At 43.9% G+C, this 52,621-nt stretch overlaps 2 protein-coding genes across 2 annotated transcripts; both read left to right on the top strand.

Annotated features, from left to right (window-relative positions):
• The first annotated feature begins 16,551 nt into the window (after positions 1–16,551).
• On the top strand, positions 16,552–32,171 carry LOC148115720 (E3 ubiquitin-protein ligase TRIM39-like). The gene is made up of 7 exons (XM_087883964.1): positions 16,552–17,052; positions 18,842–18,937; positions 19,517–19,747; positions 21,419–21,441; positions 24,047–24,165; positions 29,121–29,153; positions 31,055–32,171. The coding sequence occupies exons 1-7, from the start codon at positions 16,639–16,641 to the stop codon at positions 31,540–31,542; spliced, it is 1,404 nt and encodes a 467-aa protein (XP_087740090.1). The 5' UTR covers positions 16,552–16,638; the 3' UTR covers positions 31,543–32,171.
• A 9,797-nt stretch (positions 32,172–41,968) lies between these two features.
• LOC148115719 (E3 ubiquitin-protein ligase TRIM17-like) lies at positions 41,969–52,165 on the top strand. The gene is made up of 7 exons (XM_087883955.1): positions 41,969–42,394; positions 44,722–44,817; positions 45,391–45,621; positions 46,758–46,780; positions 48,404–48,522; positions 49,334–49,366; positions 50,913–52,165. Exons 1-7 carry the CDS (start codon positions 41,981–41,983, stop codon positions 51,416–51,418), a joined length of 1,422 nt encoding a protein of 473 aa, XP_087740081.1. The 5' UTR covers positions 41,969–41,980; the 3' UTR covers positions 51,419–52,165.
• The last annotated feature ends 456 nt before the right edge of the window (positions 52,166–52,621 follow it).

Raw genomic sequence — 52,621 nt, 5'->3', positions numbered from 1 at the left:
CACTGATTTAGATCCTGAAGCCTCAGAAAATCAGCAAATGATAAACATGATTTCTATAGGGCAGTCAGCAGAAGATATTAGAAGAAAGTTACAGAAATTAGAAGGAGGTCCAGGGAAAGGCATTTGAGAATTGGTTGAGATAGCTTATAAAGTTTTTTTTTACCTCCAGAGGGTAAGAAGAAAATAAGAAAGAAATCCAGAAGGCTCCCCGAAATGCTATCTTCCTAGCAGATGCCCTTAGGCAGGAAAAGCTGTGAGGAAGGGGACACAATCCGGAAGAGGAGGGGAGTTCAGGGCATGGAAGAGGAAAGGTCCCCTTGGGCCCCAACCAGTGTGTTATATGCAGGAAAGGAGGATATTGGAAGAGTGGGTGCCTGATGGCTAGAGCCATTGCAAGCAGAAAAAGAAGATGAAGAGGCCAGGGGAAGGAAGCCATTGCTCCCCCAACACCCCAACCCCTGGTGGAAGTCCAAATTGGGGGATCTAAACATAAGGTGTTAATAGATACAGGAGCCGGTAGATCTGTCCTTAACAGACCTATTGCTCCTTGGACTACCTATGAGATACTTTTTGTTGGGGCTTCTGGAAAGGCTATAATGTTCCTGTAACAACAAAAGCCCAAATTGCACAGCAGGAGGTTCAAAACTTAGGATATGGCATCTCTGCAGCACAGCTGGAGACTTTTAGCCTAAGGAGGGAGGCAATCCATTAAAGCCCCCTTTTAACAGAAAACAATTGGGAGTCTTGGGTTTTTGTAGAATTTCAGATTCTTAATTTTTGATTTATCATCAAGCCCGTTTACGAGGCTGTTAAAGGGGGGGATGGGAAAATCTGTGAATGGATTAGATAACATTCACACAAATAGAGAGGGAGCTTTTTGGGAGCACCAGCACTGGGGGCTTCCAGACCCCACTACGCCTTTTACTCTATTTGTACAGGGATGGGAAGGCATTGCAATGGAAGTTCTCACCCAGAAATTAGGCTCTGGCATTGGGATGGCTTGGGAACAGCGGCAGCAACAGCCCTGCTAGTTGAAGAAGCTCAACAGTTAACACTATCACTTTATCCCATAGTAAAAGTCCCAAAGGGCGTTCAAGAGATTATGGAAGTAAAGGGAGCATTTTGGATGACTGGGGGGCCACCAAGCCAAATATCAGGCCCTCTTGCTTGACTCCCCAGCCATACAATTAGAGGTATGCAATTAGAGCTACTCATTCCAGCTACACTCTTGCCCCAGGTGAATTGCATCACGATTGTGTACAGGTAGTGGATTCAGTCTGTGCCAGTAGACCCGATCTTTGTGATCAGTCGATCCCAAGTGCTGACTGTGAATGCTGGTAGCTTTATGGTAGAAGGCCAGAGAAAGGCAGGATATGCAGTGGTGACAGCATGGGAAGTTGTAGAAGTCAACTCATCACCAGTAAACATTTCTGCCCAACTAGCTGAACTGGTCACTCTAACTAGAGCCTTACAGCTGGCTGTGGGACAAACATTAATAGCAAATATACCTTTGGAGCCTTGCGTGCCCATGGAGCCTTATGGAAGGAAAGAGGATTATTAAATGCAAGAGAATCAACCGTTAAATATAGCCCACAAATTTTAAAAGTATTGGAGGCTGCTTGGCAAACAAAACAAGTAGGAGTCTTACATGTCGAGGGACATTCTAAGATTCCCCTTTACACAAAAGGAAATTGGGCTGCAGATGGAGCTGCTAAGGAAGCCTCCCTACCACACTTAGAATGAACAGCCTACCTCATTCCTATTTCTCCCTACCCACTTCTCCACTCTCTTGGACTCCCAAGGGCAGGACATGGGCCACATCAGTTGGAGGCAGGGAGAGGAAGGATGGGTGGTGGAAGGGAGAGGGAAGACCTATTCTACCAAATACACCTCAGAGGATTCATTTGTAACAAATACATGCCAGCACACAATGGGGGGTCAAAGGCACTGGTAGACTTAGTGACATGCTGTGTAGTAGACAAGGGTCTCTATTCCGCAGCCTCCCAAGCTGTAGCAGTTTGTCTGATCTATGCCAGAAATAATCCAAAAGTAGCCAGGCGCCCACCCCTAAGAGTCCAACTTAAAGGCAACTACCCAGGGACAATTTGGGAAATAGACTTCACTGAATTACCTAGAAAGCAAGCTTTTGAGTATGTTGCGGGACTAGAATGTACCTTCACAGGATGGCCTGAGGCTTTTGCTTGCAGGACTAATAGAGAACATGAAGTAGTAAATGTCCTACTGGAAGAAATCATTCCTGGGTTTGGGCTGCCAAATAGTATATCCTTTGATTGTGACCCATATTTCACAGCTAAGGTTTGTGTGAACAGTTAAAGATCACTCGGAAGGCAGAGGCAGAGGAGAGGTCCATCCTACTGGTGGGCGAACTGACCTTGTACCAATATGTAAGACAACTCCATGGGGTTGTGAATTTTCTTTCCCATTATCTGCAGGAAAATCAATACCCTGGACTAGATCATCCAGTACATCCGTTTCAGCCTGCAGACTGGGTGCTTGTAAAGACATGGGGATTAACAACCTCCTTGGATCAGAAGAGGAAGTGGACAATCTGGGATTACGGTGATATCCCTGGGCTTCTGAAAAGTGCCATGAGAAAATTGAGAAGTAAAAAACAGCCGCCAGGGTTTCACCCTGGATGACATTTTGAGCATCCAAGAGTGATTCTGGGATCCAATGTCACATGGATCAAAGAGGGATCGATTTCCGGATCAGTGGAAGAGACACCCTCATTTCTCTGGGGAAAGGCCTCTTGTCTTGGCACCAGGAGGGGAAGAGGAGCTTTCTGGCTTCTCCCATTAAAGATGTGCCACCTAAAAACGGGAAACATTAGCTACTCATAATTGTCCATTTACAGGTAGTCCTTAATTTACAACAATTCACTTAGTGACTGTTCACAGTTATAATGGCACTGAAAAAAGTGACTTATGGTTGTTTTTCACACTTATGACCATTTTATCATCTCCAGAGCCACATGATTCACATTTAGATGCTTGACAACGGGTTCATAATTATGACGGTTGCAGTGATCATCTTTTGTGTTCTTCTGACAAGCAAAGTCAATGGGGAAGCCAGATTCACTTAACAACCATGTTACCAATTTAGCAACTGGAGTTATTCACCTACCAAATGTGGCAAGAAAAGTCGTACAATGGGGGAAAACTGACTTACCAAGTTTCTCACTTAGCAACATAAATTCTGGGTACAATTGTGGGTATAAGACGAGGACTACCTGTATTCTTTGTATCCCAAATCTAAGTGCACGGATCACTGGGGAAGCAGAATACGTTTCCACTAAGTATAATGGAATATATATTGGTAGTTCTTGACTTACGACTTCAGCTGAGTCCAAAATTTCTGTTGCTAAGGAAGGCAGTTTTTAAGTGAGCTGTGTCCCATTTTATGAACTTTTTTGGCACAGTTATTCAGAAAATCACAACTGTTAAGTGAAGAATGTGGCTGTTAAGCGACTTCCCCCATTGACTTTGCTTGTCAGAAGCTCCCCAGGAAGGTTGAAGATGACAATTCCAGGATCCTGGGAGGCTGCAACAATACTAAGTGTGAGAACCGGTCATAAATCACTTTGTCAGTGCCGTTGTAACTTCACTAAACAAATGGTTGTAAGTTGAGGACCATATACCTAAGTTGAGGTATATGGAATATATAGTAGAATATATTTACTGTATTTTTCGGTGTATAAGAAGCACTCTCCACACAAAGGTGGGTGGGAATATCTGTGCGTTTGGTACAGCCAATGTTGCCTGCCCACCCGCTGGCCCCCACCCTTCGGCCTCTGCCTCCCAGCAATTTGCCTCCATGCAGCAAACAGCAAACAGCCTGGTCAGCTTCAACACAGCCTAATTTAGCATCAGCAGCTGATTGTCTGGTTGGATCTCCCTCCCGGAATACCACCAATCAGCTGTTCTAGGCTGTGGGGATCGCCACCTCTGCATGCTCCGTTTTTTGACCTCCACACGCGGAGTCTGAAAACGGGGTGAATGGAGCCCAAAAACAGGGCACACAGAGGCAACAATAGGCAATGGCGATCCCTGCAGACCAGGGGTGAAATCTAAATTTTTTTGCTACTGGTTTTGTGGGTGTGGCTTAATTAGTGGGCGGAGCTTGGTGGTAAGGTGACTGGGTGGGCGTGGCCAAGTCAATGTCACTTCTTTTCCCTTTTTTAACCTACAAAACACAACACAACACAACTGTCTCACCCACAATATAAAAGCAGCTGTGCTAGACCCAAAATGGCCCCTGCAACAAGTAGGAACCTCATACAGCCACAAAAAGCTCAAAAAAACAACTTTCCCACTTTACACACACACAACACAACACAACACAACACAACTGGCTCACCCACAATGTAAAAACAGCTGTGCTAGCCCCAAAATGGCCCTTGCAACAAGCAGGAACCTCACACAGCCACAAAAAGCCCAAAAAACCAACTTTCACACTTCACACACACAAAATTCCACATACAGCTTTGTGAGATTTTGTGTGTTTGTGTAGTTAGAGTGAAACACTACAGAAACACACTAAATCTCAGAAAGCTGCACAAGTATTATTTTATTTTATTTTTATTTTTATATAAAAGCAGCTAAATTTAAAACTTCCTAAACTTTAAATGGCTAGGTCTAAAAAAAGAACAACTAAAAAAAAACCCAATTAACTATTTTTTTTAAAGCTCCCAAAGGGGAAAAAAACTTACCCAATAGAACAGGGGTCTCCAACCTTGGCAACTTTAAGACCTGTGGACTTCAACTCCCAGAATTCCTCAGCCAGTTTTGCTGGGAGTTCACAAGTCCATAAGTCTTAAAGTTGCCAAGGTTGGAAATCCCTGCAATAGAAGGTACAGCAGGAAGGCAGGCAGGCAGGCAGATAGAGCTGTTCACCGATGAGCTTGATTGCAGGCAGGGAGATTCAGTTGCTTGCTGATGCAATGGATCGCAGGTATTACAGCAAGCGAAGCAAGGCAGGCGTTGCGACCAGCAGCTAAGGTAACTCAGCTGGGATCGTCAGAGCTTGGATCATCAGAGCCATTTAAAAGAAAAAAAAGGCTCTGATGATCGCGCGGCTCAGCTAGGCATGGGCGGGGGCAGGGACTTTTGCTACTGGTTCTCCGAACTGCCCGCCGCCATCGCTACCTACTCGCCCGAGCCGGTCCGAACCGGGAGCATTTCACCCCTGCTACAGACTGGTACAGCTAATCGTTGGTATTCCAGGAGGCAGATACAGGCAACAATCAGCTGCTCATGCTAAATCAGACTGTGCTGAAGCTGACCAGGCTGTTTGCTGCAAGGAGGCAAATTGCTGGGAGGGAGAGGCAGATGTTTTTTTGTTGTTTTCTTCCCCAAAAGCTAAGTGCGTCTTATAGTTTGGAGCATCTTATAGTCTGAAAAATACTGTATATCTGATGATATATATATAGCCACTAATGGCATTTTGGCTTGTAGCTTTCTATATTCCTTATTTCCTGATTTGAGTCCAAGGAAAGCAAATCAGGGTATATGAGGGAGGCCCTTCTGTTGCTCCAATTCCAGTGATGAGATGCTTAATCCCTCCCTTTTCTTCCCCAGATACTCTGGAAAGTGGACTTCAACTACAGGAAGGTAAATATGAGTTCTAAGAATCACAATCACTTGCTATTTTGAGCTCTTATGCCATTAACTTTAACATGATAGAGTCACCTAAAAGAAAAATATAGGAGTAGATACCGTAAAGACTATGATGATTCAGTAAGCTTTAATGATTTTATTATTTATGACCTATTACTTGCTGTTTCTATGTACATTATGAGTTTATGCACAGGAGACAAATTCATTGTGTGTCTGATCACATTTGGCCAATAAAGAATTCTGTTCTAGTCTGTTCTAGTCTAGTCTGGTCTGGTCTGGTCTGGTCTGGTCTATTCTTGTTTATCTCCAAGGCGTCTGCCAGTAACTCTACCATCATATCAATGAGATCTTCCCCTTTTACTTCTTCAATGTTCTGGAATCTCAGGAAATGGCTTTTTCGATTTCTAAATTGATTAATAAATCCTTGTCTGCCTGTGTTAATCTTTGATTCATCTCCTCCATTCTTTTCTCTGCTTGCTCTGATTTCTCTTCTATTATCTTAATTTGTTGTTCATTTTTAGCTATCATTTGCTGGAAGTTCTTTATTTTTTCATCCATATTCTATTCTATTCTATTCTATTCTATTCTATTCTATTCTATTCTATTCTATTCTATTCTATTCTATTCTATTCTATTCTATTCTACTCTACTCTACTCTACTCTACTCTACTCTACTCTACTCTACTCTACTCTACTCTACTCTACTCTACTCAATCCCATCCCATCTCATCCCATCCCAATTTTAGTCTATTCTGTTCATTATGTATGATTATGTATATATAATCTAGAAAATTGAAGTCAGTCTTGATACAGAATGAAAAATCTGGAGAAATGGAAAATATGGGGTGGGACTGAAAAGAACATAGTGTCAGGGTTCCAAGTAACAGACCCAACAGAATCAAAACTTCAAGGCAGGCATGTTCCTCAAAGTATAGATTTATTAGGCACATATTGGCACATCTGGGGAAACCCGACTCTGAGCCCCCCTCGGGTTTCCCCCTAATTAAAAGTAAAGTTTTCCCTTCCCTCCCCATGAAGTCTATTACATGGTCCAATCAGGTCACAGTCCAAGGGTCACTCAGTCTGAGACCACACCTCCTTGCACCTGGTGGGAAAACTCTTGGTTCTCAGGAGAAAGAATTTGATTATGGCTACAATCCCCAGTTGTCTCTTCCTTCCCCCTCTCACAGCTCGATCTTGTTCACTGTGGCCACCCTGAAATGCCAAGGTGTGTATATGTGTGTGGGAAATGGTTCCAGGGCTGACACATAGAATTCCTACAAGCTAATAACACTATCAAGCTATTGATTTTACTGCCTGAGTATAAGTTGGTGAGAGACCAGGTCTTTGGGAGCAGAGAAATTAGGTCCTTTGGATCAAAGCACATAGCAAAGTTGGAGCATCAGGGTTGCCTCCACCTTGTGGGCCATCAGACTGATGAAAGCAGAGTGTCCTGTATAAGATCCTCCCCTTTTGTACATGCCTGTGATACCTTGATGCTCGCAGAGAAAAGGGCGGATCTTCTTCACATCCTATCAAATGTCCTAAGTTACCTCTGGGGGATACTTCTGACTGTGCCAGTTCACAATTGAAACATGACTGCCACTTGCTCTGCCTGATCCTCTGGATTAAGGCTCCAGGCAGAGTCCCTGTTCAACCTGGGCCATCAAAGCAACTCACTGAAGGCAAAGCCAACTACTCTTCACTCCCAAACCCATTAATCTCATATGCAAGATGGAAGCTAATGAGAATTGTGTATGGAGGCTGGAACAGGTGGAGCACTATGAAGGGTTTGAAGGACTTGGCCAGGGGTCCACAATTCTTTACAATTGCCAGAGTTGGAGAACCTTGGACAAGGCAATGGTGAGGTGTGGTTGAAAAAAACAATGACTCCTCCAGTTCTGGGTAGTAGTGGTGGTGTTGGAAGCTGAACTCCATTCACAAAGGAGACTCTAGGGTTAAACCCTTGGGAGTTGAAGACACAAACTAGGCCTCAAGCTGAAGCTCCTGTTTTTTTTTTCCCCTTCCTTCCCTTCCCCATTACAGTGAATGTAACTCTGGATCCAGACACAGCCCATCCTGACCGCCTTGGCGTCTCCGAAGATCTAAAAAGCATCAAAGGAGTTAAGCCAGTTGAAGGAAAATATTCTGTCTCAGGCCGCAACAGATTTGTATATCATCCTTGTGTCCTTGGCTGTCAGAGGTTCTCAACAGGAAGACATTTCTGGGAAGTTATGGTAGGAGATAGAGCAGGATGGGGTATAGGGGTTGCCAACAAGCCACTGAACTTAACAAACATTGATGTGCAGACCAGGCGCTGGGAGTTTCAGAAATGGGAAGGAAAATACACAGCCATATCTCCGTCAAAACACTCTGAGCTGGTCCTGACTGAGGAGCCGACAAAGATCCGCATCTCTCTCAACTCCGAAGGGGGACAAGTGAACTTTTTTGATGCCAGGTCCGCAGCTCTGCTCCATACATTCTCAGATGCTTCCTTGGTTGGAGAGACCCTTCTGCCCTCTTTCTATTTGAGCCAAGGTGCTTGCATGACACTCCCCTCAAAGAAGGGACATCCATAAACAAAATTTAGAAAAATTCCTCTTTGCCAAGCAGGGATCTCGAAAGCCTTTAAAGCAGAGATTCCTTAACTTTTTGCTACTTCAGCTTCCTTTATTGTTCTATGCCATCCTGGTCAGTCAATCAATCATTATAAAGGAATAACCTGATCAGCATTTCTATTTGTCTGGAGAAAAAAAAAATGAAGTGTCCTAGGAGGTTTATCGGCTTTAACATCATGTGTTGAGATGTATCAGTATTAAAGATACCTTATAGATAAGCCTGTCAATCATGATTTTATATGTCTGTCACAGCTCTCCATCCCATTTATGGATCATGCTTGTTTGTTTAATGTTAGTTGCAATCAATGATTGTCGATGACTCAGTATATTCTGTAATCTTTTAACTTTTTTTCTTTCCTTCTCCGTTTTTTCCGTTTCCTTTTAACACATAATTGTCATAATCCAACAAACCCCAGCAGGGCTTCAGCAAGTATTACACTCAATATAAGTTTTATAGCCTCATAGGTTTTTTTAAAAACAAATCCTAGTATTTTTCCTATCTTTTTATACTTACGTAGGTTATCTACAACAATCGGATTACTGATTGTAAGACTGACTGTAATTTTATACAGTAGGTGTCTCATGGATTGCAATTTTATGCCAATAAATTTATTCAGTGCAATACATAGAAACAGAAGATGCACAGAAGACAGAAAAAAAATAAAATAAAACATAGCATTTGTTATCAAGATAGAAAACGTGAGTTTTCTCAAGCCAAAAGTCAAAAAGAATTGTTAATAGAATGGTACAAATGAAATACATTATGAAATAAATGCATTATTTGACAATAACATTCTTTTTCCCTCTTGCTTGGAAGAGGAAGACTGTGAGTTCAAGTCCTGCCTTAGCCATGAAAGCCAGTTGGTAACTCTGAGCCAGTCATTCTCTCTCAGTCCAAACCACCTGACAGGATTGTTGTGGGGAAAATAGGAGGAGGAAGATAGGTTTGCCACCTTGAGTTATTTGTAAAAATAATAAAGGCGAGATAAAAATAAATAAGGGGAGTGAAACGTAACTCTGATATGGTGACTTTGCTTGCTGACCGCAGCTCTCTGGAACATCTCAAAGCATCTAAACAACTGAAGATAATCCTAATGAACATACCTAATACAGGTAGTCCTGGACTTACAACCGAGCCCCAAATTTCTGCTGCCAAGTGAGACACCTGTTAAGTGAGCTTTGTGCCATTTTAACTGAATCATGGTGGAAGAAGGGAATGAAAAGGAGGATGTTTTGGCAGGAAAGAGGAGGAGAGCAGGGGATAGAGAGAGGGTGAGAGGGACAGGTGAGTCTCTTTGGAGGCAGAGAAGTGGAGTCTCCTGGCTCACCTGGCCTCCACCCCACCAAGTGAGAGGGGGAAGCGACGCATGAGGAAAGGGGAAGAAAGGAATGTGAAGGAGAGTGGAGTGTGGAGAAAGGTAGGGAAAAGTGTGTGAGGAAAGGCTGAGAAAGGAGGAGGAAGGGGAAAGAGATGGAGAGAAAGGGAGGCAGGCAGGGGAATCAACAGAGGAGCAGAGGAAGTGGTAGGACAGACCAGCAAGCAACAGAGATAAAGAGGGGAGAGAGGAAGAACTGGCTGATTGGCCGTCTGACCACCACCAGCCGCGTAATCCACCTGCTGATAGGAGACTCCGGAAGGGACCGACTGGAAGGGCAATGCAGCAGAGTCCAGCCAAGCAGGGCAAGTGGAGGTACCTGAGCAAGGGATCCGAATGGAGTGGCAACCAACAACAAACAGACTGTAGCAGGGGAAGGTGTTTGGATGGTTGAAAAAGAGGGCAAGGGGACCCCAGCGTCCCTTTTGGGGATAGCGCCTACATGATGATCTTTCTTGTCACAGTTGTTAAGTGAATCACTGCATGTGTCATGTTAGTGACACAGTTGCTAATGAATTCCATTTCCCCATTGTCAGAAGGTCATAAAGGGGGATCCCATAACCGGGGGACACTGCAACCGTCATAAATATGAGCCAATTGCCAAGCGACTGAATTTTGATCAAGTAACCATAAGGATGCTCATAAATGGGAAATGTTAAAATGCTTATTATTTGACTTCACATATGGCTACCTCAGAATTACAGGGTTCTGTGTGTGTTGCGACCATTTTTTGGGAAATGAGCCTTAAACATTTAGAAAATTGTACTGGTTACCCCATTGTACGTAGAAGGAAAACGTTTGGTAGGTGAGCCTACCAACAAATGGTGCATGCAAGAAAAAAAAATGAGGCCGATGGTGACTCATCTTGGGGTCATACTAGAGGCTCCGAATATCAGATAGAACCTTGTCACACTAAATTACACCATAAAAATGAGAATTACAAAGTTTAATAAAAATTTTTTGAAAAAAAGCACTGAATTCAACTTGATATTAACTTGAATTTATTTTTGTGACCATAAAATGCTTGTAAATTACTATTTGAAGGTTCAGCATTAAATGTAACAATGCATGTCTGAATACCGAGAATTACTATTTAACCCCATTTTTGCATAAAGGTTTCTTCAAAATGGTGCAGTAATAGTCATTATCGGCTTTAGGCATCCATTTGAGCATACTTTCTATGTCATCTTGTTTTGCTTTTGATAGTGTGTGTACTTGTAGCTCAGGGGTGGGTTCTACTTAACTTTACTACCGGTTCGCAACGGGATCGCTCGCGCACCCGCCTTGCTTCTGCGCATGCGCAGATCGCTTCTGGTGACATCAAGGTCAGTGGGTGGAGCCTCCCGCTGGTTTTACTACCGGTTCTATAGAACCGGTCCGAACCGGGGGCAACCCACCACTGCTGTAGCTCTCTCTTAGGCATAGGCAATGTAACAGATGTGGCAAGCGGTATTGGCGAAGCAGGTTTCCTCATCTTCTTTTCAAAGGCACAGATGGTGACTGTGTTCAGGGCCGGATTTTCCTATAGGCTAACTAGGCTTCAGCCTAGGGCCTCAAGATCACGAGGGGCCTACACAGTGGTGGGATTCTGGGGGTTCTGGGGGGTTCGGCCGAACCCTTTGTTAAATTGCTGGCTCGCCCGCCCCTCGCCTCCCACCCGTGCAGTGCCAACCTACCGTAGCCAGGGGTAGGCAATTGTGGCTCTTTTACAACCTGTGGACTTCAACTTCCAGAATTCCTGAGACAGCTTGGCTGTCTCAGGAATTCTGGGAGTTGAAGGCCACAGGTTGTAAAAGAGCCACAATTGCCCACCCCTTCCCTAGCCTGAGTTCCGCTGCCTGGGATCCACGTGGGCTGCCGGACGCAAGAGAGCAGGCTGGAGAAAGCAGCTTCCACGCCTTCACTCACCCTCACTCTCTGCTCTGTTGGATCGGCGGCCGTTCGCTTACCCCGCCCATTCCCCATCTATTGCTGCCTCCGATGGCTGGAGGGAAAAAAAACTTCAAATTCTTGCCGCAGGGCTTCAAAGGGCCGCCCTAAAGCCAGTGGTGCAGCCGAACCCTTTGTTAAATTGCTGGCTTGCCCCGCCCCTCCGCACCACTATTTATTGCCAATAAATAGTGGTGGGCGAGGGGCGGGGGAGCCAGCAATTTAACAAAGGGTTCGGTGTTTTTTTTGTAATTTTATTGGCCCACGGAGCTTCAGCAGAGGCTAATTGGCCTCCCGGCTCTCAGCTGATTTGTCTCAGCTGTTTTGCTCAGGGCTCTTCTGCTTCCTTGCAAAGAGTGTTGATTTTTTTCCCCCTAACTATGCTGAGAAACGAAAGTGAAACTGCTTTGCTGTTGCTGCAAGGTTGGAAAATTAGGCAGGCAGAATTCTTTTCTTTTTCCTCACCAAAAAAGGTAGGTACAAACAATGGGAAATTTAGGGAAAGATTTTAAAACACAAAAGAAAAAAAAGCTCTATTTAACTAGTGAATTGTAATAATTGAGATACTATTAATTGTATATTTCTGAAAGCAGAAATGGTTAAGTTGTGGTTTGGAGGAATATATGGGGGAAATTATTTGGTTTATTATTATTGGTAAATATAATTAATGGATTTGTAAGAAATTGGATTGCATGGAAATAATTGGAATATTCATGTTCATATTGATTAATATACAAAAAAGGTAGTTATATAACTAATTGATTTATATTAAAATGTTGAATTTATATTAAACAACTAATATTACATAATTAACCAATGTGAGGATGGATATAAAAATAGATGACAATGGGAAGGGGTATAATATAGAATAAGAAGGGAAAAATTGAATTTGATTAAGATTAGAGATGAGGATGAAGGGTAATATTGGTTTTTTTACAAAAATAGATGAGGAATAAATATGGCAAAAAGGAAATATAGAAATTGTAAATTTAATTGAAATGACTAAACACTGTTTAAATTTGTGAACCGGCCAAATACTCTGTTCAAAGAAAATACATTGTATGTTTGTATGTGTGTTTCTAATTATTGTTATTTATTCATATTTGTTCTCTTTTATTCTTTAAAGTTTAACAATTCATTCTTTATCTTAATATCTTTATATTTGTTTGGGGTTGGCTTTCTTCCCTTTCATCTTTTTTATTGTATAGCAATCTTTCTCCTCAAACCTACCACCTCTCTCTTTTCTTTCCTTCTTACTTTCTCTTCCTCCCCCTCTTCTTCTCCTCCCTACTTCCTCTTCCTTTCTCCTTCTCCTCCTCTCTTCCTCCCTCTCTCTCCTACTCTAATTTCCCTTCCCTTCCTTCATCCCTCTCTATTGCTGTATCCTTTTATGCATATGGACTACTCAGAGGGCTGAAAAAGTTATTTCTGACTGGTCCTCACACTTTTGACCAGTCCTCGAACTTACGATTGTCCTCACATTTTACGTTTTTGCCCTATCTTGTCACCATGGTGAAGAGAAGCAGTTGTGAAATGAGTGACATGGTTGTTAAGAAAGCTACAATGGGCATAAATGATGACCAGTCATAAGTGCAAAGACCGGTCAAAAGTGCGAGGACCTGTCAGAAATCACTTTTTTCAGCCCTCTGGGTAGTCCTTTTGTGCATATGGACTACTCAGAGGGCTGAAAAAGTTATTTTTGACTAGTCCTCACACTTTTGACCAGTCCTCTAACTTACGACTGTCCTCACATTTTACGTTTTTGCCCTATCTTGTCACCATGGTGAAGAGAAGCAGTTGTGAAATGAGTGACATGGTTGTTAAGAAAGCTGCACGGGCATAAATGTGAGGATGGTCATAAGTGTGAGGACCGGTCAAAAGTGTGAGGCCCAGTCAGAAATGACTTTTTTCAGCCCTCTGAGTAGTCCCTATGCACATAGCCACACCCACTCCATCACATGACGAGCTAGCCACGCCCACCCAGTCACATGATTGCCAAGCCACACCCCCAACTAAGCCACGCCCACAGAATCTGTTGTTAAAATAATTGAATCCCACCACTGGTGAAAGGGCCTCATAAGTGGAATAGCCTAGGGCCTCTTTTCATCTAAATCCGGCCCTGACCGTGTTCCAATTTTCCACAGTGAAGGTTGTCTTGAACCTTACTGTTGAATTTTAGTTGGGTGAATTTTAGTTGTGAAACTTCAGCATACGGCACATTACTGTACTGAAACTGCTTTGAACACATGGAGTGGCAATTTTATGTTCCTCTCAAAGGTCTCAGCGATTTTTTTTGGGTACGTGGAATGCCAGGTTAAGTTTATTGTTGAATACTGTTTGATAGTAAGAAAGTTTGACTGGTTCAGTTCCCGTTTTGCTGCTTCTTTCTTTATACAGCTCGTACATGATGCTTACATTCAATGAAGATTCGAGGTACTCTTTTTTAGTTCTAGCACGACAATAATGCGACTCCATCCTCGGAAATGAATTAATATGGTCAATTACTGTTTGTCTGGCTGTATCAAAGAATTGCTTATGAGGGTGTTTCCCCCTCTTGTCTGTAGGTGGGGTATCTGTTACTAAATCTTTCTGGCTATGGTAGTTGTACACTGGCTTTTGACTGATTGCCAGCGTTCCTAGATAAAAATCCTTGCAAACACGAATTGCCCTGATTCACTGAATTCAGAAGTCAGTGCCCTGAAACATGTATATTTGAGTGTGACTCATAGCCACAATTATTACTAGGATCCAAATGCAGGGTTCCGGGCCTGCACTGTAATAGCGTTAGTGAATGGTATAGACTTAAAGCACAGAATACACAATTAAAAGTTCCATATCCGATTGGTATCTTCAGTTTCTGGAACATACTCGGATCCACTTGGTTCCTATAAGTCTGAACTTGCTTCCATATTGTGGAAAAGAGACATTATTTTGGTATTCACGTGTCCAGAAATGGAGGCAACGCTAGGCGCTGCAGGCTCCATCCTTGCTCCGTCACATGGGAGCAGCCAAGCACGACAATTGCCTGCTGCAAATCGAACCCTGTAGTTCTGAGTTTTCATGCGATAGTGTAGCTAGAACCTCGTCATTTTGCTATTTGTGGAGAATCTATTTAGAAATTTTACGAAATAAGTTGTTAAAAAATTAAGTCATGGTAGATAGAACCTTGTCACATTCTTAACTCATTTTTGACAAAAATGTCAGATAGAGCCCTGTAATTCTGAGGTAGTGAAATGTCAAATTGAGAGTCACTGATCTAGCCCAAAAAGAACCTCAAAAGGGATGGGGATTACGGCCAGGGTGTCCCAAGGGATGTCAACAAACTCAAGGTGTCAGCCAGCTCTGCCTTCCTCACAAATAAGGGGTGGGGCTTCCCTCCCTTAGGCCTTTGTTGACTCCCTCTAGGGTTGTTCCTGCTTTGCAGCATCTCCCCACTTCTGGGGAATATTTAAAAGAGATTTAGATGTGAATATTCTATAAATTAGGTCTCTAAAGTTTCCAGGCCCTAAACCTGTTTAGTAGTAGTACTGTAGTTGCAGTCATATTCATGGTGCTCTCCTTCCTTCCTTCCTTCCTTCCTTCCTTCCTTCCTTCCTTCCTTCCTTCCCAGAAATGCCTTCACCTGGTGCCAAAATGATGCCACTGTGGGTGCCATTTAAAGGACTCTGGGGAGGTCATCCAGAAATTATGTGCCACCACCAAAAAGGCAAGATAAAGGAGGGGGCTTGGGACTGTCTATGGCCTCTCAGAGACCCTGTTCTGATTAAAGAAGCCTCCTGAAAAAGCCCTTGAAAAAAGAGCAAAGGTGTATAAAATGTTCTCCACCCACCAGATTTCCTCCCTCCCCCCTCCTAAATTGGCCTGAGGCTACTAATAACTCTTTCTATCCATCTTTTGCCTTAAGGCACCTCAAACTTGAAGATTTCTATTCAGCAAATGATCTTATTCCACATTTTATATATTCCATATTCTACATTTACAAGATAAATCTTCTGCATCTCCCTTGTACGGACTGCCCCAGGCTGCCTCTTCACCTTGATTTTTGGCCAGTTTTAGAGCTTTTCCTGGTCCATTTCCTGATTGGCTGGCTGGGAAGGGGGCATTCCAGGCAGTTCTTCCTCTGCTGGATATTTGTATTAAAAGTGACCAAAGAAAAGAGATTAATTTCTACCTCTCCTTCTCCTTTATCTCTGAGACATCCCATCATTTGCAGCATTAGATTTGGGCTTTTATCAAGGGCTTCTTACAGTCTGTTTCATTCCAAGTTTACTCCCTCTGGTCACATGCTTCCTTCTTCCTAGTTTTTAAAAACCATTTTCCCCTTTAACACACTGGTTGGATCAATAATAATTGATTGGGAATCTGTCCTATGGATGTTTCTTTCTCCCCAGGATTTTTCAATATCTTTCCCTTTAGCAAGTGTGTGTGTGTGTGGGGAGGAACTATGGCCCTTTTATAATTTGCAGACTTCAACTCCCAACATTCCTGAGCCAGCTGGCTCATGAATAAATCAATCAGTCAATCAATCAATCAGAATAGAGCTGGAAGGGCCCTTGGAGGTCTTCTAGTCTAGCCCCCTGCTCAAACAGGAGACCCTATATACCATTTGAAATCCACAAGTCATAAAGGGGCCATGGTTCCCCACCTCTCCTTTAGCAGAATGTTTGGATCAATATTTGATGGGGTGGGGGAGCATCCCATGAATTTTGGCTTCTCCCCAGTTTTTAAAAACTTTTTTTTCTCTTTAACAGGATGCTGGGATCGATTGTAATTGATTGGTGATTAGTCCCAGGGATGCCTCCTTCTCTCCAGTTTTTAAAACAATTTCCCCCTTAACGAGCTGGTTGGGCTAATAATAATTGATCAGGGGTCCGTCCCGCGACTGTTTACTCCTCCCCAATTTGTTCCTTTCAACATACTGCAGTTCTTCTTTAAGAAGCCAGTGAAGCTGATCGCAAGAGGAACAAAAAATTCATTTTGGTTTCCTGCCTAGGCACAGCCCAAAGACGGTCACCTGATTTGGAGGAAAAGAAACGAAACTTAACTTTCTCTTTCTTTGTCCCGGCGGAGGAGGCGGCGATGGCAGCCGAAGCGTCCTTGCAGGATTTGGTGGGAGAAGCCACCTGCTCCGTTTGCCTGGACTTTTTCCAGGACCCCGTGCTCATCCCGGAGTGCGGCCACAACTTCTGCCGGGGCTGCCTGACCCGCAGTTGGGGGACGTCGGAATCGGAGGCTTCCTGTCCCCAGTGCGGACAGACCTTCGCGCCCCGCAGCCTCCTCCCCAACAGGCAGCTGGCGCGGGTGGCTGAAGTGGCCAGGCGATGCGGAGGTCCTTGGGGGGAGGAAGGAGGGAGCTTCTGCCCGAAGCACCAGGAGCCCCTCAAGCTCTTTTGTAAGCACCATGAGACTCTCATCTGCGTGGTCTGCTACCTATCCAAAGAGCACGAGGGCCACTCGATGATCCCTGCGGAAGAGGCTTTCCAGGAATTCCAGGTAGGAGTCAGCCAGGAGGAATCGCTGCGGAGGGGCATCCAGTGCCAGCCCTCACAGTCTTTTTACCTCTTTACTTGCTTCCTCCTGCTTTATCCCACCCCTTATCTCCCTGCCTGCAATGTTTAAAAAACAAGTTGACATCCCTGTTGTCACTGATCAAAATTCAGATGCTTTTCAATTGTATTGTGTTGTCCTGGCCTCTTGTGTTCACCCTTTGCCACCTTCTGATAAGCAAAGTCAATGGAGAAGCCAGATTCGCTTAACAGCTGTGTGACTAACCTGACAACGGCAGTGATTCACTTAACAACATTTTATTATTATTATTATTATTATTTATTAGATTTCTATACCGCCCTACTCCCGAAGGACTCAGGGCGGTGCACAGCCAAACAATAAAAACACATACAATACAAAATTTAAAAAATAGAATAAAATCAAATTAAATAATTTTGGCCCCGACAAATTTAAAACCCCAAACTTTTAAAACCAATTTAAAATTGAATATATAAATACTAAAAGAAATTTAAAATTTTAAAAATCTTTTATAAAAGAGGGGGGAAATTAGGCCAGGCCGGCCTGGTGAAATAGTAAGGTCTTTAAGGCGCGGCGGAAGGTGCGCAGATCCGGGATCCTCCGTATCTCTGGGGGGAGCTCGTTCCAGATAGTAGGTGCCCCCACAGAGAAGGCTCTCCCCCTGGGGGCCGCCAGTCGGCATTGTTTGGCTGACGGCACCCGGAGGAGCCCCTCTCTATGGGAGCGTACCGGCCGGTGGGAGGCTATTGGTGGTAGTAGGCGGTCCCGCAAGTACCCGGGTCCTAAGCCATGGAGCGCTTTAAAGGTGATAACCAAAACCTTGAAGCGCACCCAGAAGACCACCGGGAGCCAGTGCAGCTCGCGCAGGAGAGGTGTTACATGGGAACGCCATGTCGCTCCCATTACCACCCGCGCGGCCGCACTCTGCGCCAGTTGGAGCCTCCGGGTGCTCCTCAAGGGGAGCCCCATGTAGAGAGCGTTGCAATAGTCCAGGCGGGAGGTGACAAGGGCATGAGTGACCGTGCGTAAAGAGTCCCGATCCAGAAAGGGACGCAACTGGCGAATCAGGCGAACCTGATGAAAAATCCTCCCGGTCACGGCCGTCAAGTGCTCTTCTAAAGACAGCCGTGAATCCAGGAGGACGCCCAAGTTGCGAGCCCTCTCCATGGGGGCCAATGATTCGCCCCCAATAGTCAGTGATGGCGTCAACTGACTATATCGGGACGTCGGAAACCACAGCCACTCAGTCTTGGATGGGTTGAGCCTGAGCCTGTTCCTCCCCATCCAGATTTGGAAGAAAGGTTGTAAAACGAGACAAAACTTCACTTAACTGTCTTGCTTAGCAACAGAAATTGCCTGTAGGAAGAAATAGGCTCCCTTCACCAGCTCCCTTTCCACATTTGCTCTAGAGCGAAATTGTCATGGAGTCCAAATCTTGAGTGCAGAGGCCAAAAACCACTCCTGCTGGATCAACCCAAACTTTCATTTCTCAGTGATGCTTCTGGGATGATTGCAACCAGGAGACTCAGGCAGCTCACTTTAATGCCCTTGCAGGGAGTCCTTGGCAATGAAAAAAGTGACAGAATATTTTTTACCCTTGTGATCATTGCAGGCATTCCATGGTCACAGGATCAAAATTTGGACGTTTGCCAACTGTCATGTATTTATGATGATTGAATATACTGGGTCTTCTAACTGGGCCTTCCCTCCGATGTAATTCTTTACAGAAAAGAAACTCAAAACTTATATTTTTCAGTTCAAGGTGGAAGATTGCCTGAAGGCTCAGAAGGAGCAGAAAGAAAAAATAGCTACATACAAAGGAGACACAGAGCAAACTGTGCAGGAGATGCTTGTAAGTATTGATCCAACGGTTAGGAGCTTCTGAGCTAATAGGAAGGCGAACCTCATCCGCCATCTTTGATAATAGGCAGCCTGTTTGTAAGTACAAATTCTGACTTAAATTAATTCAAAGTTAAAGACCGTGTGAGGCACAGAAGTTGTTCTTAACCTGGGGACTGAGATGTCACCATTGGCTGAATGAGTCTCAGTTGGGTTAAGTGCCCCTATCCCATGAGCTGTGTTTTATGCAATAGGTTTGGCTTGCTTAATAAATTAAGGCAAATCGTATTTCATCACTGAAAAAATTGCGAACACAAACATTTTTCTGTCTACATTTTTGAAATCCCTGATTGCTAAGAAAATTTTCATGAGAGATCATTTAAACTGGAGCCTTTTTTTTTTCTTTTTAGAAACTTCCCCCTTGTGTTTTTTAATGTCAAAAGGATTTTTTTCTTCCTAGGAAATTCTCCCACTTCACTTTTGGATTCTTCAAGGAATCCATTTAATTATCATGACAAAATTAAAATTATTAAATAAAATAATTAAAATAAAATAAAATTATGCCATTTGCTTTTTCTCTTTATTGTTCTAGGATCGCATCGACAAAGTGAAAAAAAGTGTAATGGCTGAATTCAGAGAGCTACAACTCTGGTTAGAAGGACAGGAGAAGCTTCTATTGACTAGAATGGAAGAAACGGAGAAGGATATTATGGCAAGAAAGGAGAAGGGTTTGGCCAAGCGCATGGAGGAACTGGGCTCTCTTGACCATCTCATCCAGGAGATAGAAGAGAAGCTTCAGCAGCCAGCCAGCAAACTCTTACAGGTCAGTCAGGAAGTTGAGATCATAGAATCCTAGGGCTGGAAGGGACCTTGGAGGTCTTCTCTGCAGAAGGCAGAGTCCTTATTCCATCCGGAACAAATCTATTTTTGGAAGCCTCCAGTGATGGATCACCCAGAACTCTGGGAGGGAAGCTGTTCCACTGATAAATACTTCTCACTGTCAGGAAATTCTTTTGTATTTTAGGTTGGATCTCTTTGTGATGAGTTTTCACCCCATGCCTCTTGTCCTGCCTTCAGGTGCTACGGAGACTAAATCATGCCCTTTTCTCTATGACAGCCTTCCAAGTATTGGAAGATGGCTGTAGGGTCTCCCCTAAGCCTTCTCTTTGTTAGGCTGAGCCTACCGTGTCCCCTTTGCCATTCATTGTACAGTTTGGCCTCCAGAGCCCTTATCACCTTTATTGCTCCTCTCTGTCTCAGCATTTTTTTGGTATCATGGTGTACCAATGATGAAATGGAATAGCCTGCTTTAGCCCCTCCCCAGAATACTCTTTTTGACTCTTTCCTTCCCCCTCCCCAGAAATTTAATTGAAATTATAATAGTGAAAAGTACAAATGGAAATAAAGAAAATAGGGAAACGGAGAAGGATAAGAATGGGAAAGAAGTGTCAGATAAAGGGAAAACAAAACATTTTCAGCACAGTAAAATACAAAATAAAATGACAGCCTCAAGTTTTTATTTTTTATATTTTCTCATTATTATCCAGGTGTATAAAAACAGATTAGTCTAATAAGAAAAATCTAGTATCAAGAGTTCCTTTTTTTCTATCTCAAGCACAAAGTTTAGAAGCAGCTTCCAAGTAGAAAAAAGGGGTCATATCTAATTAAAGCAGTCAATTTTGTCATTTTTTCTAGCTCCATCACTTTTTCCATCCATTCTTCTGTTGTGGAGATTGATATATTTTTCCATGTCTGCATGTAGGATTCTGGCTGCATTTGACCAAGTTCAAAATCTTTTTTTCAAGTCCTCATTTAGTAAACTTTTTGACTCTTTCTATGGAAAGGAACGGTCACTAAATGAATTATTTAGTCAAGGACTAACTGTAATGGCTTAAATTAGGGATACATAATTTGATACAGAAAAAGCAGGCCATGCAATAAGCAGGAATTCAAACTACTGGTCACTGTCTCTATATTCTTCACAATTTGAGGTTCCTATCCCCTATTGGAGGTTATGGTGGTGGGTGTTCTTTGTAGGGTCTCCCCCTCCCCTTAATCTCCAGGCAAGGAAAAACCCAACACTGATGTCTTTCTACAAAGTATTATAACCACCTGGATTTTCCAAAGGGCCTTGATTCTGGAAGCTTAAATGCAGGGCATTTTTTAATTCTATGGACGCACTATTTTGTTTTTCAAATGGTCTTTTCTTTTTGCTGTTATGTTTTATATATATATTCTGTAATTGTGTTGAATTCAACTGGGGTATAATTTTTCTCAGGCAAAAAAGTAAAAATAATACCTCTCCAAAAGAGGTTGAACAGCTGAGGAAAAAAGAGCAATGGGATTTTTTTTCTTTAAAAAAATGGAAGTACTTTATATGTCTGTTAGTGTCTGGTTGTCCTGAGGTTTCACTCATTTGTTTTTGTAAATGTAAGAATTTAATTTTCTGCCTAGGAAATGGCTCCTTTCAATGCTTTGTCTCTCTTTTTTTTAGGACATTGGAAGCATCTTGAAGAAGTAAGTAAATCCACCCTTTTCTTTACTGTCTCAGAGATTAGCAGCTCCTCCAAAAGTTTTCCTATTTTGGAAAGGTCTTTCTGTATTTCGGAGTATTTTAATGTAAAGATTGCATACTGTATTTCAGGGCTTTTTAGACATTTCCTCAGATAACTTCAACACAATATAATTAGCAATATTGGATATAATCAATTATTGTTGGTTGCATAGTCAGCCAGATGTTTAGACTGAATTTGGCCATTTTACCTGCCTATTCAATCTTTCCCAAGAAGAGACAGATGTTTGCTGGTTTTGAAGGTATCATTGTATGATGTAAACTGTTCCAAGTAATGCAACTATCATAAATACATGCCAGTTGCCAAGCACCTGAATTGTGATTACAAGGACATTGTGACAGATGTTATCTGCTATTTCATTGCATTACCTTTAAGTTTAAGGTTAAGTTTACTTTGTGTCATTGCACCTCGTACATCAAAATAAAATGCCATCTTCAGTGTACATCATACATAAGAAAACTATAAATAATAATAATAAAACAAAAACAAAAACATATCCTTCACATTCTACACAATTAAATTGAAAACCTGTGATACTGCATTAGTATTGCACTATACAGTAGAATTCAACAGAGTTACCGCTCTGGGATAGAAGCTGTTTTTCAGCCTATTTGTCCTTGTTTTTATTTACCGTCTGCCAGATGGCAATAGTTCAAAAAAAGGGGTGCCCAGGATGAGATGGATCTTTAAGAACGGTTTGAACTTTCTTAAGGCAGCGGGAGCTATAAAGCTCTTCCAAGGAGGGGAGGGGGCAACCAATGATCCTCTGGGCAATGATGTTAACCCTCTGGAGCACTGTCCTATCTGCCACGGTGCAATTGGCAAACCATACACAGGTGCAGTAAGTTAAGATACTCTCTATAGTGCAATGGTAGAAGGTCACCTGCAGTTTTTCATTCGGTTGTTTTTTCCTGAGTAGTCTCAAGTAGTATAGTCTCTGCTGAGCCCTTTTGACCAGTGCTGCAGTGTGAGCAGCCCAGGTCAGATCCTCTTTTATGATAACACCCAAAAACCTAAACCTGGCCACTTGCTCCACCTGGTCTCCATTGATAAGCGAGGGCTGGATATCTGATCTGTTCCTTCTGTAGTCCACTATAAACTCCTTGGTCTTATTGGTGGTAAGGACCAAATTATTGTCTCCACACAGTGAAAGCAACTGGTCCACTTCATCTCAATAGGCAGACTCATCCCCCCTGGAGATGAGTCCTACCATTGTTCTATCATCTGCAAATTTAATAATAGTATTACTGGCGTGAGTGAGAATGCAGTCATGTACGTAAAGAGTATAGAGTAAGGGACTCAACACACAACCCTGTGGTTTACCAGTGTTAAGAATAAGGGCCGAGGAGGTGTGATTACCTAATCTGACCCTCTTGAGAGCAGCCAGACAGGAAATCCATAATCCAAAGGTAGATTGAATGAGAAAGTCCAAGGTCCTTAAGTTTAGATAGACACGAGTCTATGTGGAAGAATTGTGTTAAATGCAGAACTAAAATCCATCAAGATCAGTTTGAATATTATATCCATCGTCTAATTACCTACGTCACCCATAGTAGTCATGTGTCATCAGTCATTTGGTAAGATACAATCCATTGTTTTGGCCAAGAGATTCACAAGAATTTTCAAGAGTAGGGAGCCCCAGAACTGAAACTTAGTGGCCTTTACTAGATCTCTCCTTGAACTTGACGAAGGTGGATGAGTGCATTTCTGGGTCAGGATCCACTGAGTCGCACATGGTGCCCATATTTGAATAGCTAGCCAGAGAAATGACTGAAGCCTGGGAAACAGGGCCCTTGTCAGTCAATAGGAGTGCTGACTTCCCACCAGTTTACCAGGTACTTAGGATCCGAGGACAGGGCAACACAAGAAAATGACAATCAGTGAGTTAATAGCTGTCCATCAACACCCCACTTAACAACTAAAAGCCACACACAACCAGGCACCACATAAATACAATGCGTAGAACAGCCCAGTGCACACATTCTGGAGAGAGAGAGAGAGAGAGAAGTTCCCTAAGGATGGGCTCCAGCACGAGTCTGAAAGCTCAGAAGTCAAAACCTCCAGTGACCAACTCAGATTAGATCCTGTAGCTAGCCAATCCTCAAGCACCATCTGATGGTTTAGAAAGCTTCTATTGGCAGGTTGATAACGGTTGCAGGAACTGGGCATGGCTAGTCTAGTGAAGAGAAGGACCAGGGGAGACATGATAGCAACAGTGTTCCAATATTTGAGGGTCTGTCACAGAGAGAAGGGGGTCAACGTGATTTCCAAAGCACCTGAAACAAGGAATAATGGATGGAAACTGATCAAGGAGGGATTCAACCTGGAAATAAGAGAAAAATTCTGACTGAGGAGAATGAACCACTGGAAGAGCTTTGCCTTCAGATGTTGTGGAAGCTTCATCACTGGAAGCTTTCAAGAAGAGGCCGGACTGCCATCTGTCAGAAACGGTGTGGGGTCTCCTGCTTTGGTGCTGGTGTATGTGTGTTGGACTAGATGACCTACAAGGTCCCTTCCAACTCTGTTGTTCTGCTATTTTGTCTTGCCAGATATCAGGCAAAGGAAACATATGAAAATCCGGTGGATTTACTTCTAGAACCGAAGTGGACAATCTGGGATTACAGTGATATGACTGAGCTTCTGAAAAGTGCCAAGAAAAAATTTAGAGGTAAAAAACAGCCGCTGGGGTTTTACACTGGATGACATTTTGAGCATCCAAGAGAGATTCTGGGTCAATGTCACATGGATCAAAGTGGGAACCATTTCAGGATCAGTGTCTCAGTTAGGATTGTAAATGGAGACTACCTGTAGTCTTTGTAGCCCAAATCAGTGGTGGGTTCCTACCGGTTCGCTCTGGATCTTGCAAACTGGTAGTAGCGGTGGCGGGAGGCTCCGCCCATCCACCTGGACATCATCACAGACACTCTGCGCACGCACGCACATTGTGAACCGGTAGTGAAGGTAAGTGGAACCCACCCCTGGCCCAAATCCATATGCCCTGATCACTGGGGAAGCAGAATAAGTTTCCACAAAGTATAATGGAATACATACAGGTAGTTCTTGACTTATGACCTCAGTTGAACTGAAAATTTCTGTTGCTAAGCAAGGCAGTTGTTAAGTGAGCAGTGCCCCATTTTACGAACATTTTTGCCACAGTTATTCAGAAAATCACGGCAGTTAAGTGAATCGTGGTTGATAAATGAATCTGGATTCATGCATTGATTTTGCGTGTCAGAAGCTCCCCAGGAAGGTTGAAGAGGACAATCCCAGAATCATGGGATGCTGCAACCATCGTAAACACAAGCTGGTTCCCATGGGCCCAAATTTTGATCACGGGACTGGGGAGGCTGCAACCGTCATAAGTGTGAGAACCGATCATAAAGCTCCTTTGTCAGTGCTGCTATAACGTCACTAAAAAAATAGTTGTAAATTGAGGACTACCTGTATATGGAATTTATTCATTTATTTTTATTATTTATTAGTCCAATTTATATGCCGTCCTTCTCCGTAGACTCAGGGCGGCTTACAATGCATTATAGCAATAGCCTGCATACTTTTTTGAATATACCTGCTTATTAGGGCTTTCGTGTTGTTCTATACAAAGTTGGCTTATTGGCCCCACAATCCGGGTCCTCAATTTACCTACCTCGAAAGGATGGAAGGCTGAGTCAACCTTTATTTTATTTTTATTTATTTTATTTTATTTTTCAATTTATATACCGCCCTTCTCCCTGAGGACTCAGGGCGGTGCACAGCCAGAATTAAAAACATGAAATACAAATATTAAAAACAATTAAAATCTATATAAATTTGGCCCAAAATTTAAAAAACCACAAACCAATTAAACATTTAAAAATTTTAAAAAATTTCTTCCTAAGCCAGCCCGGCTTGCTGGAAAAAGTGGGTTTTAAGGGCACGGCGGAAGGCACTGAGGTCTTGGATTCCAGAGTGTAGGTGCCCCCACAGAGAAGGCTCTCCCCCTGGGGGTCACCAGCCTACATTGTTTGGCTGATGGCACCCCGAGGAGGCCCTCTCTGTGGGAGCGCACGGGTCGCTGGGAGGAGCGGTGTTACATGGGAGCGCCATGCTGCTCCCATCACTACCCGCGCTGCTGCGTTCTGGACCAGCTGGAGCCTCCGGGTGCCCCTCAAGGGGAGCCCCATGTAGAGAGCATTGCAGTAGTCAAGGCGAGAGGTGACGAGGGCGTGAGTGACTGTGCACAGGGAATCCCGATCAAGAAAGGGCCGCAACTGGCGAATCAGGCGAACCTGATAAAAGGACCCCCTGGTTACAGCCGTCAGATGTTCCTTCAAGGACAGCTGCATATCCAGGACGACTCCCAGATTGCGAGCCCTTTCTGTGGGGGCCAAGGACTCGCCCCCAATAGTCAGTGATGGAGTCAACTGACTATATCGGGATGCCGGGAGCCACAGCCACTCAGTCTTGGAAGGGTTGAGCTTGAGCCTGTTCCTCCCCATCCAGATCCGCACAGTCTCCAGGCACTGAGACATCACTTCAAGGGCATCGTTGGGGTGGCCTGGGGTGGAGATGTACAGCTGGGTGTCATCAGCGTACTGATGGTATCTCACCCCGAAGCCACGGATGATCTCGCCCAGCGGCTTCACATAAATGTTGAACAGAAGGGGCGAGAGGACCGATCCCTGCGGCATTCCACAGACGAGAGGCCTCGAGGTCGACCTCTGCCCCCCTGCCAACACAAACTGCGACCGGTCGGAGAGAAAGGAGGAGAACCACCGCAATACGGTGCCTCCCACCCGCAACTCTTCCAGCCGGTGCAGCATGTGGCCGTACTAAGTCTCCCCAAAATCCTGTCCACATCATCGGGAGTCACAGCATCAAACTCCTCCCAGATAACATTCTCAAGACTATTCCTCCTCACCCTGTCCTGATCTACCCAGTCAGAGTCCAAATCCCCTTGGATCTGAGCGATTTTGTCATACAGGTATTGTCCAAAATCCTCCACCCTGCCTTCCAGGGGATCCTCCCGCACTCCCGGATGGAGCAGGGAGCGGGTCACCCTAAACAGGGCGGCCGGACGATTCCCTGATGACGCAATAGAGGCAGAAAAGTAATTAAACTTTGCCATCTTTATCGCCACTAGGTAGGTCTTAATATACGACGTTACCAGTGTTCGATCAGATTCAGCGAGACTGGCCCTCCAACCGCTCTCCAGGCGTCTTTTCCGGCGCTTCATTTCCCTCAGCTCCTCAGTAAACCAAGGAGCTGCGCGGGATCAGCACCGGGTCAGAGGCCGCAAAGGCACGACTCGGTCCAAGGCCCCACCAGCCGCCTGATACCAGGCGGCTACCAGGTCCTCAGCCGAGTCATGTGCTAGATCCTCAGGAAATGGCCCAAACTCCATCTGGAACCTATCAGGATCCATCAGGCGCCTGGGGCGGACCCATCTCATTGGCTCCGCCTCCCTGCGGCGGGGTGTAGCAGTTCGAAGGTCCAGGTGAAGGAGCGAGTGATCTGACCATGACAAGGGTTCCATGTCTATATCCCCTATAATAAGATCACTCAACCACTGGCCAGAGACAAAAATCAAGTCCAGAGTGTGTCCCCCCCTGTGGGTGGGGCCATGAACTAGTTGGGTCAGGTCCATGGCCATCATGGAAGCCATGAACTCCCGAGCCGTCTCAGACGTTTCACCAATGGACGGCAAGTTGAAATCACCCATAACCATAAGCCTGGGTGTATCAACTGCCACCATGGCTATCATGTCGAGGAGCTCGGGCAGGGCCGTTGCCGCCCGGCAGGGAGCCAGGTACGCAAGCAACAAGCCCATCTGAACCCCATGACCCCATCTCACAAAGAGGGATTCACATCCGGCAATCTGTGGCACAGTGGTCTCCCTCGGACTAAGACCTTCGTTAATAATAACCGCCACCCCCCGCCCCTCCCCTGGGCCCTCGGCTGATGGAATGCTCTGAAGCCTGGTGGGCACATCTCAACCAGAGGGACCCCTCCCTCCGGGCCCAACCAGGTCTCCGTAATACCCGCCAGGTCCGCTCCCCCCTCCTGTATAAGATTGTGAATGAGGGGGGCCTTATTTACCACGGACCTGGCATTGCACAGCATCAGCCGAAGGCCCAGGTCCTGAGTATCTGAGCCACCTAGTATCCGAGGGGAGCCTTGGAGACCGGGGTGCGCAATAGCTCTCAAACAGCGAGTGCGCACCCCCGACACGTGATATGGTCTCCTGCTCACGCCATATCTGCCCCTCCCATCCACCGTGCTGATGGTACACCCCTCATTGGTATAGCCCTCCATCCCCTCCCCAATCCCTCGTCCTGCACCCTCCAAACCGTTGCCCCGTGCCAGGCTCGGCTCTGACCTTAGTGGATTTCCCCCCCCCCATCCCCTTTGGTCATCCTCCCAGTTCCCCTTAAAAAATTGTTAAAAGACCCCCTCCCCGAACCCTTTAAAATCTTATTAAAACACTTTCCTAAAAAACCCCACAAGCCCTTCCTCGCGCCATGCCATCTCTCAGGATTCCAAAATCTGTCATCGAGATAGGCCCTCGATAGAGTGGAGGGCCAAACCTGCGAGAGGGGGGAATCTCGCAGGGCAAGGAGTTCAGACACTGAGTACATTAAATCGTCAGGGGTGAGGATAGTCCATGGTCGGGAGACCACCATGATGTTATAATACAGGGGGAAAAGTTCCAGTCCATGGCACAGGCAGCCGAATTCCATTGCCCTCTCACAGCAGTGGAGGGGGAGATATGCTATCCGACCCCCGGAAATTCCTTGGCCGACCGTCCTCTCACAAAGGCCGACCAATAAAACTTTGATGGAAACCTGGGAGTGAAGGCAGCCATACACCGACTCCCACCGGACTCGAGTCCATAGATCCAGTTCCCCATATGGAATAGAAGTCAGAAAGCCCAATCCTCCAGTTCATGAGAAGGATTAGTTCGAAGTTTAGTTCAGGAGAAATCTTGCAAGGCAGGAGATTCAGAGATGGCTTGATGGAAATGGGGGAAAGTAGGAACAGCTCAGCAGGCCAGGATAGGCTGGGTAGCTATAGCCATAATGAGGCCAACAAGGTCTTAACTCGGTTGAAAAAAAAGGAAGGAGAGGAGGGGGAAATACAGGCAGCGAGTGCCAACAGACGTTTTCCAGCCCCCTCAAATCTCTCAAAACTTCCAATTGATGGAAAATAGTGCTCACCCAGTTTTGCCCCCTCCAGCTCACCATGGAGGTCTCCAGGTCTGCATGGGGGTGGCCCTGCCCCCAAGGGCCAAACACCCTCCAGCCACCAGGGAAATCCACTTTTGAGGCTGCTGCCAAGAGTCCCACGCCACCTCAGTTGAGCCTGGTGAGATTTGAACTTGCACTAATTGTAGGCAGCTGGCAGCTAAGTGCTAGTACTTAATAGCGCTTTAGTCCGCTGCACCACTGAGGTGCATATATAGTAGAATATATTTATACCTGATGGAATATATATAGCCACCAATGACATTCTGGCTTGTAGCTTTCCCTATTCCTTATTTCCTGATCTGAGGCCAAGGAAAGCAAACCAGGGAATCTGAGGGAGGCCGTTCTGTTGCTCCAATTCCAGGGATGAGATGCTGAATTCCTCCCTTTTCTTCCCCAGATACTCTGGAAAGTGGACTTCAACTACAGGAAGGTAAATATGAGTTATAGGAATTGGATTTCCTTGCTATTTTAAGCTCTGATGCCAGTAACGTGAAGAGAAACATAATAGATCAAAAAGAAAAATATAGGATTAATTACTATATAAGACTATGATGATCCAGTAAACTTTAATGATTATATGATTTATGAACTATTACTTGCCATTTATATGTACAATATTAGCTAATGCAGTGGAGAAAAATTCCTTGTGTGACTGATCACATTTGGCCAAATCAAGCGGTTGTTCTGTTCTGTTCTGTTCTCTACTGCTACTCCTACTCCGCTCCGTTCCGTTCTATAGATACCATATTTTTTGGAATGTAAGACGAACCTTTCCCCCCCTAAAAGAGGCTGAAAATTTGGGTGCATCTTATACTCCGTATGTAGCTTTTTGGAAACTTTTTTCAGCCCCACCGAGGCACTAAGGAAGCACTAGCAAGCAATGTTCCCAGCTTTGCCTGCTCCCTCAACTCCCTGAGTGAAGCGGTCTCCCTGCTTTGCTCCGACTCTCAGCTGTTCTTTAGAAGCTTTTTTCTGCCCTAACCAGGTACCAGCCGAGTGAAGCTTTGCCTGCTTTTCTCATTGCTGCTTCCTCTCAGCTGTGCCTTAGAGGCTGTTTTTTATCCCCAAGCAGGGGATAAAAAACCAGCAAACTAATGTGCTGAAGCTGACCAGACTAAGGACGATAGCCAGATGAATACCTGGTAGGCAGATTTTTTTTTTCTATTTTCCTCCCCCAAAACTAAGCTGTGTCTTTTACTCCGGTGCGTCTTATACTCTGAAAAATATGATAATCTAAAAAACTGAAGCCAATCTTGGTGTAGAATGAAACACCTGGACAAATGGGAAAATATGACCTGGGAGTGAAAGGAATCTTGAATTCCTACCAAGCTAATAACATCCTCTTGATTTTACTGCCTGACTATAAGTTGGTGAGAGACCAGGTCTTTGGGAGCAGAAATTAGGTCCTTTGGGTCAAAGCAAATAGCAAAGTTGGAGCATCAGGGTTGCCTCCACTCTGTGGGCCATCAGACTGGTGAAAGCAGAGGTTTCCTGTATAAGATCCTCCCCTTTTGTACATCCCTGTGATACCCTGATGCTCGTAGAGAAAAAAACGGAGCTTCCTCACATCCCATCATGTGTCCTAAGTTACCTCTGGGGGATCCTTCTGACTTTTCCCAGTTCAGAATTGAAACATGGCAGCCTCTTGTTCTGCCTGATCTTCTGGAAGAGGTGGAGCCCTATGAAGTGTTTGAAGGACTTGGCCATTGTGAGACTTGTGGACTTCAGTTCCCAGAATTCCCCATCCAGGATGGCAAAGCTGGACGGTAATCAGCAGAGTGGCGGCCACATGGGAAACTAGAGACTAGGGGAATTGACCAGTGGAGCCAAGAGACGAAGAGCTGAGGGGAGGAGCCAAAAGCTGTACAGGTAGTCAATGTATCCTGAAGGTGTGCAGCTTAGTAGCAGCTGGAGGGGAGGCAGATGGACTGGAAGATGGCGAAGGCAACCTAAGTGAATGGAACGAGAAGGCCAGAGGAGCGCTGAACAAGATGGCAGTTAACAGAGGATGGGACTAAGACAGTGGCAGAGCCCGAGTGCTTGGAGAAAAGGGAGCAGAGGGACCTGGACAATAGCAGCCCCATCAGCCATTGGAATTCTGTTAGTTAAAGTCTACAAGTCTTACAGTTGCCAAAGTTGAAGGACTCTTGACCAGGCAATGCTTAGGTGTTGTTTAAAAAAAAATAATGAGTCTTCCAGTCCTGGGGGGGGGAGGTGTTTGGAAGCTGAACTCCATTCACACAAGAGGGTTAAACTCTTGGGGGTGAAGACACAAACCAGGCCTGCAGCTGAAGCTCTTGTTTTTTTCCTTCCTTCTCTTCCCCCTTTCAGAGAATGTAACTCTGGATCCAGACACAGCCCATCTTGAGTGGCTTGAAGTCTCCCAAGATCGAAAAAGTGTCAAAGGAGTTAAGCCAGTTAAAGAACCCATATCTATGCCTTGTGTCCTTGGCTGTCAGAAGTTCTCAACAGGGAGACATTTCTGGGAAATTTTTGTAGGAGGTACAGGAGAATGGGGTGTTGGGGTTGCCAATAAGCCAGTGAACTTAACAAATCTTGATGGGGAGATCAGGCGCTGGATGTTTTGGAAAGGCCTAGAGAAATACCAGGCCGTATCTCCATCAACACGCTCTGACCTGGTCCTGACTGAGGAGCCCACGAGGATCCACATCTCTCTCAACTGCGAAGGGGGACAAGTGAGCTTTTTTGATGCCAGCACAGCAACTCTGCTCCATACATTCTCTGACGCTTCCTTGGTTGGAAAGACCCTTCTGCCCTGTTTCTGTTTGTTCAAAGGCCCTTGCCTGACACTCCCCTAAAAGAAGAGATAACCATAAACAAATCTCCCTATTTGCCAAGCAGGGATCTCCAAAAGCCTTTAAAGCAGAAATTCCTTAGCTTTTTGCTACTTCAGCTTCCTTTATTGTTCTATGCCACCCTGGTCAGTCAATCAGTCCTTATAAAGGAATAACCTGATCAGCATTTCTATTTGTCTGGATAAAAAAAAAAATGAAGTGTCCTAGGAGCTTTATCGGCTTTAGCATCATGTGTTCAGGTGTATCGGTATTAAAGATACCTTACAGCTAAGCCTGTCAATCGTGATTTTATATGTCTGTCACAGCTCTTCATCCCATTTATGGATCATGCTTGTTTGTTTCATGTTAGTTGCAATCAATGATTGTGTAGGTGTCCCTAACTCCGTATATTCTATAATCATCCCCTTCTTTTTTGCTTTCCTTCCCCCTTTTTTCCTCCCGTTTCCTTTTAACACATAATTGTCATAATCCAAGGAACCCTAGCAGGGCTTCAGCAAGTATTACACTCCATATAAGCTTTATAGCCTCACAGGTATAGGAGGAGGAAGATGTGTTGGATATGTTTGCCACCTTGACTTATTTGTAAAAATAATAAAGGCGAGATAAAAATAAATAAGGGGAGTGAAACTTAACTGATATGGTGACTTTGAATGCTGACAGCAGATCTCTGGAACCCCTCAAAGCATCTAAAGAACTGAAGATTGACAAGCTGCTCTTGGCAAAGGAGCAAATGAGGAATCCTAATGAACATACCTAATACAGGTAGTCCCGGACTTACAATTGAGCCCCAAATTTCTGCTCCCAAGTGAGACAGCAGTTAAGTGAGCTTTGTCCCATTTTAACTCTCACGCGGGAAGAAGGGAATGAAAAGGAGGAGGTTTTGGCAGGAAAAAGGAGGGGAGCAGTGGATAGAGAGAGAGGGCGAGAGGGACAGGTGGGTCTCTTTGGGGGCAAACCTGAGGGAGAAGGGAGAGAAGGGAAGTGGGGCCTCCTGGCTCACCTGGCCTCCACCCCACCAAGTGAGGGGGGGAAGCGACACATGAGGACGGGTTGAGGAAAGGGAGAGAAAGGAGTGGGGGGAAAGGAGGGAAAAGTGTGTGAGGAAAGGTTGAGAAAGGAGGAGGAGGAAGGAGATGGAGAGAAAGGGAGGCAGGCAGGGGAATCACGGGAGGAGCAGAGGCAGTGGCAGGAGAGACCAGCAAGCAGGAGGGGGCGGGGGAGAGAGGAGAGAGAGGGAGAACTGGCTGAATAGCCATCTGACCCCCATCCAACCATGTGAGGGAGCTGAGTGGAGTGGCAGCCACAAGGAATGGACTGTACCAGGGGAAGGCGCCTGGATGGTTGGAAAAGAAGGAAAGGGGAATCTATCACACGACTCGGGAACCCTGCAACCGTCATAAATATGAGTCAATAGCCAAGCGACTGAATTTTGATCAAGTAATCATGAGGATGCTGCAATGGTCATAAGTGTGAAACACTCTCATAAAGCACTTTTTAATGTCTATATACATTAAAAATGAGAAATGTTAAAATGCTTATTATTTGACTTCACATATGTCAAATTGAGAGCCACTGATCTAGCCCAACAGACTATCGAAAGGGATGGGGATTACGGCCAGGGTGTCCCAAGGCATGTCAACAACTCAAGATGGCAGCCAGCTCCGCCTTTTCCCTGTATGTAAATAAGGGGTGGGGCTTCCCTCCCTTAGGTCTTTGTTGACTCCCTCTAGGGTTGTTTCTGCTTTGCATCTCCCCACTTCTGGGGAATATTTAAAAGAGATTTAGATGTGAATGTTGTGTAAATTAGGTCCCAGCCCTAAACCTGTTTAGTAGTAGTACTGTAGTTGCAGTGATGTTCGTGGTTCCTTTCCTTCCTTCCTTCCTTCCTTCCTTCCTTCCTTCCTTCCTTCCTTCCTTCCTTCCTTCCTTCCTTCCTTCCTTCCTTCGAAAGGTCTTCACCTGTTGCCAAAATGAGGCCACTGTGGCTGCCAATTAAGGGACTCTGGGGAGGGCATTCCATAAACGAGGTGCCACCAACAAAAAGGCAAGATAAAGGAGGGGGCTTGGGACTCTGTATGTCTCCTCAGAGACCCTGTTGTGATTAAAGAAGCCTCCCCAAAAAGCCCTTGAACAAAGGACAAAGGTGTATAAGATGTTCTCCACCCACCAGATCCCCCCACCTCTCCCCATGGGTCCCCCGTCCTAAGTTGGCCTGAGACTCCTAATGCCTCTTTCTATCCACCTTTTGCCTTAAGAGGCATTTCATTGGTCAAACGTGAAGATTTCCAGTCAGCAAATGATCCTATCCCACATTCTACATATTCCACATTCTACATCTACAAGATAGTCTTCTCTGTCTCCCTTCCACAGAGTGATCCAGGCTGCCTTTTCACTTTGACTTTTGCCCAGTTTTAGAGCTTTTCCTGATCCGTTTCCTGATTGGATGGCTGGGAAGGGGGCAGTCCAGGCAGTTCTTTCTCTGAAGGATATTCCAATTAAAAGTGACTGAAAAGAGTTTAATTTCCCTTTTATCTCTGAGACATCCCATCAATTGCAGCATTAGTTTTGGGCTTTTATCAAGGGCTTCTTACTGTCTCTTTCAGTCCAAGTTTACTCCCTCTGGTCCCATAAATGTTTCCTTCTTCCTATTGAAAAAAAAAACATTTTCCCCTTTAACAAGCTGGTTGGATCAATAATAATTGCCCTACGCACAGTTACTCATGCGCTGGTCACCTCACGGATTGACTACTGCAATGCTCTTTACATGGGGCTGCCCTTGAGGACACCCGGAGGCTTCAGCTGGTGCAGAATGCAGCCGCGTGGGTTGTGATGGGAGAATCCCGATACTCCCATGTTACACCCCTCCTACGCGGTTTGCATTGGCTACCGGTTGCTCTCCGGGTGAGATTCAAGGTGCTGGTGATGACGTATAAAGCCCAACATGGCTTAGGACCAGGATATTTGGCGGACCACTTACAGCCAGCAACGATATCCCATCGCCCGGTTCGCGCCCATAGAGAGGGCCTACTCAGGGTGCCGTCGGCTAGACAGTGGCGGCTGGCGGCCCCCAGGGGTAGAGCCTTCTCGGTCGGTGCGCCCACCCTCTGGAATCAATTTCCCTTGGAGCTCCGATTAGCGCCTGACCTTCGCACCTTCCGCTGTGAATTAAAGACTTGGCTTTTTAATTCCCTTGACCTGGACTGACGATGGGGTTTTAAGGGTTTTAAGGGTTAATTTTAAATTTTTTAGATTTTAATTTTTATTTTATATTGTGCCTTGTGTTTTATTGTTGTGAGCCGCCCTGAGTCCATTGTGAGATAGGGCGGCATATAAGCCTAATAAAATAATAAAATAAAATAAAATAAAATAAAATAAAATAAAATAAAATAAAATAAAATAATAAAATAAAATAAAATAAAATAAAATAAAATAAAATAAAATAAAATAAAATAAAATAAAATAAAATAAAATAAAATAAAATAAAATAAAATAAAATATTGTTTGGCAATCTGTACAATGGATGTTTCTTTCTCCCCGGGATTTTTCAAAATCTTTCCCTTTAGCAATTGGGGGGGGGGGGGGGAGGGAGAACCGATGGCCTTTTTATAATTTGCAGACTTCAGCTCCAAAAACTCCTGAGCCAGCTGGCTCACAAATTCTGGAAGTCAATCAATCATCAATCAGAATAGAACTGGAAGGGGGCCTTGGAGGTCTTCTAGTCTAGCCCCCTGCTCAAACGCTTCTCCTCTTCTCCTCCTGCACATTCTTGTATCCCAGTTGCCGCGGTCTCAGGTCAGCCGCCATGGCCGCCATTCCACTGCCGCCAGCGCAGAGGGCAAGCCTCCGGCCCCAGGAACCTGCCCGTTCCTCTCGGCCGTCCGAGGGGTCCCTCTCTATCCCCCTGTCCCTACAGGACAGGGTAGGTCCAAAGACCTACCGGCGGGGGCTTGGCAGACTGGTAGACTTGTGATCAGTCGATCCCAAATGCTGATTGTGAATGCTAGTAGCTTTATGGTAGAAGGCCAGAGAAAGGCAGGATATGCAGTGGTGACAGCAAGGGAAGTTGTAGAAGTCAACCCATTACCAGTAAACATTTCTGCCCAACTGGCTGAACTGGTCACTCTAAATAGAGCCTTACAGCTGGCTGTGGGACAAACATTAATAGCAAATATACCTTTGGAGCCTTGTGTGCCCACGGAGCCTTATGGAAGGAAAGAGGATTATTAAATGCAAGAGAATCAACCGTTAAATATAGCCCACAAATTTTAAAATTATTGGAGGCTGCTTGGCAAACAAAACAAGTAGCAGTCTTACATGTCAAGGGATGAAGGAAGGAACAGCCTACCTAACTCCTATTTCTCCCTACCCACTTCTCCACTCTCTTGGACTCCCAAGGGTAGGACATGGGCCACATCAGTTGGAGGCAGCGAGAGGAAGGATGGGTGGTGGAAGGTAGAGGGCAGACCTATTCTACCAAATACACCTCAGAGGATTCATTTATAACAAATACATGCCAGCACACAATGGGGGGTCAAAGGGACTGGTAGACTAAGTGACATGCTGTGTAGTAGACAAGGGTCTCTATTCCGCAGCCTCCCAAGATGTAGCAGTTTGTCTGATCTATGCCAGAAATAATCCAAAAGTAGCCAGGCGCCCACCCCTTAGGAGTCCAACTTAAAGGCAACTACCCAGGGACAATTTGGAAATAGACTTCACTGAATTACCTAGAAAGCAAGCTTTTGAGTATGTTGTGGGACTAGCATGGACCTTCACAGGATGGTCTGAGGCTTTTGCTTGCAGGACTAATAGAGAGCATGAAGTAGTAAATGTCCTACTGGAAGAAATCATTCCTGGGTTTGGGCTGCCAAATAGTGTATCCTTTGATTGTGACCCATATTTCACAGCTAAGGTTTGTGTGAACAGTTAAACATCACTCGGAAGCTTTACTCAGTCTACCACCTGGCAAGTAGTCCTATGGCAGAAAAAGGTAATGATTTAAAAAAACAACAACAGCTAGCTCACTTATGCCAGGAGGCTCACCTGTCCTCATCACAAACTTTGCCACTCATGTTGTTAGGGCTTCACATTGCACCTCGACAGCGAATAGTCTTCAGACTCTTTTGAGGCCCTTTTTAGGCGACCACATCCCTCCCTAAAGGCAGAGGAGAGGTCCATCCCACTGGTGGGCGAACTGACCTTGTACCAATATGTAACTCAACTCGCTGGGGTTATGAATTTTCTTTCCCGTTATCTGCAGGAAAATCAAGACCCTGGACTAGATCATCCAGTACATCCGTTTCAGCCTGCAGACTGGGTGCTTGTAAAGACATGGGGATTAACAATCTCCTTGGATCAGAAGTGGAAGGGACCGTTTCAGGTGCTTCTGACCACCCATGTGGCACTAAAAGTGGAAGGCCTGGCATCTTGGACAGATCACTTCCAGAGTGAAGAAATACCCACCATCTGATTCTTGGACTGTGCAGCCTGTGACTTCCTCAGTAGGAGAACTGGGACTTCAGTTATTGTTCTGGAAAGAAAAGCCTCCGGAACCATCGTTGCATGAGAGGAGAACTACCATCTCCCATAGGTCTTCTCTCAATTAGGAAATTTCCCCAAAAAGTATTTGTAGTTCCCCACACTGGAATTAGGAGAGTTAGCCAATTATTACCACTAGCTGATTGGGGTGTGTGTATGTGAAGGCTAAGATATTAAGCCAAGTAGACTTAACTACTGTCAGGATGAGACCATATGATTTGTTATGTAACTGTGCGCCTACCATCCACCTATATTATACCCACTTTACCTGAAAGGAAGATTAGAAACCAGAGGGACCTTGAACGATCCAAAAAGTACCTGAAGAACTATCAACCCCTTACTTTGTTCGGTGGGCTCTGGACCCTCAATAATGCCATGCAATGTATACAGGCTGTGGAGGAAATCCTAGCTAATGAGACTGAGGAGTTTCTTTATTGCTGCAGCAAAAGATCAAGAAGCCATTCAAAGAATGACAGTTCAGTTCAGAATAGGATGGCTCTAGATATATGGCATCCTAAGGAGGTTTGTGTGCCCTACTTGGACAACAATGCTGTGTGCAGATTCTGGATAAATCAGAGGAATTTCACAGCTGAACTGCACACATCACAAAGATAGCTACAACTCCTTCCCCCACCCCCTATGGATGAATGGAAAGGCTGGTGACATTGACTGACAGGATGGTTGCCTGATTCCAACTGGTTAAGAACCGAATAATGACCCTGGCAGGCATAGTCATTGTTCTCTTAATCACCTGTTGTGCATTACAATGCCTTCTGCTTTGCCTTTCCACCTGTAAGCAAGCTACGGGATCTCCCAGTACAGGGATATTGATGTTGGGTGAATCTTGGAAAATTAAATAGTTTTCAGATTCAAAGGGTGTTGGTGGTGATGGGCTGTCTGTAAAATAAAGCCAGGTCTTGCACCCACTTGAAAATAAATCAGGAAGCCTCTAATTGTGGAGTCTGTCTGGCAAGAACAAAGACTGCTTATCCACAGGAAATATGCATGTGTAAAGCTTGTAACAATTCTGGGTAATTAGAAAGCTGATAAAAGTAACAAGAGTTAGGCAACTTGCAGACTTCAGCTAAAAGTTAGGAATAGAGATGGCCTGCAGCAAATAAAAGGTGCATTAGATAACTCCTTGGGCATTCATTAGCCAAGGCTTAGGAATAGGGACAGCTAGAAACCAATTAAACAAACTGTAAAATTATTAGTAAAATGTTTATTAGATGATATTTCTTACTATCCCGCCTTGTCCCGCCTTCTTCTTTAGTGAAAATGTATAAAGCTTTCTTCATCCTTTGTTCTGGGCTCTCTTGGCATTTTGGCCAGGAGCTCTTTTCCTTGGGGTACCGCAATAAAAAGCAATCAAAACCTGCACCTCGTGTCTGGCATCCTTCATTGGCCTCAGCACCAGGTTCAGACCCCAATTGGGGACAACAATTAGTTAGGAACAGAATTGTTACCTAAGAGTGTCCATTAGTGTAAAAAAAAAGGATGGTACAGCAAGATATAGAGAAATGTTTTCAGTGATTTTACTAGTTAGAATACAGACTTTAAAAAATTAGATAGGATTTTGCTATACAGTACTTCCCTTTAACACACTAGATGATAAAATGTTAAACTTCTTAGGTTGAAGGTTTTCCTGCAACATAAATATGGGATATTAAAAAGGGATTTAAATGTGAATGTTATGGAAATTAGGTCTCTATAGTTTCCAGGCCCTAAATCTGTTTAGTAGTATTATAGTAGCCTCAGTCATATTAGTGATTCCTTCCTTCCTTCCTTCCTTCCTTCCTTCCTTCCTTCCTTCCTTCCTTCCTTCCTTCCTTCCTCCCTCCCTCCCTCCCTCCCAACACAGAAGGGTTTTCACTTGGTGCCAAAATGCGGCCACTGTGGGTGCCAACTGAGGGTCTCTGGGGAGGGCATTCCATAAATGAGGTGCCACCTCTGAAATGGCAAGATAAAGGAAGGGTCTTAGGAGTGTCCATGTCCCCTTGGGGACCCTATTGTGACCAAGGAAGCCTCCCCCAAAAGTCCTTGAACAAAGGGCTGTAGGAGGGGAACACCATGAAGACAGTGCCAGGGCCAGTAAACATAATAAAACCTCATAATGCAGGATCAACTCAGAGAGGTAAAAGCCACAGACATAGGAAAACAATCTCCCCAAAATAGAACCAGGGCTATTTAGGAACAAAAGAGGACCCACGGAAATGCAAATGTACGGAAAAGAGCCTTGGTGGCGCAGCAGATTAAAGTGCTGTTAAGTAACATCAGCTGCCTGCAATTACTGCATTTTCAAATCTCACCAGGCTCAAGGTTGACTCAGCCTTCCATCCTTCCGAGGTAGGTAAAATGAGGACCCGGATTGTGGGGGCAATAAGCTGACTTTGTATAAAAAAGAACACCGCTTAGTGGGGGCCAAAAGCCCTAGTAAGCAGGTATATAAAAATTTATGAAGGCTATTGCTTAACGCATTGTAAGCTGCCCTGAGTCTCTGGAGAAGGGTGGCATATAAATTGAACCAATAAATAAATACAATAAATAAATGACACACAGAAAAGACGCAGGACATGTCAGGAAGGAAACTATTGAAACAGCAGAAACTAGAAGAGCAGACAAAAGAATGGCAGAGGATTAGCTGAGGAAAAGATTTAAGATTAAGGCAAGAAACGAATAATAGGAGCAAAAGGAAACAAAAGAACACAAAACCAGATGACCAAAACACCACCCAGTCTCAAGTAGGGAAGAACTAGCATAAGAAAACGCAGGGCGATCCATGAAAACACACACAAAAGGAAGACCCACAAAAGCACCAAAAGAAAAAAATAATTTCCTTTGTACAGAAAAGGATAAAAATGTACACTTACCTTGTAACAATGTCAGCTCCCCCAGGAACGCTGGTTCGTGCGCTTGCCGGATCCGTCTTCCTGAAACGAAAATAAAGAGAATCCTGTTTTCAGGCAGCTCGCTTCGCTCGTTAATCTGCTCGTCGTGCCTGAGACGCTCTCCCAGCCGGGAAATTCGAACCCTTTTGGGGGAAACCTCTGCGGAGATTCAACAGGGCCTATAAGATGTTCTCCACCCACCAGATTCCCCCCACCCCCATTGGTCCCCCTGTCCTAGGTTGGCCTGAGACGCCTAATGGCTCTTTCTATCCATTTTTTGCCTTAAGGGATCTCATTGGTCAAACTTGAAGATTTCCATCCAGCAAATGATCCCATTCCACATTCTATATATTGCATATTCCACAAGGTAGTCTTTGCCCAATTTTAGAGCTTTTCCTGATCCATTTCCTGACTGGCTGGCTGGGAAAGGTGAATCAGCCCCATGGATGTTTCTTTCTCCCCAGGATTTTTCAATATCTTTTCCTTTAGCAGCATACTTGGATCAGTAATTGATTGGGGGTCCGTCCCAGCCTTTTTTCACTATTGAATTTCATTTTGTTAGATAGCGCCCAATGTTCAAGTCCGTCAAGATCCTTCTGTATCTTAAGCCTATCTTCTGGAGTGTTGGCTATTCCTGCCAGTTTGGTGTCATCTGCAGATTTGATGAGTTCCCCATCTATCCCCTCTTCCAAGTCATTGATGAAGATGTCGAAGAGTACTGGGCCTAAAACAGAGCCCTGGTGTACTCCCCGGCATACTTCCCTCCATGTAGATGCAGTTCCATTGAGGACTACACGTTGAGTGTGGTTGATCAGGCAGCCAAACAAGCCATGAGGCCAAACTTTCATTTCTCAGTGATGCTTCTGGGTTGACTGCAACCAGGAGACTCAGGCAGCTCACTTTAATGCCCTTGCAGGGAGTCCTCGACTTAGAACCGTTGGTTTAGTGATTGTACAAAGTTATGACGACAATGAAAAAAGTAACATGATGTTTTTCACCCTTATGATCATTGCAGCATTCTGTGGTCACATGATTAAAATTTGGATGCTTGCCAACTATCATGTATTTATGATGATTGAAGATATCTTCTAACTGGGTCTTCCCTCCGATCTAATTCTTTACAGAAAAGAAACTTAAAACTTATATTTTCTCTTCAGATCAAGGTGGAGGATTGCCTGAAGGCTCAGAAGGAGCAGAAAGAAAAAATAGCTACATACAAAAGAGACACAGAGCAAACAGTGCAGGAGATGCTTGTAAGTATTGATCCAACGATGAGGAGCTTCTGAGGTAATAGGAAGGAGAACCCCATCCGCCATCTTTAATAATAGGAGCCCTGGTAGCACAGCAGACTAAAGCACTGTTATTAACATCAGCTGCCTGCAATTATTGCGAGTTCAAATCTCACCAGGCTCAAGGTTGACTCAGCCTTCCGTCCTTTCTAAGGTGGGTAAAATGAGGACCCGGTTGTGGGGGCAATAAGCTGACTTTGTATAAAATATACAAAAGTATGAAGGCTATTGCTTAACGCATTGTAAGCCGCCCTGAGTCTCCAGAGAAGGGCGGCATATAAATAAAATTTTAAAAAAAAAGAATATTTGCTTCTCCCCAGATTTTAAAAAGATTTTATCCCAGGATTTTAAAAAGCAGCACTTTTTCGTGCGGCTGTTGATAAAACAGGATCACCAACATGATCGCCAACGTCCGATGAGGGATATGAAAGAAGAGGAGGAGGATAAGGAAGAAGAAGGAAGAAGATTATTTTGAAAACTCCCCCCCCCCACTTTGAAGAGCTGATTGGACCAATAATAGTTGATTGGGGGTCCATCCCGCGAATGTCTGCTTCTCTCCAATTTGTTTTTTTTTAAAACACTTTTTTTCCCTTTAAGAAGCCAGCAGAGCTGACCGCAACAATTCATTTCGGTTTCCCGTCTGGGCAGAGCCCAAAGGCAGTCAGCTGATTTGGAGGAAAAGAAACGAAACTTAACTTTCTCTTTCCTTTCCCGGCGGAGGAGACGACAATGGCGGGTGTACCGTCTTTTCCCGTTTTGCTGGAAGAACTCACCTGCTCCATTTGCCTGGACTATTTCCAGGACCCCGTGCTCATCCCGGAGTGCGGCCACAACTTCTGCCGGGGCTGCCTGACCCGCAGTTGGGGGACATCGGAATCAAAGGCTTCCTGCCCCCAATGCAGACAGACCTTCGCGCCCCGCAGCCTCCTCCCCAACAGGCAGCTGGCGCGGGTGCTGGAAGAGGCCAGGCTATGCGGCGGCCATCCGGGCGAGGAAGGAGGGAGCTTCTGCCCAAAGCACCGGGAGCCCCTCAAGCTCTTTTGTAAGCACCACCAGACTCTCATCTGCGTGGTCTGTGACCGATCCAAAGAGCACGAGGGCCACTCGGTGATCCCTACGAAGGAGGCTTTCCAGGAATACCAGGTAGGAATCAGCCAGGAGGAATCGCTGCGGAGGGGCATCCAGATCCTTGGTCTTCCTGGCAATCCTTGGACCAATTTACTTGCTTCCTCTGTTGTCCACAAACTGGGTTTAGCCTGGCGCAGATGCCAATCAAAACCAGACTGAAGATGTGGTTCAAGGAACTTTTTTTAAAAAAAATATTTTTTGAGTTTTTAATTATTAAAAACAAAGTATAGAAAAATACAAAATGCAAAACCAAAACAAAACAAAAAATAGATTAAAAACACCTAACAAACATAACATTACATCATACATTATTTTACAGCTTACTGTATCCATATGGATATGTATTCTCTATTCTTATTCAGTCTTTCATATTTGCAAAACCATCATTATCTGGTTGACACTGTTCAGCAATTTATACTTCCTAGTTTTAACCTGGTTAAATTAACATTCCGAATTGTTATTTTGATTTCTTTTTTCTAACCAATCATATAGTTTATTCCACATTCTATAATATTCCGAATCTTTCCTCTCCTTAATTTCCAGCGTCATCTTATCCATTTCTGCACATTGTAGAATTTTTCGAATTACTGTTTCCTCTCCTGGTACGTTATTTTGTTTCCATCTCTGTGCGACAGTAATCCTTGCTGCCGTTAATATATGAAGTATTAGATATTGTAAAGATTTGTCTATTTTGGGTTAATTATTGTTAATAAATAGAGTTCTGGTTTAGATTCCATTTTTAATTTGGTAATTTCCCCCAGCTAATTTTTAATTTTATGCCAAAAATTTTTATCTTGGGGCACCTCCACCACATATGGTAGTATGTGCCTAATTTGTAACCACATTTCCAACAATTAGGTGATAGATTTGGGAACATTTTGGCCAATCTCGCTGGTGCCAAGTGCCATCTATGGAACATTTTATACAATTTTTTTTATAGGCTACTACCATTATTAATTTATAATTTCTATCCCACAATTTGTCCCACTTTTCTAATTCTATATTGTGCCTGAGGTTTTTTATTGTTTATTTATTTATTTATTGGTTCGATTTATATGCCGCCTTTCTCCGGAGACTCAGGGCAGCTTACAATGCGTTAAGGAATAGCCTTCATACTTTTGTATATACCTGCTTAGTAGGGCTTTTGGCCCCCCCAAGCGGTGTTCTTTTTTATACAAAGTCAGCTTATTGCCCCCACAATCCAGGTCCTCATTTTACCTACCTCGGAAGGATGGAAGGTTGAGTCAACCTTGAGCCTGGTGAGATTCGAACTTGCAATAATTGCAGGCAGCTAAGTGCTATTTAACAGCACTTTAGTCCACTGCTCCACCAGGCTCTTCTAAAGCTCTTTTTGCCCAACAGATCATCGTTTCTTTTACTGTTTCATCTTCCAATTTGTATTTTAATAAGAAATTGTAAATTTTTGTGATCATTTTCCCCCCGATCCTAATAAAATTTTATCTATATCCAATTGTTCTCTGTTTATGCCATATTGCTCCTGATCCTTTTTGAATCTGGTTTTTATTTGTAAATATGGCCACCATTCCATATTTAATCCTTGTTTCAAATCTTGAATTGATTTTAATTCCCCTTTCTCATCAAGTAGCTCTGCATATCTTATCATTTTGCTCAAGCCCATGGTGTTTGGGTGTAATATTGCTTCCATAGTTGATAGCCAGATTGGGACTTTTGTATAATGATCCTTCTTAACTTTCTCCCAGACTTGTAAAAGGGCATATCTTAACAAATGTCTTTGGAAATATGTATGATATTTATTTTTCCCATCCCAGAGAAAACTGTGCCAGCCAATCTGGAGATCATGACATTCTATCATTAGTACTGAATACTGTAGCTGAATCCAATCTTTAAGCCATGTTAGTGCTGCGGCCTGATAATAGAGCTCCCAATTTGGGAGACTAAAGCATACTCCACGGCATACTTCCCTCCATGTAGATGCAGTTCCATTGAGGACTACATGTTGAGTGCGGTTGGTCAGCCAGCCAGCCAAACAGGCCATGAGGCCAAACTTTCATTTCTCAGTGATGCTTCTGGGTTGACTGCAACCAGGAGACTCAGGCAGCTCACTTTAATGCCCTTGCAGGGACTCCTCGACTTAGAACCGTTGGTTTAGTGATTGTACAAAGTTATGACGACAATGAAAAAAATGACATGATGTTTTTCACCCTTATGATCATTGCAGCATTCTGTGGTCACATGATTAAAATTTGGATGCTTGCCAACTATCATGTATTTATGACGATTGAAGATATCTTCTAACTGGGTCTTCCCTCCGATGTAATCCTTTACCGAAAAGAAACTTAAAACTTGTATTTTCTCTTCAGATCAAGGTGCAGGATTGCCTGAAGGCTCAGAAGGAGCAGAAAAAAAAAATAGCTACATACAAAAGAGACACAGAGCAAACAGTGCAGGAGAGGCTTGTAAGTATTGATCCAATGGTGAGGAGCTTCTGAGCTAATAGGAAGGAGAACACTGTCTGCCATCTTTGATAATAGGCAGCCTGTCTCTAAGTACAAGTTCTGACTTAAAGGAAATTCAAGTTAAAGACGGTATTAGGGCAGAACCTGTTCTTAATCTGGAAACTGAGATGTCACTATTGGCTGAATGAGTCACACTTGGGTTAAGTGCCCCTATCCCATGAGCTCTGTTTTATGCAATGGGTTTGGTTGGCATAATAAATTAATGCAAACCGTATTTCATCCTATTGAAAAAATTGTGAAGTCAAACATTTTTCTGTCTCCTTTTTTGGAATCCCTAATTGCCAAGAAAATTTTCATGAGAGATCATTAAACTAGAGCCTTTTTAAAAAAAATCCTTTCCCCCCTACGCTTTTTAATATCAAATGGGTTTTTTTCTCCTTAGGAAATTCTCCCGCCTTACTTCTGGAATCTTCAAGGAATCTGTTTAATTATTGTAACAATTAAAATAAAAGTAAAAATAATTAAGTAAAACAATAAAAATATGCCTTTTGCTTTTTCTCTTTCTTGTTCTAGGACCTCATCAAAGAAGTGAAAAAAAATGTAGTGGCTGAATTCAGAGAGCTACAACTCTGGTTAGAAGGACAGGAGAAGCTTCTATTGACTCAAATGGAAGAAACAGAGAAGGATATTATGGCAAGAAAGGAGAAGGGTTTGGCCAAGCACATGGAGGAACTGGGCTCTCTTGACCATCTCATCCAGGAGATAGAAGAGAAGCTTCAGCAGCCAGCCAGCAAACTCTTACAGGTGAGGCAGGAAGTTGAGATCATAGAATCCTAGGGCTGGAAGGGACCTTGGAGGTCTTCCAGTCCAATCCTCTGTCTCCCCTAAGCCTTTTCTTCCTTAGACTAAGCATACCGAGTTCCCTTAGCCATTCATTGTATGGTTTGACTTCCTGGACCGTTACCATCTTCATTGCTCCTCTCTGCATTCTTTAGCCCCTCCACAGAATATTCTTTTTGACTCTTTCTTTTTTGTTCTTTCATAAATTTAATTGAAATTATAATAGTGAAAAGTACCAATGAAAATAAAGAAAATAGAGAATCTGGCTTCCACATTGACTTTGCTTCTCAGAAGGTCACTAATGGTGATCACATGACCCCAGGAGGCTGCAACCACCATAAATATGAATCAGTTGCCAAGTGGCTGAATTTGATCATGTGACCATGGGGATGCTGTAAGAGTCTTAAGTGTGAAAAATGATCATAGATCACTTTTTCAGTGCAGTGGTAACTTTGAACGGCCACTAACTGAACTATTGAAAGTCAAGGACTACCTGAAACGGCTAATATTAGGGATACATAATATAATTCAGAAAAAGCAGGCCATGCAAAAAGCAGGAATTCAAAGTTCTGGTCAATTGTCTATATACTCTTCATGATTTTAAGAATGCCTGCTTAGGGTTCCTATCCCCTATTAGGGGAAGTGGTGGTGGGTGTTCTTTGTAGGGTCTCCCCCTCCCCTTAAATCTCCAGGCCAAGGAGAAACCCAACACTGATCAGCTTCTCCAAAGTATTATCACCACCTGGATTTTCCAAAGTGCCTTCATTCTGGAAGGATTTTTTAAATCCTATTGATGAATTTTCTTGTTTTTTAAGTAGTCTTTTCTTTTTGCTATAATGTTTTATATATAAATATATATCTTTTGTAATTGTGTTGGATTCAACCGGGGTATCATTTTTCTTAAACAAGAAAGTAAAAACAATACCACTCTAAAATAGGGGAAAAAAGAGTAATGGATTTTTTTTTTAAACGGAAGTACTTTATATGTCTGTTAGTGTCTGGTTGTCCAGACGTTTCACTCATGTATTATGTGACTGTAAGAATTTAATTTTCTGCCTAGGAAATGGCTCCTTTCAGTGCTTTGTCTCTTTATTTTTTAGGACATTGGAAGCATTTTGAAGAAGTAAGTAAATCCACCCTTTTCTTTACAGTCTCAGAGATCAGCAGCTCCTCCAGCAGTTTTCCTATTTTGGGAAGTTCTTTCTGTATTTCACAATATTTGATATGATAAATTTTTATAGTTGGTTGCAAACTCAGCCAGATGTTTAGACTGAATTTGCCTTTTTATCCACCTATTGAGTCCTTCCCAAGAAGAGACAGATGTTTGATGGTTTTAAAAGTATCATTGTAGGATGTATGCTGTTCCAAGTAATGCAACTATCATAAATACATGCCAAGCACCCAAATTGTGAATACAGGGACACTGTGACAGATGTTAAGTGCGAAAATGGTTGTAAGTCAGTTTTTTGAGAGCCGTTGTAACTGGTTGCTAACAAATAGTCATAAATAGAAGTTTACTTGCAAGTGAATTTGACTCTATTAAATTTCATTGCATTACCTTTAATCCATCAAGATCAGTTTGAATGTTATATCCATCTTCTAATTGTTTACCTATCTCATCCATATTAGTCATCAGTCATTTGGTAAGATACAATCCTGTCAGTGTATAAGAAATTATGAGCTGGGATAGCCATAACAACAAGACAGCCAATGGGAACTGTTTGGTGACTAAGAAACAGGATCTATTGTGAGCCATGGGAGATGGCTCGGAGCCTGGGTGGGGCTTAGCTTGACTGATCTGTATATATATATAAGAGTTACTTTGTCCTTGCAATATAGCTTCTGTGTTTCTGAGTTCTGGTTATTCTGGTTCTGGCTTCTACTGCATGGGCATTGTATACATGCATCATGCTTTATATTATTGTATATAAAGAAGTTTCTTCTATAAATGAATCCTGCTGAATTATTTACTGGTGTGCTGGTTGGATTGCTGCAAACTGACAAATCCATTGTTTTGGCCAAGAGATTCACAAGAATTTTGAAGAGTAGGGAGCCCAAAACTGGAACTTAGTTGCCTCTACTAGATCTCTTGTTTAAGTTGATGAAGGTGGATGAGTGCAGTTCTGGGTCAGGATCCACTGAGTCGCCATGGTGCCCATATTTGACTAGCTAGCCAGAGAATTGACTGAAGCCTGGGAAACAGGGCCCTTGTCAGTCAACAGGAGTGCTGATTTACCACCAGCTTACCGGGTACTTAGGATCTGAGGACAGGGCAACACAAGAAAACGACAATCAATGACTTCATAGCTGTCCATCAACACCCCACTTAACAACTAAAGGCCATACACAATCAGGCACCACATAAATACAAGGCTTCGAACATCCCAATGCACACATTCTGGAGAGAGTGTTCCAATATTTGAGGGTCTGTCACAGAGAGAAGGGGGTCAATCTGTTTTCCAAAGCACCTGAAGGCCAGGCAAGGAATAATGGATGGAAACTGATCAAGGAGAGATTCAACTTAGAAATAAGGAGAAATTTTCTGACTGAGGACAATCAAGCAATGAAACAGCTTCCCTCCAGAAGTAGTGGGAGCTTCATCACTGGAAGTTTTCCAGAAGAGGCCGGACTGCCACCTGTCAGAAACAATGTGGGGTCTCCTGCTTGGGTGGTTGGGGGGGATGCTGGACTAGATGACCTACAAGGTCCCTTCTAACTCTGTAATTCTGTTATTTTGTCTTGCCAGGTACCAGGCTAAGGAAACATATGAGAATCCGGTGGATTTACTTGTAGAGCCAAAGTGGACAATCTGGGATTACAGTGATATGACTGAGCTTCTGAAAAATGCCATGAAAAAACTGAGAGGTAAAAAACAGCCGCTGGGGTTTTAAGCTAGATGACATTTTGAGCATCCAACAGAGATTCTGGGTCACTGTCACATGGATCAAAGAGGGAACCATTTCAGGATCAGTGGCTCAGTTATAATTGTAAGACGATACAACCTGTATTCTTCGTAGCCCAAACCCAAATGCACTGATCACTGGGGAAGCAGAATAAGTTTCCACTAAGTATAATGGAATACATGCAGGTAGTTCTTGACTTACGACCTCCGTTGAGCAGAAAATTTCTGTTGCTAAGCAAGGCAGTTGTTAAGTGAGCAGTGCCCCATTTTACGAACTTTTTTGCCACAGCTATTCAGAAAATCACAGCAGCTAAATGAATCATGGTTGATAAATGAATCTGGATTCATGCATTGATTTTGCGTGTCAGAAGCTCCCCAGGAAGGTTGAAGACGACAATGCCAGAATCATGGGATGCTGCAACCATCGTAAATACAAGCTGGTTCCCAGTGCCTGAATTTTGATTATGTGACTAGAGAGGCTGCAACAGTCATAAGTGTGAGAACTGGTCATAAAGCACTTTTGTCAGTGCTGCTATAACGTCAATAAAGAAATAGTTGTAAATTGAGGACTACCTGTATATGGAATATATAATAGAATATATTTACACCTGATGGAATATATATAGCCACCAATGACGTTCTGGCTTGTAGCTTTCCCTATTCCTTATTTCCTGATCTGAGACCAAGGAAAGCAAACCAGGGAATCTGAGGGAGGCCCTTCTGTTGCTCCAATTCCAGGGATGAGATGCTGAATTCCTCCCTTTTCTTCCCCAGATACTCTGGAAAGTGGACTTCAACTACAGGAAGGTAAATATGAGTTATAGGAATTGGATTTCCTTGCTATTTTAGGCTCTGATTCCAATAATTTTAAGAGAAACATGATAGAGTAACCAAAAAGAAAAATATAGGATTAGATACCTTAAAGACTATGATGATCCAGTAAACTTCAGTGATTTTATGATTTATGAACTATTACTTGCCATTTATATGTACAATATGAGCTAATGCAGCAGAGACAAATTCCTTGTGTGTCTGATCACATTTGGCCAAATAAAGCTTTTGTTCTGTTCTGTTCTACTCCTCCTTTCCTATTCCGCTCCACTCTGCTCCATTCTCTACATAATCTGGAAAACTGAAGTCAATCTTGGTGTAGAATGAAATATCTGGACAAAAAATAGGAAAATATGGCCTGGGACTCAAAGGAATATTGAATTCCTACCAAGCTAATAAGATCGTCTTGATTTTACTGCCTAATTGTAAGTTGGTGAGAGACCAGGTCTTTGGGAGCAGAGAAATTAGGTCCTTTGGGTCAAAGCAAATAGGAAAGTTGGAGCATCAGGTGTCTCCACCATGTGGGCCATCAGAGTGGTGAAAGCAGAAGTTTCCTGTGCAAGATCTTCCCCTTTTCTACATGCCTTTGATATCCTGATGCTTGTAGAGAAAAGGGCGGATCTTCCTCACATCCTAAGTTACCTCTGGGGGATCCTTCTGACTCTGCCAGTTCAGAATTGAAACATGGCAGCCTCTTGCTGTGTCTGATCTTCTGGATTAATGCTCCAGACAGAGTCCCTGTTCAACCTGGGCCCTCCCAGCAACTCACTGAAGGCAAAGCCAACCACTCTTCCCTCACAATCCCATTAATCTCATCTGCAAAATGGAAGCTAAAGAGAATTGTGCAGGGAGGCTGGAAGAGGTGGAGCGCTATGAAGGGTTTGAAGGACTTGGCCACTGTAAGACTTGTGGACTTTAGTTCCCAGAATTCCCCATCCAGCATGGCAGAGCTGGATGGTAATCAGCAGAGTGGCGGCCACATGGGAGACTAGAGACTAGGGGAATTGACCAGTGGAGCCAAGAGACGAAGAGCTGAGGGGAGGAGCCAAAAGCTGCACAGGTAGTCAACGTATCCTGAAGGTGTGCACCTTAGTAGCAGAGGGAGGGGAGGCAGATGGACTGGAAGATGGCGAAGGCAACCTAAGTGAATGGAACGAGAAGGCCAGAGGAGCGCTGAACAGGCCGGCAGTTAACAGAGGATGGGACTAAGAGTGTGGGAGAGCCCGAGTGCTTGGAGTAAAGGGAGCAGAGGGACCTGGACAATAGCAGCCCCATCAGCCATTGGAATTCTGTTAGTTGAAGTCCACAAGTCTTACAGTTGCCAAAGTTGGAGGACTCTTGACAAGACAATGACTTAGATGTTGTTTAAAAAAAAACAATGAGTCTTCCAGTCCTGGAGGGGGGGGGTGTTTGGAAGCTGAACTCCATTCACACAAGAAGGTTAAACTCTTGGGGGTGAAGATACAAACCAGGCCTGCAGCTGAAATTCTTGTTTTTTTCCTTCCTTCCCTTCCCTTTACAGAGAATGTAACTCTGGATCCACACACAGCCCTTCCTGGCCACCTAGATGTCTCCAAAGATAAAAAAAGTGTCAAAGGAGTTAAGCCAGTTAAAGGAAAACATCGTCACAAGACATCTGTATATTATCCTTGTGTCCTTGGCTGTCAGACGTTCTCAACAGGGAGACATTTCTGGGAAGTTATTGCAAGAGGTAGAGCAGGATGGGGTGTAGGAGTTGCCAACAAGCGAATGAACGTAACAAATGTTGATGAGCAGACCAGGCGCTGGGTGTTTTGGAAATATGTAGGGAAATACATGGCCACCTCTTCCTCAACATGCTCTGAACTGGTCCTGACTGAGGAGCCCACGAGGATCCGCATCTCCCTCAACTGCAAAGAGGGACAAGTGAGCTTTTTTGATGCCAGCACAGCAACTCTGCTCCATACATTCTCAGACGCTTCCTTGATTGGAGAGACCCTTCTGCCCTGTTTCTATTTGGGTGAGGGCAGCTGTCTGACACTCCCCTAAAAGAAGGGACAACCATAAAGAAAACTTTAGAAATATCCTTATTTACCAAGCAGGGATCTCTGAAAGCAATCCCTGCTTGGTTTTAGTCTATATGTTAGATTTTAGTCTATATGTTCAGATGTATCAGTATTAAAGATACCTTACAGCTAAACCTGTCAATCAGGGGTGAACTCCAGCAGGTTCTGACCGGTTCTGGGGAACCGGTAGCAGAAATTTTGAGTAGTTTGGAGAGCCGGCAAATACCACCTCTGGCTGGCCCCAGAGTGGGGTGGGAATGGAGATTTTGCAATTTCCTTCCCCTACGACGCCCACCAAGCCACACCCACAGAACCGGTAGTAAAAAAAATTGGATTTCCAAACAGTATTACACTCAATATAAGCTTTATAGCCTCATAGGGTTTTTTTTTTTTTTACTTTTTCTATCTTTTCATACTTATGTAAGTTATCTACAACAATCTGATTACTGATTGTAAGACTGATTGTAATTTTATACAGTAGGTGTCTCATGGATTGTACTTCCTTCTTTTGCAATTTTATGCCAATACATTTATTCAGTGCAATACATAGAAACAGAAGATGCACAGAAAACAGGAAAATATAAAACATACCATCTGTTATCAAGATAGAAAATGTGAATCCTCTGTGCCCTAAATGTGTCACCTGGCTCAAGCCAAAAGTCAAAAAGAATTGTTGATAGAATTGTACAAATGAAACATGTTATTAAATAAATACATTATTTGACAATAACACTGTTTTTCCTTCTTGCCTTAAGCCACTCTGCCTTTTATTGAGTAACTAGAAGTAACTTATTCAAGTTACTTCTTGAATAAGTAACTTCTTAGAAGTAGAAGAAGCCAATCTAGTGTTTTGGTTAAGAAATCAAGCTAGAAACTGTGGGCTCTAATCCTTCCTTAGATACAAGGGCAGTTGGGTAACCTTGGACCAGTGGTGGGTTGCCCCCGGTTCGGACTGGTTCACAAGAACCAGTAGTAAAACCGTCGGGACGCCCCACCCACTGCCCCAGATGTCATTGGTGATGTGCGCATGTGCAGAAGCAAAGCGCGCTCCCATCCCGAACCGGTAGTAAAGGTAAGTAGAACCCACCCCTGCCTTGGACCAGTCACTCTCACTCAGCCCTAGGAAGTGGGCAATGGTAAGCCACTCCTGAATCTTTACCAAGAAAAGTCCAGAGAGCCACCAGGG

The sequence above is a fragment of the Pantherophis guttatus genome, chromosome 2 (genome assembly GCF_059756535.1).
Source record: "Pantherophis guttatus breed Tessera chromosome 2, ASM5975653v1, whole genome shotgun sequence".
Lineage (NCBI taxonomy): Eukaryota > Metazoa > Chordata > Lepidosauria > Squamata > Colubridae > Pantherophis > Pantherophis guttatus.
This window is presented reverse-complemented; position numbering and strand designations above follow the sequence as displayed.

Bases quoted from the DNA above. Each gene is read 5' to 3' on its own strand.
- LOC148115720 (XM_087883964.1), top strand. From the start codon at position 16,639: ATGGCAGCCGAAGCGTCCTTGCAGGATTTGGTGGGAGAAGCCACCTGC. The intron at 21,442-24,046 runs GTAAGTAAATCC...TTGTCTTGCCAG, and splicing joins ATTGGAAGCATCTTGAAGAA to ATATCAGGCAAAGGAAACAT. The intron at 24,166-29,120 runs GTAAAAAACAGC...TTTCTTCCCCAG, and splicing joins TGCCAAGAAAAAATTTAGAG to ATACTCTGGAAAGTGGACTT.
- LOC148115719 (XM_087883955.1), top strand. From the start codon at position 41,981: ATGGCGGGTGTACCGTCTTTTCCCGTTTTGCTGGAAGAACTCACCTGC. The intron at 42,395-44,721 runs GTAGGAATCAGC...TTTTCTCTTCAG, and splicing joins AGGCTTTCCAGGAATACCAG to ATCAAGGTGCAGGATTGCCT. The intron at 48,523-49,333 runs GTAAAAAACAGC...TTTCTTCCCCAG, and splicing joins TGCCATGAAAAAACTGAGAG to ATACTCTGGAAAGTGGACTT.